The 60601-nt window shown below is 43.1% G+C and overlaps 1 protein-coding gene across 1 annotated transcript; it reads left to right on the top strand.

Moving 5' to 3' along the window:
* The first annotated feature begins 24959 nt into the window (after positions 1 to 24959).
* On the top strand, positions 24960 to 58528 carry ZNF133 (zinc finger protein 133). Its single transcript, XM_060120215.1, is given in 5 exon segments — positions 24960 to 25194; positions 25197 to 25345; positions 41074 to 41200; positions 41683 to 41778; positions 56611 to 58528. Coding segments are annotated over 5 exon segments (2307 nt in total). The 5' UTR covers positions 24960 to 25019; the 3' UTR covers positions 58371 to 58528.
* The last annotated feature ends 2073 nt before the right edge of the window (positions 58529 to 60601 follow it).

The raw sequence follows: 60601 nt of genomic DNA on the forward strand, positions 1-60601 counted from the left end.
CAAGGGGAGGGGAGCCTAGGGAGTTAGTGTTTAATGGGGACAGAGTTTCAGTTTTACAAGATGACAAGTGTTCTGGAGATGGTTGTTGGAGATAGTTCACAGCAGTGTGAGTATACTTAATGCCCTTGAACTGTACGCTTAAAGTGGTTAAGATGGTAAATTGTATATATATTTTCCCACAATAAAAAAAAAATGGGGCTTCCCTGGTGGCGCAGTGGTTGAGAGTCCGCCTGCCGATGCAGGGGACACGGGTTCATGCCCCGGTCCGGGAAGATCCCACATGCCGCGGAGCGGCTGGGCCCGTGAGCCATGGCCGCTGAGCCTGCGCGTCCGGAGCCTGTGCTCCGCAACGGGAGAGGCCACAGCAGTGAGAGGCCCGCGTACCGCAAAAAAAAAAAAAAAAAAAAAAAAGGAAAAGGTTGTAAGTACAGCACAAAGAAAACTTGCCTTTGGGCCGGCAGGGCCTGAGACTGCTGGCTCGTCCCCTCTGCTGCACCTGCGCCTCCACTTCAGCCTGCTCACTGCTTCCACTTTCCTGCCAGGCCCAGCTCTGCCCGTCTCCGGGGCTGGGTGCACCTGGGTTTCAATACTGCTCTGCTTCTCACAAGTCATGAGACGTTGGAGTCTTCCCCTACAGATAGGCAGCTTTGTCACTGTGTTTGTTTCCTACCTGAAGGTCCCTGGAGGCACTGACCCCAAATGCCTCAGCCCAGGTGCCCTGGGTGATGGCAAAGGTGAGCTCAGCTCCTGGTCATGTGAACTGCTTGCCCACACGCTGACTTGACATGATGCTTAGGAATTACAAGCTCTCTTTAAATCGGTGCTTAACAGTTTCAGAGGAGGGCGTATGTGCAGGTGGGCCAAACTAAATGCTGTGAAGAAAAGAAGACGGGAGGGTGTATTAGCAAAACAATTTTACATAAATTCCCCTCACAGTTTTCTTATAGAGTTTAAAGTTTTGTTGTTGCCTGTTTTCTTTGAGGGATTCCAGCAGACTTGTTTTTTCTGACAGTGTAAAATTTAGTAAAAGTAAATTAGAACTTTTTTGGTAAAAGTAAACTTGTGAGTTATATTCTTAAAATACACCATCTTTTCTTGGGCATTTACCAAGGATTTGAAAGCAGTAAGTTGTACAGGGTCCTTGTCCTCAAGGAGCTTACATTCTAAAGGAAAGACAAAATTAAAAGTGCTTTTTTAGCTTCTGGGTAAGGGGGTACAGTAAGGGTTACTAGGGATTGGTGGATGACCAGCCGGAGGGGAGAGGTCAGGGGACCTGTCCTGCTGGACAGAAAGCCTGCGCTGACAGTACAGGGGGACCAGGACTGAGCCAGAGAGCCAGTGGGGGGGAGGGGAAATGGAGAAACACAAAGAGGAAGTTCTCGTGTCTGTGATGTGAAACCTAAGATGAGGGCCCAGTATTAAGTGCTGCCTTGACATCTGGTGAAGCCCCCAGAGCCTCAGATGCCCAGACCACAGGTTCCCCTCCCCACCCTGCTCCCCAGGATGAGGCCCCCCACCCAAGCAACCCTCCTTGTCAAGGGGACCAGGCGCAGTTCCTGCTTATCCCTGAGGAGCGGGTTTCAGCCTGTGGAGGTGTTCAAACAAGCCAACCACACCCTGCCTCTTGAGCTGGAGGTCACCCCGCCCCTTGATACCACCGAGCTCACCGCTGCAAGAAACAGGCTGTTCACTCTGTCCCCAAGCGCAGCCCCCGTGGGGCCCTGAGCGGCGCGGGGTCCTCCCCCGCCCCCAGCTGTGAGGATGTGCGACAGTCTCCTCTGTCCAGCACCATGTGTGTCCTTGGCCATCCCCATGACCCTAGGACTGGAATCCCCCCTCACCAGCAGGAGAATAGGAGGCGGTTAAGCAATGCCCAGCAGGGTGCACATGGGGAGCCGTGAATCAGCATTGCTGGAGGATTCGGTGAGGCTGGAGCAGTGGGATGGCCGCTCAGGAAGTGGGCAGAGACCAGCTCACGGCCGTTCTAGCACCTTTAACTGGCCGTGCAGACCTTTGCGGCAGGCACCTCTGGAGCGTGCGGACCAGGGATGAGGACCGGCCATATGTGAGTGTAAATAGGTGGCTCTGGGCAGCACATGGCGGGGATCGAAGAGGATGAGGCTCCAGGGGGCAAGTCTGATCAGGGGGCTACTGCAGATGTCCGGGTAAGAGACAGTGAGGACCTTAACCAGGACCAGGGTGTGAGGTGGAGGAGGGCGAGCCTTGGCAAGGGTTTATGATGTAGGAAATGTAGTCAGTTTGCCCCACCTCATCAAAAGGCATCAGGTATGTGCTGAATCCATTAGTGAGTGAGTGAGTGTTAAAGGGGCTCTTGCTGGAGCCCAGCAGGACCGCAAGGTAAGGTGGTGCAGGGTGAGAGCTTCCCAAGGGCAGCCAGCCTGAAGATGTGCGAGGGCCGGGGGCCCATCTTGCGCTCCACTAACCTGGCATAGTGGGGAAGTGTGTAGGAGGTCGCCAGGAGAGCCAAGACGAAGATAAGACCCCCCCCCCCAAGAGATGATGTGATCTCATGCTCAAGTGCTGACTCAGGCTGGGCGTGCAGAATTCTGAAAAGGCAAACACCATCTCTCTCCATTTTCCCGTGTGAGATGAGCTGGACTTCTTGAAAAAAAAAAAAACCTTTCATTTCTTCCCTTTGGGTAGGATTAACCTTCAACATGTTGACTCAAGTATGAATTAACCAATGGATCCAAATTTAGGGTTTTTTTTTTTTTTCCGAGGCTAGGTAAAAGTCCATAGTTCTCTGGACTATGATTTCAAGAGAAAATTTAGAAAGATGAGAAACTCAGTGAGTCAAATGCTAAGGAACTTTATGCTGGTGGTTCTCAACTCTGGCAGCACAGTAGAAATATCTGGGGAGTTTTTAAAAATAGTTAAACCCAGCTCCACACCCAGAGATTGTGATACAGTTAGAGGGGCAGGGCCCTGGCGTCTGTATTGATGTTACCCCCACCAAAGACAGCTGTAGAACGGGTGCCTGCCAGGTTGTTAGCCCAGGCACTGGTGGAAGAGAAAATGCAAGTTGTGAGACCAGCAAGCCACATTTTATATTAAAGGACTTTCACAATCACTAGCTTTCACAACCTTATTTTACTCACGTTACACTAAATCAGTGCTCAAAAACCTTGTTCTTTAAATGGTTCTCAAACCAAGCATTTAAGATTTAAGTACATGAAATCTTCAAGTTGGGAAAAAAAAAACTTTCCAGAAGATTCCACCTTATTGATTCACACTTGAGCACATTGTCAAGCACTGTGGAGAGCTGGTTGTTATCCAGTGTGTTAGTTGGGTTTGGAGAACCAGCAAATAAACAAATTAAAGGCAGTACCTGAAAGATCTGAGGGTTAGGTGACATCTTACATTCTGATGACAATTTTTGTTTCATCTTCTCCCTGCCCCAAAGTAAACCATAAATCAAGGTTTACAAGGACTTAGAAGATTTTTTTTTCTAATAAGTCCACAAAAATGTGTGGCAGACTCCATAGGAACCTGTTTTTCATGTGCTCCTGAGTTCAGCTACTGATTCTCCCTGTGGCTTTTAGAAATTTCTTCTCAGTTTTCCCATCAGTGTAATTATTGAAAGGCACCACACCCCATGCACGACACCCACAGCAACATGAGACTCTGCCAATGACTTTCAAAAACAGAAAAGACACCTTCCCCTCCTCATACATGCTTAAATTCCAAAACAGCGCATTAATTTACATGGTAGTATAGTGAGCAGAGAAAATCACAAATTCCCAAGCATAATCTAACTAAAGGGGTATATATATATATATATATATATATATATATATATATATGGGATTTATATATATATATATTATATATATATGGGATTAATTACCTATGGCAGATGTCCCCAAAGTTTCTCCACTCACAGTGACCTGAGCATCTCAGTAATTTTTTTGTGGCACCCCCTAGACCAACAAGAATACTCCAAACTCCTGTTATTTAGTTCAAATATAAGTATTTAGTAGCCATTTGAATAAAATAATATACAATACACATGGCTTGAAAAAATATTTTTTATTTGTTCCTTAAATAAATATCCTGAAACTAATTAAATATTAAGGTGCCTGCTGGGCATTCACACTTCTCAAACCTTGGACCCAGATTGGATAAAACCACCTTCACTTCCTGTACCACGTTGATCTTCACATGATACTTTTTTAATCACTGAAAACTCAGTTTTACAAATGTATAATGTTATTTAAAGGAATGAGCATGATCTAAGGTTGAAATTGTGAGCAACTTCAAGGTAGTCCCAACCTCTCTGAACTTCGGTTTCTTCACTCCTGGAATGATGATCAAATAAATGCATGCCGACCTTACTTGACATTATTGTTGTGAAAAATGAGTGGGATAAAGTGTAAAAATGGTCTCTAAAAAATGTAAAGCACTATGATAATAGACATTTCCAGTAACAAATAATAAAGATGGTAACTTGGAACATATCATAATGTGAATGGAATTAAATTAAATACTAAATATCTTGAAAATTGTTATCATCCTTTAAGTTAAGTGCTAAATCTTAGCACTTAAAGTGTCTGAAGTGTGTTAGACTCTGCTGGGAGTGTGTTAGAAGTGCATAATCTCAGCTTCACCCCAGCCTTACTGAATCAAAACAAGATGTCTAGAGGATTCACCTGCATATTAAAGTTTGGAAAGCAGTGATGTAATTTAACTTCATTATTTTGTATTAGTTAGCTATCATGGTAAAATGACTTGTCCTAACCATAATGGAGTAGAAACCAACAACAGAAAGAAATCTTGGAAATCTCCAAATGTTTGGAAATTAAATAACACACTTTAAAATAACCCATGGATCAAAGAAGAAATCACAAGGAAAATTAGAAAATATCTTGAAACAGAGTTAAGATTAAAATGCAATATGTCAAAACTTATGGCATGTATCTAAACTACTGCTTAGAGGAAAGTTCATAGCATTAAATGCTTACATTAGAGAAGAAGAAAGGTCTCAAATCAATTACATAAGCTTCCACTTCAGGAACCTAGAAAAAGAAGAGGAAATCAAACCCACAGTAAGCAGAAGGAAGAATATACAGTAAGGCCCCTGCATACGCACCTTCAAGTTGCGAACTTTCAAAGATGCGAACGTGTGTTTGTATGTCCAGTCACGTAACTTAGTTCATGTGTCTGGCGTACATTGTCCCACGCGTGCATCCTCTGCAAGTGGTTATACTTATGTGTACTTTACTGTACAGTACTGTATAGAGTACAGTAGTACAGTATCTTTATTTTAAGACCAGGATGTCGGGAAGCAAGTGTAAAAGCAGTGGTGATGTAGCTTGTCCTGCTAAGAAGCACCAAGTGATAATGATGGAAACAAGTGAAAACAATTGAGAGAGTGGAGCGAGGCAAAAAGATGGCAGACATCACTCGTTCTTATAACATGAATTATTCAACCACTGGCACGATTCTAAAGAACAAGGACAAGATCGTGGAACATGTGAAGGCAGCTGTGATGATGATGTCGACAATGATATCAAAGAAACGTGGAAAAGTGATGGAGGAGATGGAGAAACTCCTCAATGTGTGGATGCAGGACCAGCATCAGCGTCGAGTCCTGCTCAGCTTAACGCTGATTCAAGAGAAAGCTAAGAGCCTTTATGAAGACTTGAAGAAGTAACATGGTGAAGAATCAGAGGGCACATCTTTTAAAGCCAGCCATGGCTGGTTTCATCAGTTCAAGGCTAGAGTCAACCTTGACAACGTAAAAGTAAGTGGAGAGGCAGCAAGTGCATATATGGTAGCTGCCTGGGAATTTCCTGAAATGCTCTGAGAACTTACTGATGATGGTGTGTATTTACCCCAGCAGGTTTTTAACGTGGATGAGACACGACTGTACTGGAAGAGGATGCCAGACCGAAGTTACATCAGTAAGGAGGAAAAGTTGATGCCAGGCTATAAAGCAGCAAAGGATAGGCTAACTCTGCTGTTTGGTGGCAATGCTTCTGGTGATATGAAGCTGAAGCCTGTCTTAGTTTATCACTCAGAGAACCCAAGAGCCCTTAAAAACATAGCCAAGGGCTCTTTTTCTGTTGTGTGGAAGAGTAACCCCAAAGCCTGGGTTACACGGGCCATTTTCCAGGACTGGTTTTTCCACTACTTTATCCTGGAGGTAGAGAAATATTGCTTGGAGAAGGACATCCCATTCAACATTCTTTTGCTGCTTGATAATGCTCTGGGCCACCCCTCATTCATGGATGACTTTATTCCCAATGTCATAGTAGTGCATCTGCCACCAAATACTACATTGCTCATCCAACCTATGGACAAGGGAGTTATAGCGACTTTCAAGAAAAATTATTTATGTTACACTTTTCATCAGGCAGTAAAGGCAAGTGACAAATCAGGAACAACCCTGTGACAGTTTTGGAAGGACTATAACATCTACAAGGCCATAAAAAACATTGACTTCACTTGGTGTGAGTTTATGGCTGTCACCATGAATGGGGTTTGGAGGAACCTTTGCCCACAGTTTGTTCATGATTTTCATGGACTTGAGAAGGTGAAGGAGGGGTCCAAAGAGGTCTTCAGCAACGTAGTGACCCTCAGTGAGAAGCTGGAGCTAGATCTGCAAGAGGACGACTTCACTGAACTTGCTGTGCAACACGAGGAGCTTATTAATGAAGACCTGATGGAATTGGAGGCCCAGAGAAAGGACGAAGAGGGACAAGAGGAAGAAGTAACTGAAGAACTAAAGAGATTCATGATGCAGGAAATGGCAAGGGGATTTTCTTTATTTGAGGAGGCACTGTTAGTTTTTGAGGCACAGGACCTGAATGTAGAACGGTAGATGAAGGTTGCAGCAGCCGTTCAGAATGCAATCCAGTGCTACCTTGTCATCTATGATGAGAAAAAAAGAGCTACTACCCAGACATCCCTGGATTGTTTTATCAAGAGGGTAGATAGAATTGAATCCAGCAAGGAACCAGAACATGTGCCATCAACGTCAGGCGTGGGTGAAATTGCAGCTTGCCCTCCATCTTCTATTGTTGATGATCCTTCAGCTCTACCATCTCCCACCTCCTCTTCGTCCTCCAGTCAGTAACTCTTCTTGCCTGTTCACTTGATGCCAGCCCCTGTGTGCCAGCTGTTGTACTGTACTACTGTACTTTTCTAGGTACTGTACAGTAAGCTTAAAAATGTTTATTTTTTTGTGTTTGTTTTTTATGTATTATTTGTGTGAAAAGTGTCAATAATATAAACGTATTACAGTACGGTACTATATAGCCAATTGTGTTAATTGGGTACCTAGGCTAACTTTGTTGGACTTACAGACAAATTGGACTTATGAATGCACTCTTGGAACAGAACTCATTCGTATGCAGGGAACTTTACTGTAGTAATGATCACAGCGAAAATCAATGAAATAGAAAACAAAAAAATAGAGAAATCAATGAAATACACAAAGTTGGTTCTTTGAAAAATCAACAAAGTTGATAAATGTTTAGCTAGACTGACCAAGACAAAAAGAGTGAAGACAGAAACTCTCAAAATCAGAATGAAAGAGGATACATCAGTACATGCCCTAGAGAAATCAAAAGATACATCAGTACGTGCCCTAGAGAAATCAAAAGAAAGTCAAAAGGAAATATTATTCACAACTTTGTGCCAACAAATTGGACGAGTTAGATGAAAGGAATTCCTAGCAAAATTAGCAAAACTGACAAAGTAGCATCAAATCTGATTAGATTAATATCAAGTAAAGACATTGAATCAGTCATTTCACATCTTTGCACAAAGAAAAGTCCAGGCGCAGCTGGCTTCACTGGTAAAGTCTATTGAACATTTAATGCAAATGAGTGGAATAATACAATCCTACACAAATTCTATTTAAAAATAGGAGAGGAAAGAACAATTTTTTTAAAGGAATGAACTTTAAAAAAAAATTATTATTTATTTGTTTTTTTATTTTGGCTGCGCACAGTCTTAGTTGTGGCATGTAGGAGTTTTAGCTGCAGCATGTGGACTTCTTTGTTGTGGCATGCATGCGGTATCTAGTTTCCTGACCAGGGATCGAACCTGGGCCCCCTGTACTGGGAGCAGAGTCTTACCCACTGGATGACCAGGGAAGTCCCAGGAAAGAACAATTTCTTTTTTTTTTTTATTCCGCGGTACGCGGGCCTCTCACAGTTGTGGCCTCTCCCGTTGCAGAGCACAGGCTCCGGACGTGCAGGCCCAGCGGCCATGGCTCACAGGCCCAGCCGCTCCACAGCATGTGGGATCTTCCCAGACCGGGGCACGAACCCATGTGAATCGGCAGGCGGACTCTCAACCACTGCACCACCAGGGAAGCCCAACAATTTCTTACTCATGTTTTAAGGGCAGTATTAACCTGACACCAAAGCTAGACAGACAATCACAAGCAAAGACTACAGACCAACATCCCTTGTGAACATAGATGCAAAAATCCTTAATAAAATATTAACAAATCAAATCCAACAATATATAAAAAGGAATGGTGGTTGCTGTATACCTTTGAGCATTTTCCAGAGTTCCAGCAAAGTTGATGCTGATAGCTTTTGCTCGTCTTTTCAGTGTTTCTCTGGAGGGACAGGCCCTTGCTGCTGCCAATCTGCCATTTTCAGTGATGTCATTGCCCTGGTTGACTTCTTGACCACAACCTCATGAGAGATCTTCATCCAAAACCATCCAGCTAAGCCACTCCCAAATTCGTGACCCACAGAAAATGTGAAATAATGTGTTTACTATTTTTAAGCCAAATTTTAAAGCAATTTGCTACACTGCAATAGATAACTAATGCAAGATTATAAATCATGACCATTTTCCTAGGAATGCAAGGATGGTTTTACATTTGAAAATAAATTAATGTAAAGCATCATGTTAATAGAGTAAAGGAAGAAACGTATAATCATCTCAGCCGATTCAGCAAAAGCATTTGATAACACCTAACACCCATTCATTAAAATAAAACAAATAACTCCTTAACAAACTAGGAAAAAACCTTGACCTGATGAAGGGTGTCTTTGGAAAGCCTATAGCTAACATCCTTCTTATGGTGAAAGGCCAGGTGATTTCCATATAAGAGTAGTAACATGGTAAAAATACCCCTTCTTACCACTCCTAATACAGGTCGTGCTGGAATTTCTAGCCAGTATAATACATCAAGAAAAAGAAAGGCATATAATTAGAATGGAAGAAGTAAAACTATATTATGTTAAAAATTACAGGATCTTGTAGGTAGAAAATCCTAAGAAATCTACCCCAAAATGAGGATAATTAAGTTTAGCAAGGTCTCAGGACACAAGAATCAAGTTCACTGTGTTTCTATACACTAGCAATGAACAATCCAAGAATGAAATTATGAAATAATTGCATTCACAATAGCATAAAGAGAGTAAAATATGCATGAAACAGATCAGCAAAAGAAGTACAGTACCTTTCTATTGAAAACTACATAACACTGCTAGGAGAAATTGTATTTCTCAAGTAAGTTTCACATAGGCATCATATGACTGTGTCTTGCTTCTTTATCCAGTCAGACAATCACAGCTCATTGAAACTGGAATCTTCAGAGCATCTGCATTTAATGTGGTCATCTATGTCACTGGGTTTAAATATACCATCTTGATATTTTCTAGTCCATCTGTTCTGTTTCCTCTTTTCTCTGTGTCCCCTTCCTTTGGATTGAGTACTTTTATGGGTTCATTTTATCTCCTTTGTTGATTTATTGTATATGGCACTTTGTTTTTTAGCATTTGGTTTAGAGTTATAGTATACAGTTGACCCTTGAACAACACAGGTTTGAACTCCGTGGGTCCACTTACACTCAGACATTTTTCAATAAATATGTACTACAGTGCTACATGGTCCACAGTTGGTTGAACCCATGCATGTGGAACTGCGGATATGGAGGATGGACTGTAAAATTATATGCAGATTTTCAACTGCACAGGGGTCGGCACCCAATCCTTGTGTCCTGAGTTCCTGTCCCTTAGAAACTGAGAAAAAGGAAATGATTACTTTTCCTTTAAGCCACGAAGGTTTGGTTAGATTGGTTCTGCAAGGAATGGATGACCAACATAGCCAGTTTTTTGAGCCAAGTTAAAGCATCTGAAAGCAATGCACTGATCAGACCTGCTCAGCGATGCTTAGACACAGGCTGCAGGTGACTGTCATCCATCGAGGGCTGTAGACAAGAGAAGCATTTTCCAGTTTGATAAGGTAAAGCAGTGATCCTCAACAGGGTACCATTCCCAGAGGATGGTTGGGAAGTTGGTGGAAGTGTGATTGAGGTGCCGCCAGGGAGTCTGGACATGCAGCAATGTGCGAGGCAGCCCCGCAAGGTCGAGAATTAGCTCATGTCCCGCGCTGCTTTCAAATGTGCTTTGCCCCCAGCTTCTGCTGGATCTGGCAGTGGGAGGCCCCAAGAGCACAGTGGAGCGTGGAGGAGAGGACAGGGCACTTGCTCCTGGTTTCCTCCCGACCAGTGGTGGATCAGCAGTGGCCATGTTCCCCTGCTCAGGCTGCAGCTCTGGGCGGGGGGGACCCTCTCCTTCAGCTCCACGACTGACTGCGTTCTGTCAACTGTTGCCTCCCCTTTGAAGCTTCGGGAACCTTGGCTCGACCCTCGAGAGCTTCACCTTCCCTGATGGCTTCCCTTGAGCCTGCCTTGACCTTCATGGAACTTTCCTTACTTCCTCCTTCAAGCATGCCGCCTGTTTCCTGCTGGGGCGCCTGCTGATACCTTGTATGGCCATCGTCTCCTCTCTTTAGAAGTGTTATCCCTGCTTACGGTAAGATCGTTTTCCTATTTCTCTTATTATATGCAAGTAAGTCTGGTCTGTCTTCTCTGAGCACTAGCTTTTATTCTATGCTCCACCTTTAACTCTTCTGTTTTATATTTCTGTACTTCTCATCTGGACCCTAATTCTGAACTTCTCACTTACTTTTTTTTTTTTTAAATATTTATTTATTTGGCTGCTCCAGGTCTTAGTTGTGGCATGCAAACTCTTAGTTGTGGCATATGGGATCTATTTCCCTGACCAGGGATCTAACCCAGGCCCCCCTGCATTGGGAGCTCAGAGTCTTAGCCACTGGACCCCCAGGGGAGTCCCTCTTCTCACTTACTTGTAAATCTAAACTTATTAGGGAGTTCCCTGGTGGTCCAGTGGTTAGGGCTCTGTGCTCTCACTGCCGAGGGTCTGGGTTCAATCCCTGCTCGGGGAACTAAGATCCCACAAGCCACATGGCGAAGCCAAAAAAAAAAGAAACTCATTAATTAAGTATAACGAACTTCTACAAAGAGGTGCAAGTATTTGCTCTTTTATTATGTTTTCTAGTGTAGTCATGCTGGAGCAACTACATATTGAAATGTGTGTTACATAGTATTTCTTTATAAATTATTTTTCTTCTACTTCTTTATATTGTGGTTTGGGATATGCATATATATATATATAACATCAAATATATGATATATATACATCACATATATGATATATGATAGATATAATTTGTGTATGTAATATTTATTATATATGCTTATTATCTGTAAATTTCATTTCCAGACAGAAAAAGGGATTTACTTAATATTAATTGTAATAGGACCTCTGACCATTGAGTCCCACAGTGTTGAGAAGGTTATAACAAAGTCTCCTCCATGACATTGGCCTTGACTCCCCCACAGACCCCTTGAGCAACCTGTAAGATTTTGTGGGCTTCCCAAGAATGGCAGTCCATCAACTCTCAAAAAGGACTCCCAAGCGCTGGAAGCTTTCGTTTGAGCCCCTCCTGCCTCCCATCATCCAGAAGGCTGGTGGGAATTCTGAAACTCACCCCGCCACCTGGCAGCCTCAGAAGGGCTCAAGTTGTTGAGGTCAGAGTCTCCTGGGGCAGAAATGGACAGTGCAGCCTCCTTGGCCGACACTTACTTATCCCATCTGCCACTTCCCAAAACATTGGGACTATGCACCAACCTGGTCTACAGTGGCACAGACAAGGCGGTGAGGACCCTCTGAAGTAGATTGCCGAGTCCAGAATGATCACACTGGGACACGTCGGTGCCTTTTGGAGAGTACCAGGTATTAAAGATAGTGGTAAGAACATGCAGCATTTAACACACTACATGTTGACTGACATTCCTGATTCTCTTATCCTTCTGTGTCCACATTAAACACCCCACTGTGACCTCTCATTGTTACAATGAAACCAGACAGAGACAAAGTACAGCAGAGCCGATCTCACTAAAAACAATTAGACTCTTGACTGCTGTACTCACCATGGCTCTATAATATTGTCCTCTTTCAAGGAGCTGAGAATCCTTTGCAGACATGACATCATTTACCTATATGACAAACTTATCCATAGGCTGGGTATTATCATCCCAATTATGTCTTAGGCAGTTAGGACTGTCTCAAGATTGCCTGGAAAACTGGCCATAAAGGTGAGACTGGAAACTTAGTCCTGCAATTTTCCCTTTTGTTCTGGACCTGCTAGAGCTTGTTGCCACTGGCTGCAAGGCACGAAAGACATTTGGAACGTTTGGAGAAATGCATATGCGCTTTGCCATCCAAAGTGAAAACAGCGATATCAAACCCTAGGCGTCTGAAACACTCTCCAAAAGAGGAAACAAAAAAGATTCTAACACATCACCAAAAGAGGCTGTAGAATAATATCTCTGGCTAATACACATGCCAAAAGCACTTGGGTCTTCCAAGTGTCACACCATGAAAATAAAAGGAAAAAAGGAAAAGAAATACAAATAAAGAATAAAGAGATGAAATCAAGAAACATTCCCTTTAAGAAAATATTGCAAATAAGGGAGAAACAGATTCCTTCTGGAGCTCGTTGCAATACTCACACATGAGAGGGAAACAAAAAAAGAGAAAGAACTGCATCGACATAATTTGCCTTTTTAAGACATCTAATTTTTGTCTCCAGTTCACTGCAGTCTTCTTCCTATCTGGTGTATCATTCAGTGACAACCAAGAATCTGAAGCGTCTTGGGATCCCAGGTGATACACATGCCCCCAACACACGTGATGTTCTCATGACCCATGTGGTTGACATAAACATCTACCCTTGAGCCTATGGTTAATAGGAAGCTGATTTCCTAAGGCAGAAAAGTTACTTAACTAAATCTATAACAGAACACAGTTTTTAAATAAAACCAAAAGCGCCTCTCTAATGCACCGAGTTTAGAGTTTGGTTTCCACCTGCTGCAGGAACGCCAAGCTCTCCTAGCACACCTTTCCAGACTTAGGGCCCCTGTGAAGTGGGATGAGGCACTAGACCTGGCTTGGAGGACTGGCGCTGTGTGGAGACCTGGGCGACCTTGCACAAACCACGGTTCCTATGCCTGGGACCTTCACTGTAAAGGAGTAGGCCCAAACCGGAAGACTTTGGAAGCCCCCTTCTTGAGCTCCCACTGGCTTATATGTGAAACTGCTTGATTAGACTATATGCTTTTTTGGCCACACCTGGAGCCAGCTTGTGTTCCCCTTTGATGTGGACCCCAGAGAATTATCTGATGGAGCTTTGGGCACCAACAGCGTGTTAAAGACCTTTCTATACTCACTACACTGATGTATTTCTTTTTTTTTTTTTTTTTTTTTTTGCTGTACGCGGGCCTCTCACTGCTGTGGCCTCTCCCGTTGCGGAGCACAGGCTCCGGACACACAGGCTCCACGGCCATGGCTCGCGGGCCCAGCCGCTCCGCGGCATGTGGGATCCTCCGGGATAGGGGCACGAACCCGTGTCCCCTGCATCGGCAGGCGGACTCTCAACCACTGCGCCACCATGGAAGCCCTACACTGATGTATTTCTTGACTTCATCATCTCCCCAGCAAGTTTGTGAGTGTCTTGGGTGCAGGAGCAGGACCCCCTGCTTTGAATCCCAGCAGCCCGGCAAGGACCCAATGCATGGCTTCAGCTGTGTATATGTTATAGCATGTTATCGAACTAGTATAGACATACAACTAATATTTCAAACTAACATAAATAGATATATTTATATCTGTTTATATAAATAGATATAAATAGATGCATTTGTTGTTTTTTAAATTAATCTACTTAACTATTCATAATCTAAGATAATCTTTTTGTTCCTTAAGAAAAAAAATTCTGAAAAAGCCTGTGTTCAGGCAAAAAGAAAATGAATTTGACATTGCATCAATGAATTTGGCAGGCAAGATAATGAGACCCATTCATATTTTATTCTCAGTAGAATCTTGAATTCCAAGGAATTCCAAATATATCAGTAAGACTGATTTCACTTTTGTAATATTTTTGAACACTGAATTGGAAGAAGAAGAAAAAGATCACCGTTTAATGTCAGACCACCTTGCCGGAGCCCATAAATCAATTCTAGAGCTCTGAACTTGCAATTCACTGATACGGTGATTTTCTTTTTCTTAGTATTTGTCTTTCTAAGGATGATCACTCTACAGTCAACAGCAAAGATCCTTTTATTTCATTTTGTAAAGCCACCGTCCCATAGAACCCCTGAATGTCAAGCGGACAGAACAGGAGAACATTCTGGAAAGTTCTGATTTTACACAATCTGAGTTTTCTGGCTCTCTGAACAACAGTGGCCCACCAAGGCCAGAGCAGCCTCCTCCCTTCCATCTTCGACGCTCATCAGAAGTTGCTTAGCATCCATGGAGTCACCTCGTTGTTCTTATCTTTCCATTTCAAGGGTTCAGCCAGCTCTTGAGTCCTTTCTGAGTGTCAGCTCTGAGAGCGACAGGTGCTAAAATGAGACCCGGCACCTGCCTGGAGGGAGATCATTCCTGATGGGAGAGAAACCATGAGAAACATGTTGCAACACACCATGATAAAAAATACTGAGGCAGAGGTTTGTAAATTGCCCTAGGAAAGTCAAGTCAAGAGGGGATGGGGAAGCTGCAGAGAAGAGGCAACATTGGAGCTGGACCTTGAAGGATGAGTAAGAGCTTGCCAGGGAAGGAGGGGTGACATTCAGTCAGTCCATGGGGTCCTGGACGATGGGGAGCTAGAAGCACAATGTTTTGAGGAAATTCTAAGCTGTTCGAAGTGGCCAGAAAGACCTGAGGTGCAGAGGGGAAGCAGAAGGTAGGACAGTGAAGGTTAAAACTAGGGTTGAGTTGGGGTAGACGGGAACAGAGTTGAAATTTTATCCTGAAGGCAGCAAGGAGCCCCTGGAGGTTTATAAGCAGTTTGGGTACATGTTCAGAGCTCTATTTAGATAACAGGAGAGCAGAAAATTAAAAGGCGGTCAGGAGTTTTCCAAATGCCAGGGCTGAGCAGCTGTTGTGTTACTCCCAGAGAGTAAGGACAAAGGGCCCAAGGCTACACCTAAGGCTGAGGCAAGGCAACAGAGAGAATCAGACAGATTTAAGAATCTGGAGCAGGCAGGGTATGCTTGGTAACTGATTTGATGCTGGGAAGGGCTCTGGGAAGGTGGGTGATCATCGGTGAGACTGAGAGGAGAGTAGTGAAATTAATGGAGATCAAGGGACCAAGAGGAGAAAGAGGCCTGGGAAGGAAGGGAACAGGCTAAGGTTGAGACATGCTACGCTTGAGCTGCCTGATGCCCACCACCGGGCATTGCAGACTAGGTCTGGAGCTCCAGAAAACTCCCATGGGAGGCATCTTATATTCTCCCACGTATACAGATAGAGCTTGGTTTTGATTCAAGAGATCACAGACGATTGTAATTCCAAAACAATGGAGCAATACACGTTCAGAAGATGTGATAAAACCATGAAAGCTAATCTGGCCACTGAAAAAGATACTCTCCTCCCCCCACCATGCCAGACCAGACTGGGATGTCTTCTGGGTTTTTTTTTTAATTTGTTTTGTTTTGTTTGAGGGTGTGTGTGTGCACAGTTTTCTTTGCTTGCTGTTGTGGTCATCTAGCTATTAGCTGAGTGTCTTCTCCCAAGAATGTATTTAATTGCTGGGACCTGGTATAGACTTCTTAATCCCTGGGGTGGAAGTTTATGTTTGCCTCCAGGTAAGAAAAGTTGGTGACAAGGGGAAAGGGTAGAAAGAAAGCAATTACAAAACAGCGTTATGAAATAAGTTGCTCTTCTTTTCTCTTGGTTGGACCTATCAGGAGAGCAGTTTGATATCACCGTGCAGTGTGTACACTGAACAAAACTAAGTGCAATTTACATCTTAGACCTTGTAGAAATGAATATCTATTAGGAAAAATTTCAGGAAAAGCAAAATGCCTTAAAGAAGGGGGCATCTTTTTCTAATTTGCACAAAAATGCTATCGGGCTAGCAGAAGCTTTCTTTTCCTGTTGAAGATGGTTCATTGGTGAGATATGTAAGAACAGTAACATATATTCATTTCACCAAGACATTAGAAGGCTGAAAGGAAACACAATCCATTCATTCTCAAGTTGCTGGAATCCTACTATAGATACCAGCCTGGAATTCAGTCTTTAGCCAGAACAAACGCAATTTAAGATATAATCAGGGTTAAACTCTTGTTACAGTCAAATGCGATGTTCTTTAACCAGAAGAGAATGTGCAGCATCTCCAGCTTCTGTTTTTATCTTGTGGAGGTGAAGGGCGCTGGAAGATGCCTTGACTCGAGTTCTTTGCTAGGATTCTTGTATCGGTTCCTTAAGTGAAAGATGTTTTCTTACATGAACACATGGCTTCGTCCGTCTGTGCTGCCAAAACAAAAATACTGCGTGACTTAAACAAGTTATTTCCGACAGTTCACTAGGCTGGGAAGTCCAAGATCAAGGCCCCGGAGTGTGGCCTTGTCATGATTTCCATCCTCTTCAATGGTAGCCATACTTAAAATACAATTACATATTTCAATCTCCCAAACATTTGGAAAGATACGAGATCAGTGGATTCCTCTGAGGCGGCGGTCACCTCGGTTGTTCAGGGGATGGCTGCTCTGGACAGCTGAGCCCTGACTGTTGAGCTGCTGGCCTGTGCCTGGTCTCCACCTGGATGTCCAGAGGCCTATGGGGAGGGAATGGCTCCCCAAGTAGAGGGTGCCCCCTGCTGTTCAGTGGTGCTGAGGCCACTTTGAGAGTAGGGTCGGGGCTTCCAGTGGATGGGGGTCTCAGGTCAAAGGTCAGAGCACCCTGGACTTTCCTGGAAAGGCCCTGCGAGGTGATTAGTTCAAACCCACGTATTACAGATGGAGAAACTGAGGCCCAAAGAGGTCAAATGTCTTGGCTGTGGTCAGAGCTGGTTAAAAGCTGGATTTCCTGACCCATGTCACCCATCAAGGGGAAATGGAACTCACAACTCCAGTCTCTTTTGCCTTTTTAAAACCTAAGAACAATTACTCATAAATTTACTGTGCCCATTTCTTATGATGGATACCTTCAACTTCCTATAATGTGAACTATTCACATTTTCAATACATGATTTTAAAAAATCAAATGATTTAAAAAATCATTCATTATGTTTGGATCCCAAAGTCTCCCCAGGAAGGAATTTCCTTAAGAATGAAATAGAGGCCTGCCTCTTTCTTTTTTTTCAGTTTTTTTCATATTTTATTTATTTTAAATTTTATTTATTTATTATTATTTTTGGCTGCGTTGGGTCTTCGTTGCTGCACATGGGCTTTCTCTAGTTGTGGCGAGCAGGGGCTACTCCTCGTTGCGGTGCACGGGCTTCTCATTACAGCGGCTTCCCTTGTTGCGGAGCATGGACTCTAGGTGCGCGGGCTTCAGTAGTTGTGTCATGCGGGCTCTAGAGCGCAGGCTCAGTAGTTGTGGCACATGGGCTTAGTTGCTCCGCGGCATGTGGGATCTTCCCAGGCCAGGGCTTGAACCTGTGTCCCTTGCATTGGCAGGCGGATTCTTAACCACTGCGCCACCAGGGAAGCCCAAGCCTCAGGTTTTTTTAAATCTACCAAACAAAGTGCATATTTAGAGGAAACGTGTTTTCTCACTTTTAGAGGCACAGACACCCCGCCATGTATGAGATGTTACAGTACTGACTGATATTACCAAATGAAATTCGATGTGTGAAACACTTCAAACAGTGACTGGGACAGTGTGGACTTTCCAAAAATGTTAGCTATTAGGATTGTATCATCACAGCCAAAAGCCAAGGGGAGAAGGGTATTTTTTGTCAGTCTCTGCTGCCTTGTGGAAGATTAGTGTATCGCTTCTATTTCATACCTTGAAATACTGAAAAAAACATCTTAAGAGTTCAAAGGATCTTGGTATCTTTGACAGCAGGTACAGACACAGGTATCTGAGGATGCCCGGAGGCCCAGTAGCCCCACCCTGGGGCTGACCGCTGTAAGTCACTGAATCTCCCACCCTGGGGATCACTCTGCTCCTTGATCTAGTCTGTAGATGTGTCTACCTTGGTATGAAGGGCTTGCCTGTGCAACCCTCCAAACTTGACCACTTGGCTAAAACTAACGTTTCCTGTAAACTATTTGTTTTTTGTTTTTTTTTTTTGGGCCGTGCCACGCAGCACGGCTTGCAGGATCTTAGCTCCCCAGCCAGGGATCCAACCTGTGCCCCCTGCAGTGGAAGGGCAGAGTCCTGACCAGTGGACCACCAGGGAATTCCCTAAACTAATTCTTTTCCAGATATGTATCTGGAGTCTAGTAAAGGTGTGTTGAACTGCTTGCTAAAGCCACAGGCTTCTCAAAAAAAAAAAAAAAAAGCTAATTCCATTTATGTGAAGTTCTAGGACAGGAATCACTAATCTAGCGATTGCTTTTGAGGCTGTGGGGATGAGGATTTAGCTGGAAGGGGCACAAGGGAACTTCCTGGAGTGATAGGAACATTCTGTATCTAGAGAAGGATTTGGGTTTCATGGGTGTCTGTGTTTGTCAAAATTTATTAAATGGTACTCTTAAGATTTGTGCACTTCACTGTAAGTAAACTTAAAAAATGGACTGTAAACAAATATTGAACTTTAGCTAATGACCTGCGTGCTGAAGTGCTTAGGGGTGAACTGATGTCTGTGACTGTGAAATGCATCCAAAAATTCGATGGACTAATGGATGGGCAGATAGAGAGGGGTGTGACAAAAAATATATATGTATATGGTAAAATAGTAACTGTGGTGGGCATCTGGACATTCCGATTCTTCCAATTTTTTGTGTTAGAAAATTTTCACAATAAAATGTTGGGAGGAAAAGAATTAAGAGAGATGCAGTCTTTTATTATCTCTAACGTTACTCCAGCTTATTCAACTTTCAAGATTCTACTTTGGAAAGGGACGTTCTAACCAAAGAAGTCTGCAGAGTGGAGAGCTGGTACCTCTCTGGTCCTTTGTCTAGTAACACGGCCGGACGGTAATTACTTGCAGACACATCCCTCTCCCCCATAGTCTGTGCTGCTGGAGCGGGGAATGCAACACCTTCACTTAATGAGCCCTGCGAGTGGTGTGTGGTGGGCACTTCATTAACGTGTGGAAAGAGCAGGGTTTGGGGCCCAGACAGGGGTTCAGATTTGGATTCTGCAACTTACTGGCTGCTGCCAGCTCTGTTTCTGTGTCTCCATCCACAAGAAGGGGGGGATCTCCATTTGGCTGTTCTGAAGGTTCAAGAAGGTAATGTGGGCAAAGCACAGTATCTGGCTCCTGAGAAGAGCTTTAAAAAATAGTAGCCTATACCTGAAATTGAGTCATACCTGGGTCATCGGGCCCTCGTGGAACTATTGGAGAGCAAAATCCCAAAGGAACCACTAGGTTCTCATCTAGACTGAGATACCTTGTCAACCCATTTCCAGGACTGACCTCATTCAGCTGCTCCTTCTGTAGTTCGCTTTATCCACACCCTCCTGTCATTTACAAGGTGCCTCCAGGGGACCGACAACTGCCCATGGGCCCTGCCCGGCCAGGAGCATCTCCCTTCCTGGGAGCTCAGGTCCCCAAGTCACAATCTGCATCTTGTCAAAATCCCCAGCATTTTCAAGTTTGAAGACACTAGTCTACATTAGATGAGTTTTCTGATGACTCCCAGTTGTTCACTGGTAATGAGTCTCATTTGTCTTTACCAGGGCTTTACTCCTGTATATTACTTCTTATATTACTGTCCCTAATTTCTTCCTTCTTCAGGATCTGCTCTTCCCTGATGCTGGCATTATTGTCATTAAAAAAAAAATCTGATCATGATGTTTAGTCTTTTTTTTTTTTCTGGTTTGCTTGGGACCTACCCAGTTTTTTTTTTTTAATTTTTATTGGAGTATAGTTGATTTACAATGTCGCGTTAGTTTCAGGTGTACAGCAAAGTGATTCAGTTATACATATACATATATTCACTCTTTTATAGATTCTTTTCCCATATAGGTCATTACAGAGTATTGAGAAGAGTTCCCTGTGCTATACCGTAGGTCCCTGTTAGTTATCTATTTTATGATGCTCAGTCTTGCTTAACTATGAATATGGTTTAAAAGTTAACTTATTGGGCTTCCCTGGTGGCGCAGTGGTTAAGAACCCGCCTGCCAATGCAGGGAACACGGGTTCGAGCCCTGGTCCGGGAAGATCTCACATGCCGCAGAGCAGCTAAGCCCACGCGCCACAACTACTGAGCCTGCGCTCTAGAGCCCGCACGACACAACTACTGAAGCCCTCACACCTAGAGCCCATTCTCCACAACAAGGGAAGCCACTGTAATGAGAAGCCCGCGCACCGCAAGGAAGAGTAGCCCCCGCTTGCTGCAACTAGAGAAAGCCTGTGTGTAGCACAACAAATTAATTAATTAATTAATTAATTAACTTATTAAGGGACAATCGGCTTTTCTGAAAATATTAAATATATGGGTACACGGATGCATTATTTAAATTAAAAATAATATATCAATGAAGTTCCTTTTCTCAGTAATTAGATATTGTGCTGTTATAATTTTTTTTTTTTTTTTTTTTTTTTTTTTTTTTTTTTTGCTGTACGCGGGCCTCTCACTGCTGTGGCCTCTCCCGTTGCGGAGCACAGGCTCCGGACACACAGGCTCCGCGGCCATGGCTCGCGGGCCCAGCCGCTCCGCGGCATGTGGGATCTTCCGGGATCGGGGCACGAACCCGTGTCCCCTGCATCGGCAGGCGGACTCTCAACCACTGCGCCACCAGGGAAGCCCTGTGCTGTTATAATTTTATAAGCTCACCAGTGGACAGGATTGAGCACGGACACCTCAGCCAGGCAGGCGAGGAAATCCACGGAGCCCCCGCCTCCATCATCATTCCTGCCTCCTGTCACCTGCACCCTGCCCGCTTCGTGCTTCATTCTCCAAGCTCTCCCAGTCCTCTGCACTTCCGAATGGTTCTGGTGATACTGGGATCAGGGGTTTGAGCATCCATGTCTCATTGCTACCTGGAAATTCTGTATTTTCTCTTTTAAGATAGCATCCTATTTAAATGCCTAGTGCTGATTGGAAAATCATAACTTGGTAACCATCGCAGTAAAGGCTGGTTTAGGCAAGAATCATCAATGGATGTATGGTCTTAAAGTGTCTCCCCAGGTATGGTCTTCAGTACAAGGCAGAAATCGAGCAGCACCAGATGTGATGCCCCGTGAAGGACACAATTCCGCTCAAGTCAGTGCTGGATCCAACCATGTGGGAGCCTCAGGTAAACCCCAGTAAGAAATGGTCAGCTACCAAAAAGAAGTCCCAACCCTTCAAGAATGTTGTCACAAAAGACAAAAACACAGCTGTGAAATACTCCAGATTAGAGGAAGTTAGGGAGATGACGACTAAACTCAAATCCTAGACTGGATCCTGTGCTAGAGTAAGGCCATGTTATAAAACACTCTTGGGTCAGTTGTCAAACTGGAGTATGGATGGCAGGTTATGTAAAATATTGCATCAGTGTTAAATTTACTGAACCAGGTAACTACTGTGGTCGTGTAAGAGAATGTCCTTGTTCTTAGGAAACATGCATCGACACAACTAAGGGTCTATGGTGTGTGCAACTTACAGATGGTTCAAAGAAGAAAAAGGAGAGAGAGAGAGAGTGTGTGCGTACTTGCTCACTTGGACAAATTAGAGAGAAACCCTGGAGGAAAATGTTAACGACAAGTGAATCTGGTAAAGGCAGTATTGGTGTCCTGTGCACTATTTTTGCAACGTTCTGTAAGCTTAAAATTATTTCCAAATAAAAGTCTAAAGTTTAAAATATTTATTTTTACAAATTAAAAAAAAATTCAACTCAATGACATGTTTCTCTAAGCAAAGGTAAATCACACGCTACCAATAACAACACACACCTATTCTCAACTGTACAAAAACATGCAGACCTACCCTGGGGTGATGTGGAAAATCACATCTTTGTTGTCAGGTCCATTCCTAAGGCAAAGGTCAGCTCTCCCTCTCTTGTCTATTCTGCATCAAGGGTTTAAGCTGCTCAGTAGGTCAGTTGTTTGTTTGTTTGTTTTTTGTTTGTTTGTTTTGCGGTATGCGGGCCTCTCACTGTTGTGGCCTCTCCCGTTGCGGAGCACAGGCTCCGGACGCGCAGGCTCAGCGGCCATGGCTCACGGGCCCAGCCGCTCCACGGCATGTGGGATCTTCCCGGACCGGGGCACGAACCCGTATCCCCTGCATCAGCAGGCAGACTCTCAACCACTGCGCCACCAGGGAAGCCCAGTAGGTCAGTTTTAAGTTGTAAGGGAAGCCATAATCACCCAGTGATACCAGGTGGCTGTTATTCTCCAGCACCACCCCTCGGTATGGGTTCTTCCTAGCAGGACTCCTCAGCCTTCACACCTCTTAGGTGAAATCCACATCACATCCCTGAAGAGCAGTGTGGATTAAAAAAAAAAAAAAAAAAAAGCACAACCTAAAAGTTGAGAATGATATTTTACTCGATGGACATCCTGAGGATTTAAGCCCGGGAGACAGCCTCTCAGATGGCTCTGAGAGAGTGTTCCATAGAAGTAAGGGAGGAGCCAGGATATATAGGAGTTTTTGAAGAAAAAAACAAACAAACCAGGTAGTCAGAACATCAAAGATTCCTGTTATTTACAGAAAAAACAGACATCTCCAGTTAATGAATTTAGCGCTTTTCTATGTATGGGAAGATGCAAGAGTCTAGGCTCGTTGAAATCGTTCCTTTGATATGCACCCAACTACCTAGGGCCAGTACCCTTTTTTCTCCATCCTGAATCCCCTCAGGGTGCACAGTTGGGAGGGGCTGCAGTGGCCACAACAGCCTTTGTTTACTGATCGGGCAGGTGACTTCCTTGACTTTCTTTGTCCACATAGCTAATGTGGACTAAGAATGCCACCTGCCCGATCAGTAAACAAAGGCTGTTGTGGCCACCAAGGCATCAGCCACTGCAGCCACACCTCGCCCCCCACGGTGCACCCTGAGGGGGCTCAGGATGGGAAAGAACAGGATACTGGTCCCAGATAGCTCAGGTGCGTAGCAAAGGAATGATTTGAGTGAACCCAGACTCTTGCATCTTCCCATACATAGAAAGGCTCTAAATTTATTAACTTGATGTCTGATTTTCTTTAATTAACAGTAAGCTTTTGACGTTCTGACTACATGTTTTTTTTGCAAAACTCCTATATATCCTGGCTCCCCGACTCCCTCTTCAGAGCAGTCCCGCAGAGCTAACTGAGAGGCTGCCTCCTAAGCTTGAAGTCCTCAGAAAGTCCGCCTGATAAAACATAATTCTCAACTTTCAGGTTGTGTATTTTCAGTCGACACTAATTTCTTGGCGAATGACTAGTCATAGGGTGAGGCAGAGAGGGATGTGGAGAGAGGGTCCAAGTCAGACTGGGCACTTTCTCCAGGGCAGGGGCTGAATGGAATTCATTACGAACAAGGCAGCTTCCGGGCAAGAGAAGGGGATGGATTCAGCCTCCAAGAGCTAAAAAGGAATTTTGGGAAATTCTTGTCTCTCCCTGGCTTTCCGGGCCATGTGAATATTTTCTTGGTTTTCCTAGAGGACAAAATTTCAGAAAGCAAATCTGAGGAAAGGAAACAGAACTGAGAGGGTGCCCTAGTGGAAATGCCCTTCCACAGTGAAGTGGGGTGTGTTCTTCAGCTCCCCAGTTGAGGTATCCCAGATGGCACCAGTGCTGAACAAAGACCCAGAGAGCTGTGGACAAAAAAAGGAAAAAAAAAAATGTATATGGCGCCTGCCATTCCAATAAACAACGAATGTTGCCTGCCATCAAGGCATGTCTCTGCAGCCACACCGAGGGTGCACCCTGAGGGGACTTCAGGATGGAGAAAAACAGGATATTGGCCCTAGATAGCTAACGTGCCGTATCAAAGGAATAATTTCACTGAGCCCAGACTCTTGCATCTTCCCATGCATAGAAAAGTGCTAAATTCGTTAAGTTGGGATATGTGTTCTTTTGTGACTAGTGGTCATCTTTTGAGGTTCAACCACGCGTTTTTTTTTCAGCAAAAACTCCTACATATCCTGGCTCCTCCCATACCTCTTTGAAACAGTTCCCCAGAGCTAGCTGAGCGGCTGTCTCCCAGGTGTAAGCTCACCAAATGAAACATAATTCTCAACTTTCAGGTTGGTGTGTTTTTCCGGTACACAGACTACGAGGGGATCAGCCCCAAGCTATGGTCTATCAGTGAGGTTCCTGTCCCCCCAGTAGATGGATGAGAGGCTGCCCATAAATCTGTGGACTCCACACAGGGACAAGACCTCAGGGCGCACAGAGGGATGTTTCGGTTGCGGACATGGGCTGGAACCCGCGTCTGCCTCCTTCGGCCGTGAGATCCTGGTAATATGCCTTGTCTCTCCCAGTCTCAGTAACCACCCCCGCCATGGGTTTAAGTGAGTTCAAGGGTTATGTGAACTGGTGGACACCACGCCTGCGCGGCGCTCACGGAGCACGGACATAGCCTCGCTCCCGACCGCACGTCCAGCGCCACCCATCGGCGCCCACCCCAGGAGCCAAACGGAAGCTCCCTCTGACACGTCACTTCTGCCAACCGAAGGGGTGGGCTCGGCACCGGATGCGGAAGTCACTGCAGGGGTCACTGCGGAGGGTAGTCTTTAAGGCGGAGGCGTTAGAGAAAGGGGTCACTGCACGGAGAGAAGCTACATGCTTTCGCTACATGCCTTCTCCACGTGGTTTGAAGACAAAAACGGGGGGAATCCGGGCGCCACAGTGGCCGTTCTCCGGTGGCCAGAGCATGTCACCCAGAAACGGCTCCCTCAGAGGCCAGTGGGAGCGGCTGCCGGGCGGCGCGTTTGATGGCGCCGAGCATGCTGGGAGGTGTGGTCCCGGCGCGACCCGAAGATTCTGGGTAGTGTAGTCCTGGCGTCCTGCTGGAGTGGCCCCCGAGCTGGTGGCTCGAGTGACCCCTTGTTCTTTGGTGGCGCTGGTGAGTGTGGCTCCCGCGGGCCCTCGCTGCAGCCGTGCCCTTCCCCGCGCGGAAAGGTAAGTCCTGAAAGACTGGCCTGCGGGCTGGGGCTGGAGACGGTTCGGGTGGTGGGGAGAGGAGGTTGCGGCGGGGACGCGCTGTCGTGGCTCAGGCCGTGCCCTGCCGGGTGTCACATTTTGGGATGTGGGCGCGCATCTCCGAGGACGCGGGTGAAGCCCAGCCGCGATGCCCAGTTGTGACGGCTGCTGGGCTCCGGCCTCCTCCCAGGTTCGGCCTTGGCCGAAATAGCGGTATTGGGAGAGGGGGTTGCTCATGCCACGAGTCCCCGGGTTTAGGGGTTTGAGTAAGTAGGCTTTGGGGGCCTTATGTTTCCGAGGGAGTGCCAGGTGCCAGCAGGCCCCGGAGCCAGGTGTCTCGAGTTCTGGTGGGTGGGAGCTGGTAGTTTTCTTTCGGGCCCGGCTACCCCTCGGCTTTGCTGAGGCCTCCCGCGGATGGGCGGCCGGCGTGGGCGGCCGGCGTGGGCCAGCGCGCCCGGGATGAGCTGGGCGTGGAGTGGCCATTTTGGCGCGATCTTGCGGGGTGTGGGGAGGTGTCTCAGTTTGGCTGGTCGCCCCTGGGTTGGGGACTTGGAGGAAGAGGTCGTCTGGGGCCCACCGAACAAGTTTTTCAGAGGTCCTGGAAACCATCATTGATCACGGGAATCAAGGATTTACACATCTCTGGTGTGGCCCGGCTTTGGGATCTTACGTTCCATTTTAAATTTTTATTACGGAGAAATTTTAAACGGAAGTAAATAGAACTCCGTAGACCTATCACACAGATTTAACCCTTATCACCTCGTGAACAATCTTGATTGATCTCAAAATGATGCACTGAGAATCCTTACAACCCACAGAGGTTCGCTGTCACTGCCCTGCTTAAGAGCCTGGCCTCCACAGCCAGATTTCATCCAGACTCTGTCACCTTATAACTGTGTCACCTTAGGCAAGAGACTGACCTCACTGTGCCTCGGTTATCTCATCTGTAAAATGAAAATAATAAATCTTACTTCACTGGGTTGTGAGGTTAGAATAAGATAAAACTCATCCAGCGCCCGGAACAGTCTCCAGTATATACTAAGTGCCCAGTGAGTGTGAACTTCCCTAGTAAAGATCAGCGGTGAGAGAGCATCAGCTAAGGCCCCGTGTTCTAGCCTATATCCCGGCTCTGTTCCCAGCAGGCTGCCCGCAGTCTTTTCTTCTGTGGCAGGTCCCTTCCCGATGCCTTTAAGGAAGAGGAAACCCTACCCTGCTGGAGCTTGAGAGTTTCCAGCGACTCTCCTGAACCTTTCGGTTCTCATTCTGCCCCCTGTGGCTCCTGCCTGCCCAGAGAGGACTGCCTGGTGGGCCAGGGGAGGACTCCTGGGCTCCTGACAGCCCAGCCTCAGTGGGGACCGCTTGCCTTTTGCCTGCTGAACCATGGGTGGGTTTCCTTCGCTCAACTTTGACATCTTGTGCCTTGTAATGCCCCATCCCGGGATCAGGGCCCCAGCTGGTTTCTCCGGGAAGCAAGGCCTGTGGTAAGGGTGGCCATTTTCACAGGGACTGTCCCTCAGACCCAGCGTCCTCCTTCACTACCCGTCCATCCTTGCGCCAGCGCTCCGTCTTAGCATTTGTTCAGACCTGCTCACTCCCGGGGCTTGTCCGCCGTGAAGGTCTCGGCCTTCTGGTCTCGTTCCGTCCAGCGCCCTCACTGCCTTTTTGTCCCAGGCCTGTCATTTCACACACAGATACCTCAGGAGGCAGCGACTTCTCGTTGTAATATAACCACAATGTCATCATTACACCCAACAAAATTAATAGTTCCTTTTCCAGTTGTTTTAAAGTTTCTTTCAGTCAGAACAGCTCTGGTCAGAGACAGGAGAGGGAGATGTATGGAATTCGGTGTGGTGGTTTTCCCTGTCTCTGCCCCTCTCCCCGCATTTCTTCTAACCTTGCAGATCTGGTTAACATCTGCAACTTCTGCCCTTGGTACAGGCTGGGCCTCTCTGTTCCTTCCAGACTTACCTCCTGTTCGGTGGCTGCCGTGTTCTCTCCCCCGTGCTGTGTGCTGGATCCCCTTCTCCTTCCCCGTCTCCACTCCTGCAGCGCCCTCGCTCCTGCCTCTTCTCCACCTTCTTCTCCCCCGCCCCCCTCCCCCCACCGCTGCCTCTTGAGTTGGGCACCTGAGGTATAAATACGGATCATGCCATTCAGCCTGCTAGAAAGGGACCTTTCTAATCGTTTGCTTCTCTCCCCACGCCAAAGTCAGACTGCCCAGATTCAAATCTCAGTTTCACCATATCTAGCTGTGTGGCCCTGAGCATGTTACGTTACCTCTCTGAGCCTTCTGTTCCTCATCTGCCAGATGGGGATCAGAATGGTGTCCACCTGACAGGGATGTTGGGTGTCATAACCCTAGCCATGCGGTTAGAGCACCTAGTACGTAAATACTCAGTAACTGTTCGTTAGAATTATTATTGATGCTTCCAACTTGTTCTCCAAGTCACCCTTTCAGTGTCCTCCCCTATTCCCCACGCTCGTCAGACCCTGCTTTACAGCTGCATGGAAACTTATTCCATTGTCTGCTTTTGTTTCTCCGTACCTCTCTGCTTGGTATCAACTCCTGTGATGAGCTGGGACGCGCTCCCCCGGCAGAGCATCCTGCACGTCCCCGGCAGTATTCCCGGGCTCCCGTTCGCGGTGGGATGCTTGACACATCAGGACCCCAGGGCTCAGGCTGTGTCATGACTGTCCAGCTGTCCCATTGGACTGGGAGGTGGTTCTTTGACGGTCGGGTGCCTCATCTTGTGCTTCTTGAGCCACTGATACAGTTCCTGGCACCGGGTTAGATAGACTAAGCGAGTGATGCATGGTGAAGACGTGAGTGTCATCCTTGCTGGAAGGATGGAAGTTCACATGGGGAGTCTGATTGGAAAGTGCGCTGTGGGCATTAGTGGAGTGAGCCCTGAATAGCAAGTTAGTGTGGACTTGATGTGGGTACAGGAGGGACCCAGTAAAGGGTCTTGAGCAGAGCAGGGACCACAGTTTCCCTCCAGCTCTTGCCCTGCAGCTTTCCTCCCCTTCAGAGCTAAACTCCTTGAAAGAATTCTCTTGTCTTGCTGTCTCCATTAATATCCTTCCATTGCCTTTTAAATATTCCAGTAAGGCTTTTCAGCTTTACCCACTAAAAAATATTCTCTGTCTAAGTTACCACTGAGCTTCCTGTGGCTGAATACCACCAGTCCATGCTCAGCAACATTTTACATAGTTGCATTCGTCTTAGGATCTCCTTTCATGTTGCTGTCCCTGGTTTCCAGGTTTTCCTCCTACCTCATAGGCTGCTCCTCCTCTGTCTCCTTGGCCGGCTTCTTTACTCCCAGACCCCCCTGTGGAAGGCCTCGCTTCAGCTCCATCTCTCCTTGGTGGCCCCGTCCACTCTCAAGGCCTGAGATGCCATCTCTCTGAGGTTCAGCCAAGATCTCTGCCTTCAACTCCAAATCCCAGTCTCCTGTCTACTTGGCATTTCCACTTGGGTATCTCATGGGCACCCAAGCGTGATGTGTCCAACAACAAACTCTGATCAGCTCCTGTAAACATACCCCGCCCCCTGTGGAGGATGGACAGTTCTTTCAGGGAGTTCAGCTGTAAAAGGGAGCAGAGACATGACAACGCCTTCAGCTTCCTCAGGCTCAGAACTTCGGAGTCGTCCTGGACTCCTTTCTTGCTCTTACACTCCATATCCCCAATAAGCAGCCTCCGCCGCTCCTGCTGTGGTCCGGGCCACCACCTCACCTGGATGGTCATAGCCCTTGAGTGATCTCTCTGCTTCCTTCCTTGTCCCCCTCAGTACAGCTGTATTAGTCAGTTCAGCAGGCAGGTCATGCATTTGCTCAAAGACCTCCAGTGGCTTCTCACCTCAGTCAAAGTCAAAACCTCCCCCACTCAGTGTCAGTCACCGCATACCAGCCACAGTGAACTGTCTCTGTGCCTTGACTGTGCCAGGCCGACTCTCGCCTCAGGGCCTTTGCACTGGCTGTTCTCTTGCATGCGATGCTCTTTTCAAAGTTACTTACTTGGCTCATTCCCTCACAGCCTTCAGATTTTTATTCAATCATCTTCTCAGCAAGGCTTTCCTAACCACTATTTAAAATCTCAAAACCCCGTCTCTTTTGTGTTACTTCTTTTCTGCTTCCCTGCTTTATTTTCTTTATCTCACTCATGACTTTCTGATCTGGTGTGTGTTTTATTTGTTAATTTATTATGTCCATCTTCCTTCTCTAAACTTGCATGTCAGTGAGGGCAGATGTTTTTGTCTTTGTTCACTTCTGTATCCCCAGGGTCTAAGATAGTGTCTGTTGCACAGTAAGAGCTTAGGACATTTTAAATAAGTAATCCAGCCATGTGTAGGTGGAGCTAATTCTGGGAGGAACGGATCAGGCTGGCCGGGATGTCGGGAGATGGTCTGCAGAGCCTCTCTCAGGAGGGACTGTCCCTTCCCCAGCTGGGGTGGGAGTGGGAGGCATAGAGAGTTCTTGGAGGTGGACTCAGCAGGCCTTGGTAACTGGTGTGATTTGGCAGGAAGAGGAGTACACCTGGTGCCTGAGTCAGCATGTGGGTGATGGGAAGGGTGCTTCTGTCATTAACGGAGCTGAAGAAGGCAGAGGCACAGCATGTCTGCGAAGGCTTTCATTATTGATTGCTGCACAAGAAGCTCCCCAAAACCATGGCGCGTAGAGGAGCCACCATGTTATCATCTCTCCCAGTTCCTTGGGTTAAACCCGCTGGGCAGTCCTTCTGCTCCGTGGGAGTTATACATCCAGGTGAATTTTCCCCCAAAGTCACTTGTGGATTCTTTTGGGTTGGACCATCCAAGACGGTTCCGTCACACATCTGGTGCTTTAGTAGACTGGCTGGAAGGCTGGGGGCACCTGGGCCCCACACGCTCTCTCCACGGAGTATCGGGGCCTCTGCTTCTGCGTGGTCCCTCCAGCAGGGGAGTTGAAGTTCTTAAAGTGGCATCTTGGGCCTCCTGAGAGCATAAGCTGTGTAGCCTTCTTAAGACTTAAGCCTGTGGGACTTCCCTGGTGGTCCAGTGGGTAAGACTCCACACTCCCAATGCAAGGGGCCTGGGTTCAATCCCTGGTCAGGGAACTAGATCCCACATGCTGCAACTAAGACCCAGCACAGCCAAAATAAATAAATAAATATTAAAAAAAAGAAAAAGACTTCAGCCTGTAACTGACACAGTGTCACTTGTGCTACACTTATTGGTTAGAGCAGGAACGAGGTCAGCCTGAAGGAGTTCCCAATGTTTGACGTTGAAATAATCTGAGCAGCAAAATAGTGATAATATTCTTTTTATTTTATTTTTTCACATCTTTATTGGAGTAAAATTGCTTCACAATGTTGTGTTAGTTTCTGCTGTACAACAAAGTGAATCAGCCATATGTATACATATGTCCCCATATCCCCTTCCTCTTGAGCCTCCCTCCCACCCTCCCTATCCCACCCCTCTCGGTCATCACAAAGCATTGAGTTGATCTCCCTGTTCTGTGCAGCAGCTTCCCATTAGCCATCCATTTTACATTTGGTTGTGTATATGCGTCAGTGCTACTCTTTCACTTCATCCTCTTTTATTTTTTTATTGGAGTATAGTTGACTTACAATGTTGTGTTCATTTCTGCTATACAGCAAAGTCATCAGTTGTACATATACATATATCCACTGTGTTTTAGATTCTATTCCCATATAGGTCGTTACAGAGTATTGAGTAGAGTTCCCTGTGCTATATAGTAGGTTCTTATTAGCTATCTATTTTATATATAGTAGTGTGTATATGTCAGTCCCAACCTCCCAATTTATCCCTTCCCCCCCAACCTTTCCCCCCAGTAACCATAAGTTTGTTTTCTATATCTGTGACTCATTTCTGTTTTTTAAGTTCATTTGTACCATTTTTTTAGATTCCACATATAATAAAGTGATAATATTCTAATATAACCCATAGGATAAACTGTAAATCCACACTGAAATAAATAAGAAGGGACAACTCTTGCTTACAGAAAACTTCCAATTAATTAATTTTTCATATTTATTTATTTGGTTGCACCAGGTCTTAGTTGGAGCAGGCAGTCTCCTTAGTTGCAGCATGCAGACTCTTAGTTAAGGCATACATGTGGGATCTAGTTCCCTGACCAGAGATCGAACCCAGGCCCCCTGCATTGGGAGCATGGAGTCCTATCCACTGTGCCACCAGGGAAGTCCCCAGTTAATGAATTTAGATGAAAGAGGGAAATAGAACATTGTCATTTGGTCAACACCACAGTAATAATTGTTGCAGACAGGTCCCACAAAATTATGCCGAAATTAGTGGGTGGAAGATTGAAGAGAAACAGGTTATTTGTATAATCTCAAAGTATCTCTCCCAAGATACATATTAATTATAAAGGGAAAAAGAGTGCCTTTGCAATGGAGAAAGCCAGCAGACACTGCCTTAACCAAGTGATCAAGATTAAGGTTAAGGGCTTCCCTGGTGGTGCAGTGGTTGAGAGTCCGCCTGCCGATGCAGGGGATACGGGTTCGTGCCCTGGTCCGGGAAGATCCCACATGCCGCAGAGTGGCTGGGCCCGTGAGCCATGGCTGCTGAGCCTGCGCTCCGCAACGGGAGAGGCCACAACAGTGAGAGGCCCGCGAACCGCAAAAAAAAAAAAAAAAAAGATTAAGGTTAACATCGTCAATAATGAAACATATGAATATCACGAACCCCTTGATAGGGTGCACTGAAAAAGACACATGACTTCTGAGGAATTCTAGCCCCAAATGAACTAATACCATTCTAATCATTTTTTAAAAATCAAATAAACTAAAATTGAGGGATGTTGTTCAAAAATGTCACTTTCATGAAAGAAGGAACTGTCACAGATTGGAGGAGAGGAAAGATATATGACAGCTAAATGCAATGTTGGAAGCTCAGTTGATTCCTGGACCAGAAGGACAGGACATTAGTGGAAAGACTGTTGAAATGTGGTTAAGAGTTGTAGTTTTGATAATAGTATTAATGTTAATTTCCTGGTTTTGATCATTTTATTTTGGTTTTCCAAGATGTTAACATTAGAGAAAACTAAGTGACGGTTATATGGGAATTGACATTTTTGCAACTTCTTTTTAAGTCTAAAATTAAAAATGAAAAGTTTTATGGATTCATCAGTCTTACATTGAATTAGATGTTGGAAGAATGAGAGTTGAGTTTTGTTAAAGAATATTTCAGCATGTATAAATGCAATCATGATTTTTCTTCTTGGATCTGTTCATTAATATGGTGTGTTATAGTAATGGATTTTATAATACTGAACCAGTCTTACATTTCTGGGTAAATCCCACTTTGTCATTATGAAATATTTTCTTATTGCTTTGAACGATGGTATGTTTTTGCCATACATTTAATGTGGTAAAATATATATAACATAAGATTTACCATCTTAACCATTTTCAGTGTATAGTTCAGTAGTGTTAAGTACATTCATATCATTGTGCAACCATCGCACTCTCCACCTGCAGAACTGAAACTCTGTACCCATTAAGCAGTAACTCTCTATTTCCGCTTCCCCCCAGCTCCTCTCAACCTTCATTCTACTTCCTGTTTCTATGGATTACTCTAGGTACCTCATATAAGTGGTATCATACAGTATTTGTCCTTTTGTGTCTGGTTTGTTTCACTTAGCATAATATCTTTAAAGTTCATCCATGTTGTAGCACGTGTCAGAATTTTTTTGGAGGCTGAATAATATTCATTGTATGTATATACCACATTTTGTTTATCCATTCATCTATTGGCAGACACTTGGATTACTTTCACATTGTAACTATTGTGAATAATGCTGCTCACACAAGTGTACAAATATCTGTTCAAGTCCCTGCTTTCAGTTCTTTTGGGGAAATACCCAGAAGTGGAACTGGTAGATCATATGATAATTTCTTTTTTTTTTTTTTTGATAATTTCTATTTTTAATTTTTTGAGGAACTGCTATATTATTTTCCATAGTGGTTGCACCATTGTACATTCCCCCCAGCAATGCACAAGGGTTGAATGATGATTATGAAAAGTCTGATGGAAGTCTGGTATATTTTTTGCCTAGAGTCACTTAGGATTTTTGTTGTTATTCTTCAAAGCCTGATAGTTTTTCCAGTAGATACCTTGAAGTTGTTGGTTGTGAGTCAATTTTTCCCTTGTACTCTGTAAGCCCTTTCATATTTAGATTCAGGTCATTAAAAAAAATTTTATTGGAGTACAGTTGATTTACAATGTTGTGTTAGTGTCAGGTGTACAGCAAAGTGATTCAGTTATACATATACATATATTCATTCTTTTTTAGACTCTTTTCCCATATAGGTTATTACAGAGTATTGAGTAGAGTTCCCTGTGCTATACAGTAGGACCTTGTTGTTTATCTATCTATATCTATCTATATATTTTATATATAGTAGTGTATGTATGTTAATCCCAAGCTCCTAATTTATCCCTCCTCCCCCCCCCCACATTTCCCCTTTGGTAACCATAAGTTTGTTTTTGAAATCTGTTTCTGTTTTGTAAATAAGTTCATTTATATCATTTTTAAAAATTAGATTCCAGGGGCTTCCCTGGTGGCGCAGTGGTTAAGAATCCGCCTGCCAATGCAGGGGACACGGGTTCGAGCCCTGGTCCGGGAAGATCGCACATGCCACGGAGCAACTAAGCCTGTGCGCCACAACTACTGAGCCTGTGCTCTAGAGCCCGTGAGCCACAACTACTGAGCCCGGGCACCACAACTACGGAAGCCTGCGTGCCTAGAGCCCGTGCTCCACAACAAGAGAAGCCACTGCAATGAGAAGCCCGTGCACCTCAAGGAAGAGTAGCCCCCACTCGCCGCAACTAGAGATAGCCAGCGCACAGCAACGAAGACTCAACGCAGTCAAAAATAAATAAAATAAATAAATAAATAAATAAATTAGATTCCACATATGAGTGATATCACATGGTATTTGTCTTTCTCTTTCTGACTTCACTTAGTATGATTATCTCTAGGTCCATCCATGTTCCTGCAAATGGCATTATTTCGTTCTTTTTTATGGCTAATAGTCCATTGTATATATGTACCATATCTTTTTTATCCATTCCTCTGTTGATAGACATTTAAGTTGCTTCCATATCCTGGCTACTGTAACTAGTGCTGCAGTGAACATTGGGGTGCATGTATCTTTTCTAAAGATACATACCCAGGAGTGGGATTGCTGGATCATATGGTAGTTCTATTTTTAGTTTTTTAAAGAACCTCCATACTGTTCTCCATAGTGGCTGTATCAATTTACATTCCCACCAACAGTGCAAGAGGGTTCCCTTTTCTCCACACCCTCTCCAGCATTTATTGTTTGTAGATTTTTTGATGATGGCCATTCTGACTGGTGTGAGGTGATCCTTCATTGTAGTTTTGATTTGCATTTCTCTGATAATTAGTGATGTTGAGCATCTTTTCATGTGCTTTTTGGCCATATGTATGTCTTCTTTGAAGAAATGTCTATTTAGATCTTCTGCCCATTGTTTGATTGGGTTGTTTTTTTGACATAGAGCTGCATGGGTTGTTTGTATATTTCGGAGATTAATCCCTTGGCGATTGCTTCATTTGCAAATATTTTCTCCCATTCTGTGGGTTGTCTTTTCATTTTGCTTATGGTTTCCTTTGCTGTGCAAAAGCTTTTAAGTTTAATTAGATCCCACTTGTTTATTTTTGTTTTCATTTTCATTAGCCTAGGAGGGGGGTCAAGAAAGATATTGCTGTGATTCAAGTCATCTATTTTTGAAGTTTTCTTGGGTTATAGTTTTAAATATTAGTTCTGTTCCCTTCCTCCACCCCAACCCTTTTTTGGTTTATTTCTTTGTTTTCTTCTGCAGGAGCTGCAATTATACAAATGAAATTCTTTGTTTGCCTGTTTTCCATTTCAACCATTTTTTCTCTAACTCTTCTTACTTCTTTATTTCATTTTCATTTCCTCCTGTTAGCTTTCAGTGGCCATCATGTTTTCATTTCACTCTATTCTTCTTGGCGTCTTATAATTTAGTCTTCATTTCTTTCTTTTTTTTTTGGCTGTGTGGTTTGCAGTATCTTAGTTCCCTGCACTTATTTACAAAACAGAAACAGACTCAAATATTTCAAAAACTTATGGTTACCAAAGGGGAAATGAATTGATCATTGATTCTAATGGCCAATTTTTGTAACCTTCATTATTGCTTTAGGTTTCTCTGGTTTTGTTCACAACGCCATGTTTTTTCTGTGTATACTTTTTACTATTTAAAAGAAAAGTCTTAAAAATAAAGGAGGCAATAACATAATGAACATCCTTATGTGCATCATCTTGATTTAACACTTGTTTATATTTTGCCATATTTGTTGCATCTGGGTTTTTGGTTTTTGGGTTCCTTTGGTGTTTAAGAATTTTAAAATAATTTCTTATTAATGGAAAAATTTCAAACATATTCAAAGCAAGGAAACTATAATAAAACCCCAGCTTTAACAGTAATCACTGTGTAGCAATCTTGGGAGGGGGTGTGGTTTGTCCAATTTTTCCTGAAGTGTTTTTGTTTGTTTGTTTGTTTTTATAAATACATTTATTTTTGGCTATGTTGGATCTTCATTGCTGCCCGTGGGCTTTCTCTTGTTGTGGCTGCGCTGCGTGGGCTTCTCATTGCGGTGGCTTCTCCCGTTACAGAACACGGGCTCTAGGGTTCAGCAGAGCACGGGCTCTAGGGCTCATGGGTTTAGTTGCTCCATGGCACATGGGTTCTTCCCGGACCAGGGCTTGAACCCATGTCTCCGGAATTGGCAGGCGGACTCTTAACCATTGCACCACCATGGAAGCCCTCCTGAAGTGTTTTTTTTTTTTTTTTTTTTTTTTTTTTTTTTTGCGGTATGCGGGCCTCTCACTGCTGTGGCCTCCCCCGCTGCGGAGCACAGGCTCCGGACGCGCAGGCTCCGGACGCGCAGGCTCAGCGGCCATGGCTCACGGGCCCAGCCGCTCCGCGGCATATGGGATCCTCCCAGACCGGGGCACGAACCCGTATCCCCTGCATCGGCAGGCGGACTCTCAACCACTTGCGCCACCAGGGAGGCCCTCCTGAAGTGTTTTTAAAAGCAATCCCATGGATCATTTCATCCATAAATACTTCAGTGTATATATTTTTTAAAAACAACCACAATAATACAATTTTCACAACCCCTCAAATAAATAATGATTTGTTAACATCTACAGTCAAGTAGATAGCCTGAAAAATGTCCTTCTACATTTAGTTTGTTGGAATCAGGAGAGTTTGGGACCAAACCTACTGAAGGCCTGACTCTGAACTTTTTTCCAGGGCTCTGGTAAAAACCAGACTGTTACACTTCCACCATGCCACCCCTCCCCCAGTTGTGGGGTTGGAGAGCAGACTCTGACTTGCTCACTGGGAGAGCATTTCCAGCTGACACCCTCTAATTTCTGCTTTCCTTACCCGGATCTGCCTTCTGAGATATCATCCTTTAGGGATACCAGGAAAAATGGCCACAGGGTCCTGGGAAGCCAGGGTAATGGTGAGTGTTTCCTGCATTTCCACACTGGCTGTCGCAGGATGGACACAATCCTTTCTCTTGTCTTGACCACCTTGTTGGCACCTGGCAAAGTCCAGCTCTAGTCCTGGAAGTGTAACTTATCTTACCTGCAACCTGTTTGACCCATGACTTGGTCAGTTTAGGAAGTTACCATCCCTGGAAATATTTCCCTTGGAAAGGCACAGGATCAGAAAAGATGCAAGAAAAACCTTTAGTTTACACCTCAGATTGAACCTTGGCACAGAGACACGCTACCACAACAAAAACGAAAACCAAGCAAATCTGGGGAATCTGAGTTCCAGAGTTGCCATACTATAAGATTCGGATATCCCATTTTCAATAACAAAAAAATCACAAGGCATACAGAGAAACAGGACAGTGTAGCCCATTCTGAGGTTAAAAAATAAATCAATAGAAATGACCCCCAATAAAGGGCAGATGGTGGACTTACTAGACAAAAGACTTTAAGACAGCTGTCAGAGCTAATGGAAAACATGAATGAGGTCAGGAAAACAATGTAAAAACAAAATGGAAATGCCAATAAAGAGATAGAAAACATGAAAAGGAACCAGGAAGCTTAATGAACTCTAAGTAGGATAACCTCTTAAAAGAGACCCACACCAAGATACATTATAATCAAGCCAAAGGCAACAGAAAATCTTGAGAGCAGCAACAGAGAGCTCAGAACTTAATCACAGATGTATGATCAGGTGATTTTCAACAACACTACCAAGACCATTCCATGTGGAAAGGACAGTCTATTCAATAGGCGCTGCTGGGAAAACTTATACCCACATGGAAGAGAATGAAAATTAACTCAAAATGGATCAAAGACCTAAAAAGTTAAGAGCTAAAACTGTAAAACTCTTCGAAGAAAACATTGAGGAAAAGCTTCATGAAGTTGGATTTAGTTATGATTTGTTGGGTAATAATACCAAAAGCCCAGGCAACAAAAGAATAAATTGTACTTCATCAAGGTTAAAAACTTTTGTGCGTTAAAGAGTGTATATTTGCAAGTCATATATCCGATAAGTAATTAATATCCAGAATATATAAAGATCTCAGATAGCAACAACAAAAACCAAACACCCCAATTCAAGAACCGTCAAAGGACTTGAATAGATGTTTTTGCCAAGAAGATATACAGATAGCAAATAAGCACATAAAAAGATGCTTACTGTCACTAATCATTAGGGAAATGCAAATAAAGACCACAGTGAGATCATTTTATACATTTCACATGATGGCTATTACCAAAAACTCAGAGAGCAGCAAGTGTTGTCAAGGATGTAGGGATACTAGAATCCTTTTACATTGCTAGTGGGGATATAAAATGGTGTGGCTCCTGTGGAAAACAGTAGAGTAGTTCCTGAAGAAACTGAACATAGAATTACCATTTGATTCAGCAATTCAACTTCTGGGTGTATACCCAAAAGAACTGAAAGCAATTTGTATGGTAGTATTATTCACAATAGCTAAAAGGTGTATACAAACCCAATGTCCGTCAGTGGAGGAATGGTATATACATACAGTAGAGTATTTTTTAGCCTTAAAAAGAAAGGAAATTCTGAGTACATGCTTCTATGTGGCTGAAACTTTTTTTTTAATTTTTATTTTATATTGTAGTATAGTTCACAATGTTGTGTTTCTGGTGTACAGCACAGTGATTCAGTTATACATACACGTGTACCTATTATTTTTCAAATCCTTTTCCCATTTAGGTTGTTACAGAATACTGAGCAGAGGTCCCTGTGCTATACAGTAGGTCCTTGTTGGTTATCTATTTTAAATATAGTAGTATGTATACATCAATCTCAAACATCCCTCCTCCCCACCTTTCCCTTTTGGTAACCATCTTTGTTTTCTAAGTCTGTGAGTCTGTTTCTGTTATGTAAATAAGTTCATTTGTGTCATTTTTTTTTTTTAGATTCTGCATATAAGCAAAATCATATGATATTTGTCTTTCTCTGTCTGACTTACGTCACTCCGGGTCCATCCACGTTGCTGCAGATGGCATTATTTCATCATTTTTTATGGCTGAGTAATATTCCTTTGTATATATGTACCACATCTTCTTTATCCATTCATCTGTCGATGGACATTTAGGTTGCTTCCATGTCTTGGCTATTGTAAACAGCGCTGCAGTGGACATTGGTGTACATGTATCCTTTCAAACCATGGTTTTCTCTGGATATGTGCCCAGGAGTGGGATTGCTGGATCATATAGTAGCTCTATTTTTAGTTTTTTAAGGAACCTCCATACTGTTTGCCACAGTGGCTGCACCAATTTGCATTCTCACCAACAGTGTGGGAAGGCTCCCTTTTCTCCACACCCTCTCCAGCATTTATTGTTTGTAGACTTTTTGATGGTGACTAGTGTGAGGTGATATCACATTGTAATTTTGATTTGCATTTCTCTAATAATTAATGATGTGGAGCATCTTTTCATGTGCCTCCTGGCCATCTGTATGTCTTTGGAGTACATGGCTGACACTTGAAGACATTATGCTAAATGAAATAAGCCAGCACAAAAGGACAAATACTGTATGATTCCACTTATTTGTGATACACAGACTAGCCAAATATTGAATACATGGAGACAAAGTAAAATGATGGTTGGTTACCAGGGTTTGTGAGAAAGAGGGAGTCACGGTTTAATGGTTACAGAGTTTCAGCATGGGATGATGAACAAGTTCTGGAGACGGAAAGTGGTGGTGGTTGTACAACAGTGTCAACATACTTAATGTACAGAAATACGCACTTAAAAATGGTAAAAGTAGTAAAATGTTTCTGTATATTTTACAATAAATTTTAAAACCTACAGGCTGCTACTACACTCGACCTATTCTGTATTCTACCACTAGGTGCCTTTTATTCCTCCCAAGTGGTCCTGCTTCCCGTGATTCAGGCTCTCTCTCTTTCTTGGCCCACAGTGTCCTCTGCTTTGCTCCCCACACGCCTCATCAGGAATACCTGGCACCTTCCTCTTCCCTTGATTCCTGCCCTTCCCTCAAGACCAAGTTCCTGGGCCTCTCATGAAACCTTTCCTGATGTCTATATTCCAGTGCACTCTCCATTTTGAAATAGTGTTGAGGTAGAGATAGTAAAATGGGGCAGGCAGATGAGAATGGCACGTAGAGATGAATTTGTAGACCGAGTAGCCAAGAACGTCCATGCTGAGCATCCACAGTGTGGGACGGGAAGTTTAATGGACTGTTACCCACATTTCATAAGTGAGAAAACAGAGGTGCTAGTTGATGGCGGGGTGGGCCCCAAACCAAGGCAGTAGTGTTCAAGTTCATGCTCTTTACCACTAGCTGCTTGTGCCTCTCAGGCCAGGGAAGGCCGAAGGGGCCATGGGATTGAAGGGAAGGACTGAGTTGTATTCGGTCTTTGCCATAATTGAATTGTACTAACTTCATTCTGATGCTTCAACATTAAAACCATTGTTCAGGGCTTCCCTGGTGGCACAGTGGTTAAGAATCCACCTGCCAATGCAGGGGACATGGGTCTGAGCCCTGGTCCGGGAAGATCCCACATGCCGTGGAGCAACTCAGCCCGTGTGCCACAACTACTGAGCCTGTGCTCTAGAGCTCGCGAGCCACAACTACTGAGCCCGCTTGCCACAACTACTGAAGCCTGCGTGCCTAGAGCCCATGCTCCGCCACAGGAGAAGCCACCCAATGAGAAGCCCATGCACCACAAAGAGTAGCCCCTGCTTGCCGCAACTAGAGAAAGCCCACGTGCAGCAAGGAAGACCCAATGCAGCCAAAAATAAATAGATAGATAGATAGATAGATAAATAAATAAATAAAAGAACCAAAGCTTAAAAAAAATTGTTCTGACTATTCTTTTAAATTCTTAAAGTCTGTTGCTTTACTGTTGTTTAATTTTTATGTTATTTGCTCTTCCCTCAGCCTAACGTTCCTGAAAGTTAAAGACTCCATTTTTTTTGTAGGTATTCTCCAAAACAGCCCATTCAGTATCTCAAATGTGTAGGTTAAGTGCCACTGCCCCGATGGTGACAGGGATTAAAAGTCTTGGAACACAGGGCACCAGGGTGTCCCGCCAGACAGCCTTCTGCCTGCCCCTTACCCTGAGTCCTGGGCAAGGCTGGCTCCTGGGTGAGCAGGGCTGTATTCTGTGTTACAGGTACACATGGCATTCAGAGATGTGGCTGTGGATTTCACCCAGGAGGAGTGGATGCTGCTGAGCCCTGCTCAGAGGTCCCTGTACCGGGAGGTGATGCTGGAGAACTACAGCAACCTGGTCTCGCTGGGTAAGCCTGTCATCTCTCAGGACCCGTATCCCAGCTAATGGGTACTTTAGGTTGTGCTTGAAGCAGCTATCTTGCTTTCTGACTTTGCCTTTGGGTTGGACTCAAAAGCAGAGACACTCTGTTCCCTCTTTCCCCATAGAAGGTCTGATTTTGTAGAATTGAAATGTGTAGAGGTATGTATGTGTCTGTGTGTTGTGTATGTGATCATCTGCATTTCTAGGCCTTTTCTCCCAATCTCTTGGGTAAGCATGACATGTCTTCCTAGTTATTAACTTCTTTTAAATGAGGGAGTTGTTCTCTCCCCAGGTTGGAGTAGGGTCGGTGAGCTGTCTTCCTGGTTTCACCTCTCCAGCAGAGAGCTCCCCACTCTCAGGTCTTTCCCACCACCTTTTGAAAGTCCCCACCCAGTGTGGCTCTGAGTTCAGGAACTGGCTTTTGAGCCTGTAACTTACAGCCATCTTGTTTTCTTTTTCTATGAGCAGGGATTCCATTTTCTAAACCAAAACTCATCACTCAGCTGGAGCAAGGGAAGGAAACCTGGAGAGAAGAGAGAAAATGCCCACCTGCCACTGGCCCGGGTGAGTGGGGAACACTGGGCAGCTCAGGGGGTTGAGGGCGAGAAGGCCTCACTCAGGTGCTGGGGAGGGAGGCTACTGTGCTGGCCCCAGGGCCACCCTGTGTGCTGCCCGCCGTGTGACCTTCCAGCCCTTCATCTGCACTCGAGCTTACCCTTTTAGCCCTCTCTGCCTCACTCAGTTCTCTCCCACATTCATAGGCTTCTTGCTCTTGTTACTATGTACTTTTAAAAGATCAAGCAAAAATGTGGAAGTAAAACTGAGTGAGCTAAAGAAAAAAGACAAGCCCAGTGGAAGGAAGGAAGGCTATAAAAAGCCAACTGGGAAATTGAAATGGAATTGTAAAAAAATTATAAGAATGGATTTCACTCAGGAGGGTGAAACTTTAAACGATTATGTAAGTACCTATATAATCCTCAATTTTGTCTCTTAGCCCTCAAAGCCTAAGCTAGTTACTATTTGGCCATTTAAGAAAAAGTTTGCTGACCCCTACTCAAAGGGATTACAATATACAGCCTTCACTTTTCCTTTTCTTCTTATTCTGGACACCACTTTGTGTAACATATAAGAATAGTGCAATTGCACACTTCAAATTAAACCTTTTTCCCCACTTGCTTTATTCTGTAGTTGTCATTTGTACTGCACCTCTATACTTTCTAATCTCCCTAATACAATGTTAAAATATTTGTTTTAAACACTCATATGTATTTACTTTTTAATCAAAAGAAAAAATGTTTTTATACTCATCCAGATAATTTACCATTTTCTGTGCTCTTCATTATTTTCCTGAAGATTTGAGTTTCTACCTGATAGCATTTTAGTTGTCTAGCATTTCTTGTAGTACAGGTGGCAGTGTATTCATTTAAATTTTGTTTTTCTGAATGTGTATTTCATCTTCATTCTCAAAGGATATTCTCACTGGATATAGAATTCTAGATTGGCTTATTTTTTCACCACTTTAAAGATACTGTTCCCCTGTTCTGGCTTCTACTGTTTCTGATGAGAAATCAGCTGTCATTTACACAATTATTACCTTGGTTTTTTTGTTCCTTTTCTTTTTAAACCTCTGGCTACTTTCAGAGTTTTCTGTATATGTTTGGTGTTCAGCTCTTTGACTGTGATGTAACAGAGGAAACATGCTTTTCTTTGTATTTTCCCTGCTTAGGGCTTGCTGAGATTTTTTAATCTATAAATTTATGGCTAGAGCCAAATTTGGGAAATTTTTGGACATTATTCTATCATGTTTCTTTTTCTGTTCCCTTCTCTTCCCCTTTTGGGGACTACAGTTACATGTGTATTAGTCCTTTTTACATTGTCCCACAGGTTGTTGAGCCTGTCTTTTTTTTTTTTTTTTCCCTCTCTGTTCTTCAGATTGATTTCTGTTGATCTGTCATCTCCAATATGCTACTAAGTTCTGGCCAGTGAATTTTTCATTTTAGATAGGGTATTTTTTCAGTTTTGTCATTTCCATTTACTTTTATTATAATTTTCCATTTTCATGATGATATTTCCTAACTGTTCATTAATGAAGAGCAAATTTTCCTTTACCTTCTTTAGCAGAATAACTCCTATGCTTAGTGGATACATTTTTATTTATTTATTTATTTATTTATTAACATCTTTATTGGAGTATAATTGCTTTACAATGGTGTGTTAGTTTCTGCTTTATAACAAAGTGAATCCGTTATACATATACATATGTTCCCATATCTCTTCCCTCTTGCATCTCCCTCCCTCCCATCCTCCCTTTCCCACCCCTCTAGGTGGTCACAGAGCACTGAGCTGATCTCCCTGTGCTATGCGGCTGCTTCCCACTACCTATCTGTTTTACGTTGGGTACTGTATATATGACAATGCCACTCTCTCACTTGGTCACAGCTTACCCTTCCCCCTCCCCATATCCTCAAGCTCATTCTATAGTGGGTCTGTGTCTTTATTCCTGTCTTGCCCCTAGGTTCTTCATGACTTTTTTTTTTTTCCTTAGATTCCATATATATGTGTTAGCATACGGTATCTGTTTTTCTCTTTCTGACTTACTTCAGTCTGTATGACAGACTCTAGGTCCATCCACCTCACTACAAATAACTCAATTTCGTTTCTTTTTATGGCTGAGTAATATTCCATTGTATATATGTGCCACATCTTCTTTATCCATTCATCTGTTGATGGACACTTAGGTTGCTTCCATGTCCTGATTATTGTAAATAGGGCTGCAATGAACATTTTGGTACATGACTCTTTTAGAATTATGGTTTTCTCAGGGTACATGCCCAGTAGTGGGATTGCTGGGTCATATTGTAGTTCTATTTTTAGTTTTTTAAGGAACCTCCATACTGTTCTCCATAGTAGCTGTATCAATTTACATTCCCACCAAGAGCGCAAGAAGGTTGTCTTTTCTCCACACCCTCTCCAGCATTTATTGTTTCTAGATTTTTTGATGATGGCCATTCTGACCAGTGTGAGGTGATATCTCATTGTAGTTTTGATTTGCATTTCTCTAATGATTAATGATGTTGAGCATTCTTTCATGTGTTTGTTGGCAATCTATATATCTTCTTTGGAGAAATGTCTGTTTAGGTCTTCTGCCCATTTTTGGATTGGGATGTTTGCTTTTTTTGATATTGAGCTGCATGAGCTGCTTGTAAATTTTGGAGATTAATCCTTTGTTAGTTGCTTCATTTGAAAATATTTTCTCCCATTCTGAGAGTGGTCTTTTGGTCTTGTTTATGGTTTCCTTTGCTGTGCAAAAGCTTTTAAGTTTCATTAGGTCCCATTTGTTTATTTTTGGTTTTATTTCCATTACTCTAGGAGGTGGGTCAAAAAGGATCTTGCTGTGATTTATATCATAGAGTGTTCTGCTTATGTTTTCCTGTAAGAGTTTGATAGTGTCTGGCCTTACATTTAGGTCTTTCATCCATTTTGAGTTTATTATTTTGTGTATGGTGTTAGGGAGTGTTCTAATTTCATACTTTTACATGTACCTGTCCAGTTTTCCCAGCATCACTTATTGAAGAGACTGTCTTTTCTCCACTGTATATTCTTGCCTCCTTTATCGAAGATAAGGTGACCATATGTGCATGGGTTTATCTCTGGGCTTTCTATCCTGTTCCATTGATCTATATTTCTGTTTTTGTGCCAGTACCATACTGTCTTTTGATTACTGTAGCTTTGTAGTATAGTCTGAAGCCAGGGAGCCTGATTCCTCCAGCTCCATTTTTTGTTCTCAAGATTGCTTTGGCTATTCGGGGTCTTTTGTGTTTCCATACAAATTGTGAAATTTTTTATTCTAGTTCTGTGAAAAATGCCAGTGGTAGTTTGATAGGGATTGCATTAAATCTGTAGATTGCTTTGGGGATTATAATCATTTTCACAATGTTGATTCTTCCGATCCAGGAACATGGTATATCTCTCCATCTGTTTGTATCATCTTTAATTTCTTTCATCAGTGTCTTATAATCTGCATACAGGTCTTTTGTCTCCTTAGGTAGGTTTATTCTGGATATTTTATTCTTTTTGTTGCAATGGTAAATGGGAGTGTTTTCTTAATTTCACTTTCAGATTTTTCATCATTAGTGTATAGGAATGCCAGAGATTTCTGTGCATTAATTTTGTATCCTGCTACTTTACCAAATTCATTGATTAGCTCTAGTAGTTTTCTGGTAGCATCTTTAGGATTCTCTATGTATAGTATCTTGTCATCTGCAAACAGTGACAGCGCTACTTCTTCTTTTCCAATTTGTATTCCTTTTATTTCTTTCTTCTCTGATGGCTGTGGCTAAAACTTCCAAAACTATGTTGAATAATGGTGGTGAGAGTGGGCAACCTTGTCTTGTTCCTGATCTTAATGGAAATGGTTTCAGTTTTTCACCATTGAGGATGATGTTTGCTGTGGGTTTGTCATATATGGCCTTTATTATGTTGAGGAAAGTTCCCTCTATGCCTACTTTCTGCAGGGTTTTTATCATAAATGGGTGTTGAATTTTGTCGAAAGCTTTCTCTGCATTGATTGAGATGATGATAGGTTTTTATTCTTTAATTTGTTAATATGGTGTATCACATTGATTGATTTGTGTATATTGAAGAATCCTTGCATCCCTGGGATAAACCCCACTTGATCATGGTGTATGATCCTTTTAATGTGCTGTTGGATTCTGTTTGCTAGTATTGTGTTGAGGAGTTTTGCATCTATGTTCATCGGTGATATTGGCCTGTAGTTTTCTTTCTTTGTGACATCATTTTCTGGTTTTGGTATCAGGGTGATGGTGGCCTCGTAGAATGAGTTTGGGAGTGTTCCTCCCTCTGCTATATTTTGGAAGAGTTTGAGAAGGATAGGTGTTAGCTCTTCTCTAAATGTTTGATAGAATTCGCCTGTGAAGCCATCTGGTCCTGGGCTTTTGTTTGTTGGAAGATTTTTTATCACAGTTTCAATTTCAGTGCTTGTGATTGGTCTGTTCATATTTTCTATTTCTTCCTGGTTCAGTCTCGGCAGGTTGTGCATTTCTAAGAATTTGTCCATTTCCTCCAGGTTGTCCATTTTATTGGCATAGAGTTGCTTGTAGTAATCTCTCATGATCCTTTGTATTTCTGCAGTGTCAGTTGTTACTTCTCCTTTTTCATTTCTAATTCTATTGATTTGAGTCTTCTCCCTTTTTTTCTTTTCTTTTTTTTTTTTTTTTTTTTGCGGTATATGGGCCTCTCTCTGTTGTGGCCTCTCCCGTTGCGGAGCACAGGCTCCGGACGCACAGGCCCAACGGCCATGGCTCACGGGCCCAGCCGCTCCGCGGCATGTGGGATTTTCCCAGACCGGGGCACGAACCCGTGTCCCCTGCATCGGCAGGCGGACTCTCAACCACTGCGCCACCAGGGAAGCCCCTCCCTTTTTTTCTTGATGAGTCTGGCTAATGGTTTATCAATTTTGTTTATCTTCTCAAAGAACCAGCTTTTAGTTTTATTGATCTTTGCTATTGTTTCCTTCATTTCTTTTTCATTTATTTCTGATCTGATCTTTATGATTTCTTTCCTTCTGCTAACTTTGGGGTTTTTTTGTTCTTCTTTCTCTAATTGCTTTAGGTGCAAGGTTAGGTTGTTTATTTGAGATGTTTCCTGTTTCTTAAGGTAGGGTTGTATTGCTATAAACTTCCCTTTTAGAACTGCTTTTGCTGCATCCCATAGGTTTTGGGTCGTCATGTCTCCATTGTCATTTCTTTCTAGGTATTTTTTGATTTCCTCTGATTTCTTCAGTGCTCACTTCGTTATTAAGTAGTGTACTTTTTAGCCTCCATGTGTTTGTATTTTTTACAGATCTTTTCCTGTAATTGATATCTAGTCTCATAGCGTTGTGGTCAGAAAAGATACTTGATAGGATTTCAATTTTCTTAAATTTACCAAGGCTTGATTTGTGACCCAAGATATGATCTGTCCTGGAGAATGTTCCATGAGCACTTGAGAAGAATGTGTATTCTGTTGTTTTGGGATGGAATGTCCTATAAATATCAATAAAGTCCATCTTGTTTAATGTATCATTTAAAGCTTTGGATACATTTTTAAATGAAAAATTGCAAAACAGTGTTTATTACACGGTTCAGTTTTTTATTAAGAGAAGTGTGTGAAAGACTGTATATCAGTATGTTTATGTGAACACAGATGTCTAAATTATTGTTTACTGTGACCAGTGCTTACCTTGGTGGGGATAGAATTGGAGAGAGTGGGGCAAAGTGTTTCTGGGAGCGTTTTTTACTTGGCATTCTTTTTAAATGATAGAGGTATAGATAACTTTAAGGAATTGTGTTTTGTTTGTTTTTGGGGGGTGTTTGGGGGTTTTTTTTGTTGCTTTTTTTTTTCATCTTTTGGCCATGTCATGTGGCCTGTGGGATCTTAGTTCCCTGACCAGGAATTGAACCCACGCCCTCTGCATTGGAAGCGCAGTCTTAACCACTGGACCGCCAGGGAACTCCATCGAATTGTGTGTTTTTTAGTTTTTAAAATACTTTTGACAATTTTATAAATGTTTCATACACAGAGAAGTATATGTTTTCTTTTTCTGTGTAGGAAATTTTCTATTTCTCAGTTTTATTAAATTTAAAAGAAGCTTACAGTTAATTTTATCTTAGAATCATGGGAATATAGCATATATAATAGAAACTATTTCTATTTTTCAAGTTATTTATATTCTTGTTTTTTGTCTGCTAAGAGTCATAAAGCTCCCCAATGTCATGTAATTTATATCAAATCCTCCATTTATTTCTAAGTTTTTGCCTTATATTCCACTTCAGTGTACTGTTAGGCATGTAAAGTTTCATGACAATTTTATCTCATTCATTAATGAAGTTTTTAAAATTCTTTGTTCCATGTGATATTCCTTTAACTTTCCCTTATTTCTTGTTAGTCTTAGCACCCACTTTGTTGTGGTTTTTTGTTTGTTTTGAGTGGGGGTGGGTTGGTATGGTATTTAATGTGATTTTGGTGGTTTGTAGCTGGTATTGCATTTTATGCCAGACCAACTGTTGTCTTTGAATAGGGACTTTTGCCCTTTCACATTTACTGTAGTAACTGATCAGTTTCATGGGACTTACTTAGGGGCGAACTCTGGGGCAGATGCAGAGGTTCTTGACTACAGTGATAGGAAAGGTCAGGGCAAAGGAAGAAAGCATCTGTCTTAGCTCAGGAGGCTGCTAAAAGAAAACACCACACTGGGTGGCACAAGCACAAGAGTTTTTTCTGTGTTTTTGGAGGCTCACAGTTCTTGGCTGATCAGGGTGCTGGCAGATTCGGTTACACAGGAGTCCTGTCTCCTTGGCTTGAAAATGGCTGCCTTCTTGCTCTATCCTCACCTGGCCTTTCCTCTGTGCCTGCACATCCCGGCTCCTCTGCCTCTTACAAGGAGGTCACCAGTCATATTGGATTAGAGCCTTATGACCTCTTTAAAGGCCCTATCTCTGAAGACAGTAGTGTACTATACAGGATGGAATAATTCTAGAATGTAGATGTGTACACAGTTGGTTTTTGAAAGTTCAGTTCACTGATCAAGGCAACTGTTCAGGTAGATACAGCAGTATCTGTACCTGGATTCTCAAACTGTGTGATCATTTATTGTCTTCAGCTGACTAGAACCAGCTGTGATGAAACAATGCACTCAGTGTTGACATCTCCTTGCAAAGAGGTATATAAGAACAAAATTTTTATATTGATTTCTGGGGAAATTTTTTGTGTGTGTGTGATTCCAAGTAAATTTCTTAATATTGACAGTTTCAATGAGAAAATTAAAAATGTTTACAGTACATTGTATGTCTCTTAAAATAAAAAAGACCTATTCTCCTTCAGTAACTTCTCCCTATTTGAAATTGTCTGTCACCTATCCTAGTCCATATTTTCCACTGACCTCTAAGATACTCTCTCTCTGTCTTTATTGATTTTAATACCTGGCTGCATTTGTATTTCACCTCCTTCCTTTGTTACCATCTTGGGGTTGTATACCATATTGGACACTCTGACCTCAGAGTTAGTTCTCTTTCTTACTGTTAGGGAATATAACCCCAGCTTCTTGCCACCTCTGGTACCTTAAACTCTAAAATTCTCCCATTTTGTTGTTTCCTTATCCTTCCATCCTCTGCCATTAAATCAAGCTTATTGCACTTTTCTAAGCCAGTAACTTTTCCTCAGTCTCTTGCTTCATCTCCATTTCTTACCAGCATTCTCATTTGTTTCTGTTGACCTATCATAGCCACCCTTTTTTTCTTTCCAGCAATTGATTTCCACTCCTATACCCAGATGGCAGGCAATGCTACAAGAAAATTCACATAATCTATAGTTTTCAACTTGTATTTCTTTGTTCTGTTGGTGCCAGATTCGACTCACCCATTGACTCCCCATCATTCTTTTTTTTGGGGGGGGATTTTTTTTTATTCAAACAGAAAGTCACAAAAATTATAATCATCCTCATCAGTTCACTCAGTCCCATGTAATTAATTTTTTTTCATCTTGATCTTTTGTTAGCACTTTTATTAATTCATCAGTTTTCCAGCAGAGTTCTGAAAATGCTTATTCATTCAGTTCAGCAGTATAGTCAGTTACCAGAAACCTGTACTTGTCTGGGTCTTTTCCATGAATTCCTTGAAGATGAAACCCTTTTATAGGAACATTTTTGCAAAAGCATCAGAATACACCCAGAACTGTCTGTAAATGACAAAAGACTTAAAAATGACCACGGTTAAAAGATTTGATGAAAGTTCATAATAATGCAATTGACAAGGAAATTTAGTTATTTCTGAGATATACATTTTAAAGTAATAACTAGAATTATGACTTATAACATTATACCAGAACATATAAGATTTTTAGAAATTTCATGTAATGTCTGAAACATTTGTATTAACATATTTCCATACAAATAACCCGAAGAAAGTTTAGTATTGTTTTTTTCATTTTTTTATACTGCAGGTTCTTATTAGTCATCAATTTTATATACGTCAGTGTATACATGTCAATCTGAATCACGCAATTTAGCACACCACCATCCCACCCCACCGTGGTTTTGCTCCCTTGGTGTCCATACATTTGTTCTCTACATTTGTATCTCAACTTGTGCCCTGCAAACCAGTTCATCTGTACCATTTTTCTAGGTTCCACATACATACGTTAATATACGATATTTGTTTTTCTCTTTCTGACTTACTTCACTCTGTATGACAGTCTCTAGATCCATCCAGGTCTCAACAAATGACTCAGTTTTGTTCCTTTTTATGGCTGAGTAATATTCCATTGTATATATGTACCACAACTTCTTTTCCATTTGTCTGTCGATGGGCATTTAGGTTGCTTCCATGACCTGGCTATTGTAAATAGTGCTGCAGTGAACATTGGGGTGCATGTGTCTTTTTGAATTATGGTTTTCTCTGGGTATATGCCCAGTAGTGGGATTGCTGGGTCATATGGTAATTCTATTTTTAGTTTTTTAAGGAACCTCCATACTGTTCTCCATAGTGGCTGTATCAATTTACATTCCCACCAACAGTGCAAGAGGGCTCCCTTTTCTCCACACCCTCTCCAGCATTTGTTTGTAGATTTTCTGATGATGCTCATTCTAACTGGTGTGAGGTGATACCTCATTGTAGTTTTGATTTGCATTTCTCTAATAATTAGTGATGTTGAGCAGCTTTTCATGTGCTTCTTGGCCATCTGTGTGTCTCCTTTGGAGAAATGTCTATTTAGGTCTTCTGCCCATTTTTGGATTGGGTTGTTTGTTTAATATTGAGCTGCATGAGCTGTTTATATATTTTGGAGATTAATCCTTTGTCCGTTGATTCCTTTGCAAATATTTTCTCCCATTCTGAGGGTAGTCTTTTTGTCTTGTTTATGGTTTCCTTTCCTGTGCAAAAGCTTTTAAGTTTCATTAGGTCCTATTTGTTTATTTTTGTTTTTATTTCCATTACTCTAGGAGGTGGATCAAAAAATATCTTGCTGTGATTTATGTCACAGAGTGTTCTTCCAATGTTTTCCTCTAAGAGTTTTATAGTGTCCAGTCTTACATTTAGGTCTTGAATCCATTTTGAGTTCACTTTTGTGTATGGTGTTAGGGAGTGTTCTAATTTCATTGTTTTACATGTAGCTGTCCAGTTTTCCCAGCATCACTTATTGAAGAGACTGTCTTTTCTCCATTGTATATCTTTGCCTCCTTTGTCTTAGATTAGCTGACCATAGGTGCATGGGTTATCTCTGGGCTTTCTATCTTGTTCCATTGATCTATGTTTCTGTTTTTGTGCCAGTACCATATTGTCTTCATTACTGTAGCTTTGTAGTATAGTCTGAAGTCAAGGAGTCTGATTCCTCCAGCTCCGTTTTTTTTCCTTCAAGACTGCTTTTGCTATTCGGGGTCTTTTGTGTTTCCATACAAATTTTAAGATGATTTGTTCTAGTTCTGTAAAAAATGCCATTGGTAATTTGATAGGGATTGCTTTGAATCTGTAGATTGCTTTGGGTAGTATAGTCATTTTCACAATATTGATTCTTCCAATCCAAGAACATGGTATATCTCACCATCTCTTGGTATCATCTTTTATTTCTTTCATCAGTGTCTAATAGTTTTCTGCATACAGGTCTTTTTTCTCCCTAGGTAGGTTTATTCCTAGGTCTTTTATTCTTTTTGTTGCAATGGTCAGTGGGAGTGTTTCCATAATTTCTCTTTCAGATTTTTCATCATTAGTGTATAGGAATGCCAGAGATTTCTGTGCATTAATTTTGTATCCTGCAACTTTACCAAATGCATTGATTAGCTCTAGTAGTTTTCTGGTGGCATTTTTAAGATTCTCTATGTATAGTATCATGTCATCTGCAAACAGTGACAGTTTTACTTCTTCTTTTCCAATTTGTATTCCTTTTATTTCTTTTTCTTTTCTGATTGCAGTGGCTAGGACTTCCAAAACTATGTTGAATAATAGTGGTGAGAGTGGACATCCTTGTCTTGCTCCTGATCTTAGAGGAAATGCTTTCAGTTTTTCACCATTGAGAATGATGTTTGCTGTGGGTTTGTCGTATCTGGCCTTTATTATGTTGAGGTAGGTTCCCTCTATGCCCACTTTCTGGAGAGCTTTTATCATAAATAGGTATTGAATTTTGTCAAAAGCTTTTTCTGCATCTATTGAGATGATCATATGGTTTTTATTCTTCAGTTTGTTAATATGGTGTATCACATTGATTGATTTGCGTGTATTGAAGAATCCTTGCATCCCTGGGATAAATCCCACTTGATCATGGTGTATGATCCTTTTAATGTGCTGTTGGATTGTTTGCTAGTATTTTGTTGAGGAATTTTGCATCTATATTCATCAGTGATATTGGTCTGTAATTTTTAATTTTTTTTTTGTAGTATCTTTGTCTGGTTTTGGTATCAGGGTGATTGGTGGCCTCATAAAATGAGTTTGGGAGTGTTCCTTCCTACGCAATTTTTTGGAAGAGTTTGAGAAGTATAGGTGTTAGCTCTTCTCTAAATGTTTGATAGAATTCACCTGTGAAGCCATTGGTCCTGGACGTTTGTTTGTTGGAAGATTTTTAATCACAGTTTCAATTTCATTACTTGTCATTGGTCTGTTCATATTTTCTATTTCTTCCTGGTTCAGTCTTGGAAGGTTATACCTTTCTAAGAATTTGTCCATTTCTTCCAGGTTGTCCATTTTATTGGCATAGAGTTGCTTGTAGTAGTCTCTTAGGATGATTTGTGTTTCTGCAGTGTCTGTTGTAACTTTTCCTTTTTCATTTCTAATTCTATTGATTTGAGTCCTCTCCCTCTTTTTCTTGATGAGTCTGGCTAATGGTTTATCAATTTTGTTTATCTTCTCAAAGAACCAGCTTTTAGTTTTATTGATCTTTGCTATTGTTTTGTTTCTATTTCATTTATTTCTGCTCTGATCTTTATGATTTCTTTCCTTCTGCTAACTTTGGGTTTTGTTTGTTCTTCTTTCTCTAGTTCCTTTAGGTGTAAGGTTAGATTGTTTACTTGAGATTTTTCTTGTTTCTTGAGTTAGGCTTGTATAACTATAAACTTCCCTCTTAGAACTGCTTTTGCTGCATCCCATAGGTTTTGGATCATCATGTTTTCATTGTCATCTTTCTCTAGGTATTTTTTGATATCCTCTTCGATTTCTTGAGTGATCTCTTGGTTATTTAGTAACGTATTTTTTAGTCTCCATGTGTTTGTGTTTTTTACGTTTTTTCCCCTGTAATTCATTTCTAATCTCATAGCGTTGTGGTCAGAAAAGATGCTTGATGTGATTTCAGTTTTCTTAAATTTACTGAGCCTTTATTTTTGACCCAAGATGTGATCTATCCTGGAGAATGTTCCGTGTGCACTTGAGAAGAAAGTTAATCTACTGTTTTTCAATGGAATGTCCTATAAATATCAATTAAATCTATCTGGTCTATTGTGTCATTTAAAGCTTCTCTTTCCTTATTTGTTTTCATTTTGGATGATCTGTCCATTGGTGTAAGTGAGGTGTTAAAGTCACCCACTATTATTGTGTTACTGTCAATTTCCTCTTTTATAGCTGTTAGCAGTTGCCTTATGTATTGAGGTGCTCCTATGTTGGGTGCATATATATTTATAATTGTTATATCTTCTTCTGGGATGGATCCCTTGATCATTATGTAGTGTCCTTCCTTGTCTCTTGTAACATTCTTTATTTTAAAGTCTATTTTATCTGATATGAGTATAGCTACTCCAGCTTTCTTTTGATTTCCATTTGCATGGAATATCTTTTTCCATCACCTCACTTTCAGTCTGTATGTGTCCCTAGGTCTGAAGTGGGTTTCTTGTAGACAGCATATATATGGGTCTTGTTTTTGTATCCATTCAGCAAGCCTGTGTCTTTTGGTTGGAGCATTTAATCCATTCATGTTTAAGGTAATTATTGATATGTATGTTCCTGTGACCATTTTCTTAGTTGTTTTGGGTTTGTTTTTGTAGGTCTTTTTCTTCTCTTGTGTTTCCCACTTAGAGAAGTTCCTTTAGCATTTATTGTAGAGCTGGTTTCGTGGTGCTCAATTCTCTTAGCTTTTGCTTGTCTGTAAAGCGTTTGATTTCTCCATCGAATCTGAATGCGATCCTTGCCAGGTAGAGTAATCTTGGTTGTAGGTTCTTACTTTTCATCACTTTATCATGCCAGTCCCATCTGGCTTGTAGAGTATCTGCTGAGACATCAGCTGTTAACCTTATGGGAGTTCCCTTGTATATTATTTGTCATTTTTCCCTTGCTGCTTTCAATAATTTTTCTTTGTCTTTAATTTTGGCCAATTTGATTTCTATGTGTCTCAGTGTGTTTCTCCTTGGGTTTATCCTGTATGGGACTCGCTGTGCTTCCTGGAGTTGGGTGGCTATTTCCTTTCCCATGTTAGGTAAGCTTTCGACTATAATCTCTTCAAATATTTTCTCTGGTTCTTTCTCTCTCTCTTCTCCTTCTGGGACCCCTATAATGTGAATGTTGTTGTGTTTAATGTTGTCCCAGAGGTCTCTTAGGCTGTCTTCATTTCTTTTCCTTCTTTTTTCTTTATTCTGTTCTGCAGCAGTGAATTCCACCATTCTGTCTTCCAGGTCACTTATCCGTTCTTCTGCCTCAGTTATTCTGCTATTGATTCCTTCTAGTGTAGTTTTCATTTCAGTTATTGTATTGTTCATCTCTGTTTGTTTGTTCTTTAATCCTTCTAGGTCTTTGTTAAACATTTCTTGCACCTTCTCGATCTTTGCCTCCATTGTTTTTCCGAGGTCCCAGATCATCTTCACTATCATTATTCTGAATTCTTTTTCTAGAAGGTTGCCTATCTCCACTTCATTTAGTTGTTTTTCTGGGGTTTTATCTTGTTCCTTCATCTGGTACATAGCCCTCTGCGTTTTCATCTTGTCCTTCTGTGAATGTGGTTTTTTTTTTCCACAGGCTGCAGGATTGTAGTTCTTCTTGCTTCTGCTGTCTGCCCTCTGGTGGATGAGGCTATCTAAGAGGCTTGATGGGAGGGACTGGTGGTGGGTAGAGCTGGCTGTTGCTCTGGTGGGCAGAGCTCAGTAAAACTTTAATCCACTTGACTGCTGATGGGTGGGGCTGGGTTCCCTCCCTGTTGGTTGTTTGGCCTGAGGCTACACAACACTGGTGACTACCTGGGCTCTTTGCTGGGGCTAATGGCAGACTCTGGGGAGGGCTCACACTGAGTAGTACTTCCCAGAACTTCTACTGCCAGCGTCCTTGTCCCCACGGTGAGCCACAGCCACCCCCTGCCTCTGCAGGAGACCCTCCAACACTAGCAGGTAGGTCTGGGTCAGTCTTGCCTGGGGTCACTGCTCCTTCCCCTGGGTCCCGATGCACACACTACTTTGTGTGTGCACTCTAAGAGTGGAGTCTCTGTTTCCCGCAGTCCTATTGAAGTCATGCAGTCAATTCCCACTAGGCTTCAAAGTCTGATTCTCTAGGAATTCCTCCTCCCATTGCCGGACCCCCAGGTTGGGAAGCCTGACGTGGGGCTCAGAACCTTCACTCCAGTGGGTGGATTTCTGTGGTATAAGTGTTCTCCAGTCTGTGAGTCATCCACCCACCAGTTATGGGATTTGATTTTACTGTGATTGTGCCCCTCCTACCATCTCATTGTGGCTTCTCCTTTGTCGTTGGATGTGGGGTATCTTTTTTGGTGAGTTCCAGTGTCTTCCTGTCGATGATTGTCCAGCAACCAGCTGTGATTCTGGTGTTCTCGCAAGAGGGAGTGAGAGCACGTCCTTCTACTCTGCCATCTTGGTTCCTCCCCCTGGGGAAGTTTTTATTTAGATTAATTATGGAAGTTAACAGGGCTTGAATTGGTCAGGGGCACCAGTCACTGTGGGGGGGGCGCCTAGACTATGTATGTGTTGTTTATTGCAGAAAGCCTACTGCCTTGTAGAAATGCTGGTACAAAGTAATCCTCTAAGGACTATTTGTTAGTGAGGCGGGACACTCCATTTCAGGTGTTTTCGCTCGTGATCTCTTTAACCGCGACTATGGTGCCTCCTCCACCAGGGGTCCTCCAGTCTGAATGACTGCTCTCCTTCCACCCCATTCTCCTAGGGAAACAGGGGAGACAAGACCCTTCCACGAGGGTCCTGTGGTTAGATCTCTCTGTCATAGAATATCGTTTGGGCCCAGTTTCTATCACTGTGGTGGCTGGGCGTTAGGAGGTAAATGTAGCAGGTCCTGTGAAGGAAGTCTTGCCGGGTAGCCCATAAGTTCTAAGCATTTGGAAGAACAGGGAATCAAGTCTTAACATCAGATGAGGCAGAACTGCTCCGGCTGCCTCGGGTCTCAGTTCTGACTCACGCTCCTCTCTCTGCAGGAGAACCAAAGCCAGAACTCCATCTCGGTCCCTTCCGCCCTCCGGACTTCTCCAGTCAGCAGTTCCGCATGCAGCAGCACATGCTGTGTAGTCACCCTCCCTGGATCTTCACGTGCTGGTGTGCAGAAGAGCCTGTCCAGCCAGGAGATCCGTGCCCTGGGGACCAGCAGCAGCAGCAGCAGCTGCAAGCCTCTGATGGAAGTCCCTGGAATGATAAAGCAGAAGGTCAGGAGAGAGAAGGCACCCAGCCTTTGTTTGGAAAGACAAAGAAAAGGACTTCAGGCACGTTCCCCAGGCCGCCACCCCAGCGGCAGCCGGTCAGCTCTGGGGATGGCATCCAAGGCGTGGAGGTAGCGGCCAGCCCAGCTCAGACGGGGAACCCCGAGGAAACAGACAGACTGTTGAAGAGGATAGAAGTCTTAGGGTTTGGAACAGTCAACTGTGGGGAGTGTGGACTGGGCTTCAGCAAGATGACAAACCTGCTCAGTCACCAGAGGATACACTCAGGGGAGAAGCCTTATGTGTGCGGGGTGTGTGAGAAGGGCTTTAGCCTAAAGAAAAGCCTTGCCAGACACCAGAAGGCACACTCGGGGGAGAAGCCCATTGTGTGCAGGGAGTGTGGGCGAGGCTTTAACCGGAAGTCGACACTCATCATACACGAGAGGACACACTCAGGCGAGAAGCCTTACATGTGCAGCGAGTGCGGGCGAGGCTTCAGCCAGAAGTCAAACCTCATCATACACCAGCGGACACACTCTGGGGAGAAGCCCTACGTGTGCCAGGAATGTGGGAAAGGCTTCAGCCAGAAGTCAGCTGTCGTCAGACACCAGAGGACGCACTTGGAGGAGAAGACTATCGTGTGCAGTGACTGTGGACTGGGCTTCAGCGACAGGTCGAACCTCATCTCACACCAGAGGACACACTCCGGGGAGAAGCCTTATGCCTGCAAGGAGTGTGGGCGGTGCTTCAGGCAGAGAACCACCCTTGTCAACCACCAGAGGACACACTCCAAGGAGAAGCCTTATGTGTGTGGCGTGTGTGGGCACAGCTTCAGCCAGAATTCAACCCTCATCTCACACAGGCGGACACACACTGGGGAGAAGCCTTACGTGTGTGGGGTGTGTGGGCGAGGCTTTAGTCTCAAGTCACACCTCAACAGACACCAGAACATACACTCAGGGGATAAGCCCATTGTGTGTAAGGACTGTGGGCGAGGCTTCAGCCAGCAGTCAAATCTCATCAGACACCAGAGGACACACTCAGGGGAAAAGCCCATGGTGTGTGAGGAGTGCGGGCGAGGCTTCAGCCAGAAGTCCAACCTTGTTGCACACCAGAGGACACACTCAGGAGAAAAGCCGTACGTGTGCAGGGAGTGTGGGCGAGGCTTCAGTCACCAGGCAGGTCTCATCCGGCACAGGCGGAAACACTCGAGGGAAAAGCCTTACACGTGCAGGCAGTGTGGACTTGGCTTTAGCAATAAGTCAGCTTTAATCACGCACAAATGGGTACACTCGGAAGAAAAGCCCTGTTTTTTCAGAGAGTGTGGCCAAGGCTTTCCCCAAAAGTCACACCTCATCTTACATCAGATGACACACCACGGCAGGAAGCCTTATGTGTGCAAGATGTGTGGACAAGGCTTTAGCCAGAGGTCTCACCTCAGCAGACACAGGAGGATGAAGTCCGCCCACCACAAACTGCGACTTCAGTCTGACCCTGAGGCCTACTCAGAGCAATCTTCTGACCCCTTACACTCTCTTTGAGAGTGAAGATGGTGGTGAGGACTGAATAAACAAACATCTTACACTTTCATGAAACGCATTCCGTAAGTGGTCAAAGGACATTTGACTTCGTTTACTTCCTCCATGCTACGTCTTCATGTTTTGTGGTCTTTTGTTCTAATAAACTGCTTCTTTACAAACCGTGGCTGTGTACCTCATTCATTCCTCTATAAAGATAGGGAATAAGGAGTGTTATGGAAATCTTGAGCTGCTGAGTCCACTATTCCATAAAAATTCAGTTCCTTGTAAGACATAAGAACTGAGTCACTCCGTATTTATTGGAAAAGTCTGGTCCCCTGTATAAGGAGAGAATCTGGGGACTGTATTCAGGGGATTCAGGGGATTCAGGTGAGGGGAGGGAATCTTCCAGGAAATATGGCTTCCCCTAGCCACTCCTCTCATCTGTAGCCCCCTTTCTTGCCCCTCTCCTCCTGGCTCTGAAACATCTACATTGTTGCCTTTGCTGAATCATCCCCTAACTACCTTTATTGCTTTTTTTCAGGCTTTGGTCCCTAGTCCTCATGTCTTGGGGCCCCCTTGACAATATATTGTCCCCAGCACTCCAGTCCCAGAGCCTGGTCCTCTGGCTATGACAACCTTGGGTCTCCAGTCACACCCATTCAGATCACCAAGAACATGGTGCTCTGATAATGAGACAGCCTGTAAGCAGGTGCCCTCCTAGGCCCTTCGGTAACAGGAATAAGACTTGAAGCCACATTCCCAAATCAGCCCTGTAACATTAGGGTTAGAACTTCCAGTTGTGCTCCTTGGCACTCCGCCCCATGCCCAGCCCTCATGCCAACCATCCAGTAACTGGTCTAAGGTCCCTTAGCCACACACCCTCAAGAGTTAGAACTTAGTAGTTCTCCAACCACAAGGCTATTTATCATAGTGAAAAGGTATTTAATCATATTTGAAGATTCTCAACCATACCTCCTTCATTGTGTTCGCATCCACAGTGGTTTTGCTCTAAACAAGTGGCCTTTAAGGTAAGGATCATCTCAAGGTTGCAGCTATGAAAACCTTTAAGACTTCAGAAGATTTCAGTGTGCAGCTCCTAGACCCTACCAACTCCACAAAATGGCTTCTATGAGTTTTAAGGGTATCATCCCACGGCACCCTACACTCAACCCAAACCAGAGAGGGGCCCGACTTGAAAAGGTTTGTAGGTTTGGTTTCATCTAATGGAGTGAAATTCAGGAAGAGGCATAGGAAACCCAAGACATTTGAAATAGAAACACCAGCTTAGTCTGAAAAGGACAGAGAAAAACGCCTACGTTTATATGGGCAGGGAGGCAGGCTGAGAAATATACTGATCTGTAAACAGGCCATTTCTTAGGGAAAAGGAAGAATAACAGTGCAGACACAAAAGCCATGAGAGTCACTCCCAGGGGGCAGTACTGGGCACTTGTCAAGGAACTGATGGCATGTGTCCGGCTCAACTTCACAGTCCACACCAGGACACGTGGTCAGACTGTCAAAAGAGAATCTTGAAAGCATGGAAAGAGACGTGCCACGTATGAGAGATCCTCAGTAAGATTGACTCCGGTTTTTGTTAGACACCATGGATGCCAGAAGGCAGCGGGATGGTATATTTAATGTGCTTGAAAGAAAAAAAAGGTCAACCAAGAATTCTATGTCTGGCAAAAGTAGAGAAGTTAAGACATTCTCAGAAGGTCTGAGGGATTTCATAACTAATAGACATGACCTACAAGAAATGCTCAAGGCTGGAACGAAAGGACACTGGAATAGTAACCTGAAGCCATACAAAATGATAATAATAATGCCAGTAAAGGTAGCTGCATAGTTAAGTATGAAGTCAGTATCATCATATTTTTGGCTTGTAACTTTCTTTCTCATATGTGATTTAAAAGACAAATGAATAAACAATAATCATAAACCTGTTAATGAGCACGTAATGTATAAAGATATAAGTTGTGACAACACAACATAAGATGGGATGGAATTGTATAGAATAATTTTTATATGCTATTGAAATTAAGTTGGCATTAATTCAAACTAGATTGTTAGAAAATTAAGATGATAATTATAATCTCCAGGGTAATTTTGAAGAAAATAACTAGAAAAAATATACAGAAGTATATCCTGTACATATGTAAATATGTATATACAGAAATATACAGAATTTATATTTTGAGAAAAAAATGATACACTTGAAAAAAACACAAAAGAAGGCAGTATTGGATGAATTG

The sequence above is a fragment of the Mesoplodon densirostris genome, chromosome 16, assembly GCF_025265405.1.
Source record: "Mesoplodon densirostris isolate mMesDen1 chromosome 16, mMesDen1 primary haplotype, whole genome shotgun sequence".
Lineage (NCBI taxonomy): Eukaryota > Metazoa > Chordata > Mammalia > Artiodactyla > Ziphiidae > Mesoplodon > Mesoplodon densirostris.